This window comes from Petromyzon marinus, unplaced genomic scaffold (assembly GCF_048934315.1).
Source record: "Petromyzon marinus isolate PM22_M1 ecotype Great Lakes invasive population unplaced genomic scaffold, UKy_Petmar_22M1.pri1.0 PM_G_Scaffold_69, whole genome shotgun sequence".
NCBI classification, from domain to species: Eukaryota; Metazoa; Chordata; class Hyperoartia; order Petromyzontiformes; family Petromyzontidae; genus Petromyzon; species Petromyzon marinus.
Window position 1 is genome coordinate 259,612 of NW_027423023.1, and position 72,089 is coordinate 331,700.

Genomic DNA, 72,089 nt, shown 5'->3' on the forward strand with positions numbered 1-72,089 from the left:
ACGCATCAATCATCGCCCCCTACTGACAGGCTCTTGTCCACATGCAGGCTGGTGCAGGGCCACCACCTTGTGCCACACAGGGGCAGCTGCTACTTGGGGATGCTCTTCGAGTGCTTCAGACAAGATACAAAACTCCGAGTTGCTGAGGCGGTTAAGCAAGCACCGTGTAAATACGATTATGATAACATAGTGAATGCTTGGGGGCTTATTGTCTCTCGCTCCTGGTTAGAGATCTACCCAACCCACGGGCCCACAAAGACTGGCCGCCCTTACTCTGCAGGTTGAACTAGGAACTGAGTGTTCAACTTCACATTCTTGTCATTAAAGGCCTGTGACAAAAGTGCATCTATTGTAGCGACATCATCTCAAGCTTACACATCTACCGGGTCTCCACTTGACTTTGTATTGTCTCGGAGGAAGTCCACCCACACCTCCACTTCCACAAACTGCTGGGAGTTGTCTCGCTCTGCCTCACAGTCACAATTCTCCTCCTGCTTCACGTTGCCTCCATTTATGTGAAGATCCTATTTTCGAGTTGAATCTTCATCCTCACATTTTACCTTCACTTCTTCGCTCTTCACCATCACTTCTTCACATTTCACCATCACCTCTTCATATTTCACCTCGATACCTTTAAAAGTGTCCAAGCTGGGATTTTCTTTCGGTTCTTGTTTCATGAGGGATGGGCTCATTGCGGCACTTTGACTTTCACAAGCTGATTTTAGACTCCACTCCTTGTGGATCTTCTGATGCTTCTGTGTTCTCTGGTGTACTTGAAGATTTGATGACTGTGAAAATGCCTTCCTACACACACTGCACCTGAAGGGTTTCTCTCCCGTGTGTGTTCTCTGGTGTTTTTTAAGAGTAGATGAATCTGAAAATGTCTTCCCACACACACTGCACCTGAAGGGTTTCTCTCCCGTGTGTGTTCTCTGGTGTGTTTTAAGAGCAGATGAATCTGAAAATGCCTTCACACACACAGTGCACTTGAAGGGTTTCTCTCCCGTGTGTTCTCTGGTGTGTTTTAAGAGCAGATGACTGTGAAAATGCCTTCCCACACACACTGCACCTGAAGGGTTTCTCTCCCGTGTGTTTTCTGGTGTTTTTTAAGAGTAGATGAATCTGAAAATGTCTTCCCACAAACACTGCACCTGAAGGGTTTCTCTCCCGTGTGTGTTCTCTGGTGTGTTTTAAGAGCAGATTAATCTGAAAATGCCTTCACACACAGTGCACTTGAAGGGTTTCTCTCCCGTGTGTTCTCTGGTGTTTTTTAAGAGCAGATGACTGTGCAAATGCCTTCCCACACACAGTGCACTTGAAGGGTTTCTCTCCCGTGTGTGTTCTCTGGTGTGTTTTAAGAGCAAATGAATCTGAAAATGTCTTCCCACACAGTGCACTTGAAGGGTTTCTCTCCCGTGTGTGTTCTCTGGTGTATTTTAAGAGCAGATGACCGTGAAAATGCCTTCCCACACACAGTGCACTTGAAGGGTTTCTCTCTCGTGTGTGTTCTCTGGTGTGCTTGAAGATTTGGTGACTGTGCAAACGCCTTCCCACACAGAGTGCACCTGAAGGGTTTCTCTCCGGTGTGTGTTCTCTGGTGTGTTACAAGAGCAGATGAGCATGAAAATGCCTTCACACACACACTGCACTTGAAGGGTTTCTCTCCCGTGTGTGTTCTCTGGTGTGTTTTAAGAGCAGATGACCGTGAAAATGCCTTGTTACACACACTACACTTGAAGGGTTTCTCTCCTGTGCGAGTTCTCTGGTGCTGTGTATAATTTCCAGTCCGATCCGTGCTGTATGCACGCTGGTCGCATTGTTGGCTTGTCGTACCGAGCTGCGCTGAGTGCATTTGCTCCATCAGACCAATTCTGCGGAGGAAGCGTCAGAGGAAGCGTCAGCTGCAGACAGAAAAAAATAATATCCACACCATCTACACGTAGTATCGATGCACAGAGGAAAGCATATATACACAGTAACACGTGACTTACACGTCTATACTTATTCATATATTCATGATATAGTGGAAAAGTGTCCCAAATTCATCACACGGGCTGTTATGGCACACAATGAGAGGGCAAATGGTTATAAACATGCCTGGAAGCCCTCGTATCTTCAAAATGAATGTTCACCAAAAACTCCGAGCACACAATTTCAGCTGTCTGGCTTCAAAAGGAATATTTATGAAAGCTAAATTCAGCTGACATAGCAAAGGGTGTTGAAAACAATACCATTTGTGTTATGCAGAAATGCATAATTTAACGTTCAATCGCAACTTAGAGGTGTGAATCCAGGCTCAGATGTCCTTGAATGCTGGGATGAACAGTTCTGACTTCAGCTGAATGTGTGTGCTGTGTTCACCTCCTGTTTGCATTATTATAAAGAGTTCCAGAGGAAAACAAAAGTAAACTATTGTTACGCCATAACCTCCGTATTCAACAGAGTTAATAGACGTTACTGCAAACACAAACTGTACAATGTCACTGGGTAAACAGGCGGTGGCGTGTCTAGAATCATGCCTGGCCACCATCATCTGCTTGGCATGAATGCTTCCTCACTCCACCAAGTAATTGAGGATCAACGAACATAGCCGAGGCTAACTGGAGTGTGCGTGTCTCTCTCCGTGGTGAGATGTTAACTACCTCACCTGGTATACAGGAAGTCGTGGGTTCGATCCCGACCCTGACGCCTGCTGTATATTTGGAGTTTGCGCGTCACTCCGTTTAGCGTCTTTGACCGATAGACATTGACACACGTATTGTTGGTTCTTTCAGTAAAGTTACGTAGATAGAAAATAACAATAACAGATAATACAATTACATTAAATAAAGACCACTTGTGTTGCGATCAAAACGACGTGAGTTTTTTTGCTTTATTTACATTTTTGTTATTTTCATTTAATTTTCTATCTACGTGACTTTACCGAAAGAACCAAGAATATTAATTCCTGCAGTCACCAAAGTTTTAAGTCAAAACATTCACACACGTTGACAAAGCCTCACCTTGTGTTGTTGTGGGCAGGTCGCTTCTGATAACAAGAGCGCTATAGCAGCTCAAGCGGGTTTGGCCTGCTAACAAAAGAAAATAAAAACTGCGTGAATATTGACAATAAAACAAAGTTACAAAGTGGCGAGCCGGGTGAAGACAAATTAAACTTAAGCGAGATAATTAAAGTAAACGCAATCAGGCGAGGGCAGGAGGCAAGGCCCTGCGTGGCTAGGCCCCGCGTTGTAAAGTTCCAACCTGGACATCGATCCCCATGCTCGCTGCTACTCAACTGACATCCCTACGAGAGAGGGAGAGGCTCTACCTTGGTAAACAACAACAACCACCACAACCACAATCGCAATGAGAATTTATCACCTCGGATTTCAGTGCAGGAAGCGATAGCTTCCTGTTACCTCGTGACGTCACGCGGCAGCAGGTGACGTGACGTCACTTCTGGGGAAAGAGACACGCTCCTCCCACAATGAGCTGCTCCGTAAATAAATAAATTAGAGTATGATTAAATTATGTTAATGTACCATCCGATATATATCGTAGGTGCTGAACCCATCGCAATATACTCGCGACGCCTTTAACGAATGCATTATGTTAATGAGCCGCCAGTCACTGGGCGTAGCTTTGCCCAAATAAGGATTGGCACTGGAACGATAACGGCAGTGACCCCAGAGGTGACGTCACGCTCAAGAGCGCGGTGGACGGAGTTGGGGGAGTGTGAATACCTTGGTGACATGACGTCACTAGCGAGGTACACCTCCCGCTGGCACTTCATGCCGATGAGGTCATGCTGAGTGGTGACGTCACAGAGCGGGGATGGAGTTTAAGTTGATTTAGATTCATTTTCCATTGCCCCCTCCCTTGCGTGCGTGAACTCAGCAACAACGTGGACATTATTGTACACACTATGTGTGTACGGGCGGTGCATTGGCCAGTCATCTCAAGTCAGTCGACCCATGGCATCTTCTCATCAATTTATTTGTTTAAATGTATAATTGTTTATTTATTTATATTTATTTGTATCTTTTTTATCTTTTATTTTGTTTATTTTTTGTTTTCTATCTACGTGACTTTACTGAAAGAACCAGGAATATGGTAGCGCATTCTCTATTTGTTGCAGAGGCTCAAAGTTCAAATCCGACAGGCACACCTGGCTACCCCAGTAACATTCACCACAATATGCGCTGTTCTGCTTCACGGCGGATGTAAAACAGAGTATTGTGTCACTCACAACGCACAGGTCATTGCATGTTGGTGTCACGGTTAAAATTGTGGTAATTCCAGACATTATCCAGAAACTCTACAACGGAAATGTTTGGCTACATACGGTTTGAAAGAAGTGTTAGTCAAACAGAATGTGTATTTGCGTGCGCGTGTTTAAACGTATCTTTGTACGAGCGGTAGGGCAGCGGTTAGCGCTACGCTGCGCTACGAACCCGGAGACCCGGGTTCGTTTCCCGCTCACGGCCAACACCGCCAGTGACGATTATCTGAACCGGTCCTGGGCCTTCCCTAGGTCGACTCAGCCTAAAAATGAGTACCCAGTGTGATGTGTGAGCATCGCCACTCGGGATACAAAGGCGGCCGGGCGCGGTGCTGGCTACCCACCCCCCTTGTGTGCCGTGCCAGCCTTCATAGGTGCTCGCTAACAGCACTTGCCCCTAGAGTCTGTTAATGCTCTACCGGGGATCTTTGTTCTTGTTGTTGTGTACGAGTGGGGAGCGGAAATTTAGTGGCTATCGCACTGCACTCCGTAACCCGGTGACCCAAATTGGATTCCTGTTCATGACAAACAGTGGTAGATATTTAAACCAATCCTGGGTTTTCCCTACATCGAAGTAGCCTTGAATGACTTCCTAGTGTGGTGTGTAAATATCAGGGGAGACAAAGGCGGCCCGGTGCGGTGTTGGCCACCCTCCCCGAGTGCCGTGCGTGCCGGCGTTTATAGGAGCTCACCAACAGCACTTGCCCCAGCAGTCTGTTGAAGGCTGTACGGGGGATCTTTGTGTGTGTGTGAGTGTGTGTTTGTGTGCAATAAGATCAGGCAATATGACTGGCAGAGAAAATTGCTTGAGATTATTTTAAAAGCATGAGTTTAGAAAAGTGAACAAAGCATGTCTCTATTATGTGCATTACCATTGAAGGGTGCATTTGGTTCAAAGCCATCCGCATAGCCTCAAATCTGCATTAATGCCAAAGTCTCCGTATCTGGTAAGATCATAGTATTACAGGAGGTCCTCTCACGCGCTAACCCAGACTGATGTGAGTGCACAATCTCTGTATTAGTTTTTTTATTGTCCTTAACTCAAATCAAACAATATGCAGTTCAGGTCAAATAAGACATTTCGTTTTAACGCTTTCCAACCAAGGTTGAGATGTTAATGCATTAGCTCTGTTCGTTCATATCTGCCCATTTGTCTGTAGCATGGCATTTCAATAACCCTGTTAAAGATGTATGGACTGATGCTGTACAGAAGGATGTGGAGCTGAGTGGACTTGCCGATGACCGGTACCAGTGGTGTCAAGATTGGCCTCTGTGGAGGAGGCTCGTGAAGCACGCTGCTGGGCAGTTGGAGGCAGTCGCCCTCCAGTAACAACAGAGGGTGGATGAGCGACGCTCACGACAACGAGCGGAGCATCGGCCACACCAAGTCGGTGCAGTGGTGCCTCTGTCAGTCATCTTATTGAGCACATGGCAACTTGGGTCTGTCCTGTGAGCTGGCAGAGAGCCTTCGACACATCACGTGGCCTCAACACGTAAGACAAAACTATAATTTGTGTTGTAGAGAATGTACCTCCTCCTATACGTGTAACTTTTAAGTGGTATGCCTTGTAACGGATGAATGATCCGAGTGTGCTTCCTATTTCAAAGACAATGAGTTGCTCCAGATGCTTCGTGGAACACAAAAATACCGTTTGACCTGTATCACAAGAACAACGGGTCTCACCTGAGTTCTCTGTACAGGTTACTTTCAAACACACGCACACTTTGTCCTAACATCACTTATTCAATGTTTGACCCTTATAGATCAAATGTTACAGATATGCACAAAACCAGACAAGTATACATTATAAATTATTGACAGGCATATTAACAAAATTGGATTACTGCAGTGAAATATACTGCATCACGTTACATCGTATTAACAAGAAGCTTTTAAAAAAAGTTGCAGTCTGCTTCACAGTGTATGTAAAACATACTATCGTGTCATTCAAAACGAGTAGGCCATTCCCTTTGGTTCTATTCGGTAAAGTCACGTAGGTAAAAAATAAAACAAAAATCAAGACGTTTCGGCCACAACACAAGTGGCCTTCATCAGGTGAAGGGACCAGACTGTCTCGAGGACAGCGCTGGAGTGAATACAGCCAAGCTCAGACCACGACCTTTAAGCTGTGTGAGAGGAATTAAGGTGCCTTGACAAAGTAATTAGCATTAAAAAATAGCATTTAATTGGTGGACTTAGCATGATGAACGGTGTAGAGGGGGTGAACATGTGCAGGCCGGCGAGGGGGGAGGGGGAGTTTACATATTGATGGTGTGAAAAGGGAATTTTAAGAAGCTGCGAAAGTTTGGGGTACCACTACTTGAAAAAATATACTGTACCATTGAAATTAGTTTAATGTTTGGTTCGATTTAGAACATCTTTCGAATGGTTGCTTAATGTGAAACCATCTTCTCGGTTGAAATTGTGTTTGTGTTTGTAAATCTGAATTGCCTCGTGAACAAATCTCTGATAAACACCCGTGGGTTTGCAAAGAACCTTGGTATCGGAGAAAATTATATCGTGATCACCCACAACGTTGTAACAGTGATCAGCTACGGCAGAAGAATTTGTTCTGCCGTGTTTGAAATCTGATTTGTGCTCGCGAAATCGGTCAGAGACATGTCGCTTCGTCTCCCCGATATAGCAATCACCGCAGATACAACTCAATTTGTAGTAGGCCATTGCATGCTGGCGTCTGAGTGAAAATGTAGCAAATTCTAAACATTACCTACAAACTACACAACTGAGATGACGCATCAACCATCGCCCCCTACTGACAGGCTCTTGTCCACATGCAGGCCGGTGCAGGGCCACCACCTTGTGGCACACAGGGGCAGCTGCTACTTGGGGATGCTCTTCGAGTGTTTCAGGCGAGGTACGCCACAAAACTCCGAGTTGCTGAGGCGATTAACCAAGCACCATGTAAAAGGAATTATTATGATAACATAGTGAATGCTTGGGAGCTTATTGGCTCTTGCTCCTGGTTAGAGATCGACCCAACCCACGGGCCCACAAAGTGTTCAACTTCACATTCTTGTCATTAAAGGCCTGTGACAAAGGTGCATCTATTGTAGTGACATCGTCTCTGGCTTACACATCTACCGGGTCTCCACTTGACTTTGTATTGTCTAGGAGCAAGTCCACCCACACCTCCACTTCCACAAACTGCTGGGAGTTGCCTCGCTCTGCCTCAGTCAGAATTCTCCTCCTGCTTCACGATGTGAAGGTCCCATTTTGGAGTTGAATCTTCATCTTCACTTTTAACCTTCACTTCATCGCTCATCACTTCTTCACATTTCACCATCACCTCTTCATATTTCACCTCGATACCTCTAAAAGTGTCCAAGCTGGGATTTTCGTCCGGTTCTTGTTTCATGAGGGATGGGCTCATTGCGGCACTATGACTTTCACAAGCTGACTTCAGACTCCGACTCCGCTCCTTGTGGATCTTCCGATGCTTTTGTGTTCTCTGGTGTCTTCGAAGATTTGATGAATCTGCAAACGGCTTCCCGCACAGAGTACACTTGAAGGGTTTCTCTCCTGTGTGTGTTCTCTGGTGTTTTACAAGATCAGATGAATGTGCAAACGCCTTCACGCACACACTGCACTTGAAGGGTTTCTCTCCTGTGTGTTCTCTGGTGTTTTACAAGATCAGATGAATGTGCAAACGCCTTCACGCACACACTGCACTTGAAGGGTTTCTCTCCTGTGTGTGTTCTCTGGTGTTTTACAAGAGCAGATGACTGTGCAAACGCCTGCATGCACACACTGCACTTGAAGGGTTTCTCTCCTGTGTGTGTTCTCTGGTGTTTTACAAGAGCAGATGACTGTGCAAACGCCTGCATGCACACACTGCACTTGAAGGGTTTCTCTCCCGTGTGTGTTCTCTGGTGTAATACGAGATGATATGACTGTGTTAACACCATCCCGCACATCGTGCACCTGAAGGGTTTCTCTCCCGTGTGTGTTCTCTGGTGTGTTACAAGATGCCATGAATCTGAAAACGCCTTCCCGCACAGAGTACACTTGAAGGGTTTCTCTCCTGTGTGTGTTCTCTGGTGGGTCTCAAGAACTGATGGCCATGCAAATGCCTTCCCACACACAGTGCACTTAAAGGGTTTCTCTCCTGTGTGAGTTCTCTGGTGCTGTGTCAAGTTTTCAGTCCGGTCCGTGCTGTATGCACGCTGGTCGCATTGTTGACTTGTCGTACCGAGCTGCTGCCTTTGCTCCATGAAACCAATTCTGCAGAGGAAGCGTCAGAGTCAGCGTCAGCTGCAGACAGAAAATAAGAATATCCACGCCATTTACAAGTCAGTTTCGAGGCACAGAGGAATGCATATATACACAGTGACTTACACATCTATACTTATTACTATATTCATGATGTAGTGAAAACGTTTCCCAAATTCATCACAATGAGAAGGGAAATGTCATAAAAATGCCTGGAAGCCCTCAATATCTGCAAAATGAATGTTAACCCAATACTCCGAGCACACAATTTCGGCTGTCTGACTACAAAGGAATATTTATGAAAGCTAAATTCGGCTGACATAGCAAAGGGTGTTGAAAACAATACTATTTGTTTTGATTTAAAGCTTTCGTGACTGCAGTAATTCATATTCTTAGTTTTTTCGGTAAAGTCACGTTGAAGAGAAACAACAAAATAACAAAATATATATAAAACAATAAAAAAATTCTCACGACGTTTCGACCATAACTCAAACGGTCATCATCAGGTGTGTCGGTTTGCATAAATTTATTTTTAAAAACGGCATATTTATTTATTTTAAAAAAACCGTTTGCGTCACGCGCAGCGATTGGCAGTTTGCCCAGGACTAGTCCATCTATTTTTTTTTTAAAGAGGGGGGAGACGAATTTTTTTTGTATGCTGTCTGAAAGCCACTGTAAGCGTGAACAATCAATCAAGAACTGAAATGATTTAACAAATCTTTCCAATGATTGCTAAGATAGAATCCATCTTCTCGGTTGAAATTGTCTCTGTGCTTATATATGTGGATAGCCTCATGAACGAATCTCTCATGGAAGCCAGATGGCTTACAAAGAACCTCTGTCTTGGAAAAGTCAATGGCATGTGAGCCTACTGAATTAGAACAATGATCTGCCACGGCCGAGGTGTTGGTCCTACCGTGTTTAAGGTCTGCTTTGTGTTCACGAATGCGGTCCGAGACATGGCGTTTGGTTTCTCCAATGTAACTACTACTACAGAGGCAACTTAGTTTGTAGACACCAGGGTATTGTATGTCCGGAATCACATCTTTTACAGACGGAACCAGATCACGGATTTTATGTAATGTGTTGAAACGGACCTGGATCTTGTGTTTATTCAAGATTTTGGAGATCTTTTTTGTGATCCCCGCAATGTAGGGTAAAGTGATGGTTTTGAAAGGCTCCTCAAGAGGGTTCTTCTTCATGGTTTGAGTGATAGCTTTGCGGATTGTATAGTCGGAGTAACCATTAGCCCTAAGAGCTTGGTGTACGTGCTTGAGTTCACTGCTTATGTGTTCCTGGTCGGATATGCATTGGGCTCTATGATACAGAGTCTTGATGAGAGAATTCTTCTGTGATGGATGGTGGTGGGAATCCGGTTTCAGATAAGCATCCGTATGGGTAGCTTTCCTGTAGACAGAGTGGCTCATTGAACCATCAGGTCTCTTTTTAATTAGGACATCCAAAAAAGGTATCTTGCCATCTATTTCGACTTCCATGGTAAATCTGATGGCTGGGTGTATGGAATTGATGTGGTCGAAGAATTGGTCTAGAGCAGGCCGGCCATGTGGCCAGATGACAAAAGTGTCACCCACGTACCTCTTCCATAAGGTTGGGCGCAGAGTGGCAGTCTGGATGGCGTCAGTCTCAAATTTCTCCATGAAAATGTTAGCTATAACTGGAGAAAGGGGGAGCCCATTGGGGTGCCCTCAGTTTGTTTGTAGAAAGTTCCATTCCAAGTGAAGTATGTATTAGTTAAACAGTGTCTCACCAAGGGGGGTACCTCAGTGTTTAGTCCTTGATGAACCAAGTCTTCAATGATTGCAATGGTGTCAGGTACAGGAACCTTGGTGAATAAGGAAACTACATCAAAACTGACAAGCAGGACTGAATTACTGCAGTCACGAAAGCTTTAAATCAAAATGTAGTAATGGTTATTAAGTATGGTGAGTGTACTGACAGTCTATAATGTAGACTGTAGCCTGGTTATTAAGCTGAGTGAGTGTACTGACAGTCTATAATGTAGACTGTAGTAATGGTTATTAAGTATGGTGAGTGTACTGACAGTCTATAATGTAGACTGTAGTAATGGTTATTAAGTATGGTGAGTGTACTGGCAGTCTATAATGTAGACTGTAGTAATGGTTATTAAGTATGGTGAGTGTACTGACAGTATATAATGTAGACTGTAGTAATGGTTATTAAGTATGGTGAGTGTACTGACAGTCTATAATGTTGACTGTAGCAATGGTTATTAAGCTGAGTGAGTGTACTGGCAGTCTATAATGTAGACTGTAGCGGTACGACCTGAAATTATTTCCATTGAGAATGTCAATCTCTTGACGCGTAAGGGGAAAATACCCCGGTGGGTTATGACCACGCGATGCCTCGCATTCACCAAGACAATGCAGTGAATGTGCTAGGGGAAAGTAAGCACATTAAGAGCAAATATCCTAAAAAAAATTAAATAAAACTTGACCATAACGTACTCTTTGGCTTTTTCGGTGAAGTCACATAACGGCCAGCATGTTTTTTTTTCCCTCCAAATGTTATTGTAATCTGTGCACATGACCTGATGAAACGAATAACCTTTTTTTTTTAAATAACCCACGTGACAGATCCAACTCATCTCTCTTCTTCAACTATAAACTAGTTTTTCTATTTTATTGTACAAGGTAAGGCCCACTGAGCTATGTAGTGTTTTTTCACAAATGAATTAACATCACAAATGAAAGCTCAACACAAAGTGACTTCATCGTGTGGAAATGTATTGCAGTGAAATATTTTAAATGTGTGATGTTAATTCTAAATCTGGAGGGGGGGAAACCAGAGGAACCAGAAACAAATCCACGTGACCACGAGGCGAGAGACACTCACACTCCAAATATACTACCAGCAGCTCCACTGTCAACAACAACCGCAGTTCGCCACTAAGTGGCAGTGACATCACCACGACGCTTGTGCCAGGCGATGTGCACCTTGAGGCCGCGTGAATTGTCGAACGCCCGCTGGCAGGAGGTCACGGGGCAGACCCAGATGCGACAGGTCGACTGACTGAGACGACTGGCTGATGCACCACCTGTGCCCCCTACTGTGCCAACTTGCTGTCCTCAACGGATGGCACCTCAGCCAGCCACTCACAGGGGGTGACTTCCTCCAATATTTGAGGCACCGCAGCCTCAGTAGGGTCATCCCCACTTTGTCCCACGTTGTTTTCCTGGCTGAGGGATTTCCCCTTCCCCAGGACCTCAGGAAGTCTCAGAAAATCTGCAAACCTGTTCTTGGGGGTCGGATATTGGATCACCGTTCTTTCCCCTAATGATGGTAATAGGTGTGGCGCTGCAGGTTACTTTTTTGATGGAATTAAAGAGCGATTTGTGATCGTGGGCCACTGAGGCAGACTCCATCTCCTCAGCAACCCGCGACCACCACCCATTCTTGCAGTGCCTCACGGCTCTCCGAACCTCCGAGCGAAGGCTGCGGTAAGCCTCATTCTCCGACGTGGGATGCTGTAGCCGATGAGAGTGGGCCTGTCGATTTTTCTCAGCCGGCTTGAACACCTCCTCTGTCAGCCAGGGTCTCTGGGGAGGTCTGGACCGTGTACCCAAAGCAGCCATTGCAGCTACATGAGCTACAGTCCTAAACCTCGCCCCTTTCCCCTCGACATCAAGAGGGGTGGGGGACGATGCCAATCCCAGCCGCAAGCGATGATGAAATTCTCGTTTGTAACTTTCATCAGCTAGCTGAGACCATGCCACTAAGGGTTTGAATGGGGTCCTGGGTGTACACCCACCACCGGAGTGGAAGAATTGCAGGTGCATCTTACAGATGACAAGTCGATGGTCAGTGGGCAGATCAGCTCCACGGTAGGTCCTGGTGTCAAGGACATGGGCCCGCATTCGCTGTTCCGTCACGATGTAGTCCAGCATATGATCTTGCTTGGACCCGGCATGCATCCATGATGTGGTGTGGATGCGCCGATGCCGGAACAGCGTGTTGGTAATTACAAGCCCAAGGGCTGCACAAAAATTTAGCAGCCTCCTGCTGTTGTTATTGAGCTGGTCTGCCCGATGCCTTCCAATTACTCCAGACCAGGTGCCAGCATCATGACCAACTCGGGCATTGAAGTCACCCAACAAGATGACTCTATCCCGAGGGGCCACTTTAGCCAGCACCTGTGACAGGAGGTCATAGAAGCCATTTGACTCATTGGCCTTGCTTGCATCCCTCCACGGATGTTCGACTTTGGTGGGGGCATAAGTTACCATGACCACCATTCCTCACCTGTGGTTGATGGGAAGGCGAGCCCAAAGTAGCCTGGGGCTTACAGCTTCCCACACCTCATCACCACGCTCCCACACCCCTTCATTCTTTTATTCAGAAAAAGAGCCCCACCCTGTTGTTTGGCAGTCTCCTGCCCCGTGTAGAGGACTGTCCACCCCTCATGGTGGCAGGAGCCAGAGCCGGTCCACAGGACCTCCTTATTACCACAGAGATCCAGGCGGTACCGGTCCAGTTCTTGACAGAGGAGTGGCAGCCTCTCCTCCGCAGTGAGCGTTCGAACATTCCACGTGGCCACACGTAGTGGTTTTTTGTTGTTTTTGGAGGAGCCCCGAGTCGAAGGATTCAGTCTCCTGGCTCTGCCAAATGGGGTTTGGTCAGGAGACGTCAAAGACGCCTGTCCCCCCGGGGCCTCCGGCACAAGCTTATTTATAAAATGTTGTGGTCGTGGTTTAGTGGTAATTAATTGGAGGTGGAGGGGTTACCAGCCCCTCACACCTGTCCAGAGCCCCCACTTAGCCACTGTGGTGGTTACAAACGCCATGAGGGGAAAGGCCAATCCGAATTGGCCCTCCCCCCCGGCACTGCCCACGGCAGCGTTGCCCGTCCGGCACCACAAGGAGGTAGGGGGTTGTTTTGCCGGACACCACCACCATTACCACCACTACTACCACCAACACTACCACCACCATTACACCACCACTACTACCACCACCACTAGCACCATTACCACCACCACTTCCACCACTTCCACCATTACCACCACTACTACCATACACTACCATCACTACCACCACCACCACCATTACCACCACTACTACCAGCAACGCTACCACCACCATTACACCACCACTACTACCACCACCACTAGCACCATCACCACCACTTCTACCACCACTTCCACCATTACCACCACCATTACCACCACCACCACCACTACTACCGTACACTACCATCACTACCATCACCACCACCATTACCAACATCACTACAATCACTGACCACCACCGCTACCACCAATACCACCACCACTACCAGGACTTTTGCGTGCTGAATGCTGGAATCTGATCCCGCGTCTCCTCCCTCTCCTCCGGCCCTCCCCCCTCACCAGCGGCCTCCCAGACGGCCTCCCCCGGCCCCGGCCCCGACCCCGGCCACGGCCACGGCCGCCCCCTCCGTGAGGGCTCGCTCCTCCTGGACCATCCGGGTGCCCAAGCACTCCGCGGACGACGCCGGAGGAGCCGAGTCCCACGCGGCGCCCTCCAAGGTCGCTCGCCCACTCGGCGATGACGCCGGGGGGCCGGGGCCCACGCCGGGGCCTCCCCGCCGCGGCCGTCGTCTTCGTCGCCCCGTGACGTTCCGGTCTCTCGAGGGGGGGCGCCGCCACCGGGAGACTCCGGCGGCGGCGGCGCCCCCCCAGGAGAGCTCCCACGGCGGCGGCGGCGGCGGCGCCCGGACGACGCCGACGCCGCCGGGAATCGGCCCGAGGGTCGCCCCGGAGCGCGGAGATGGCGGCGGAGAGTCGGGGCCGGCGCTCGGCGCCGACGAGGCGGCGGGCGAGGAGGAGGAGGAGGCGGAGAGACGCAGGGAGGCCGCGGTTGGACCACGTGCGGCGTGGAAGAGACACTTCGACTTTTGGTGGCAGGGCATGGGCAGGAGGGGGAGCAGCAGGAGGGGCGGAGGAGGAGGCGGAGCGAGAGGAAGAGGAGGGGAAGAGGAGGCCGAGGCGGCGATGAAGGCGGAGGAGGAAGAGGAGGAGGAGGTTTTGACCGGGCGGTCGCCGCTAAGCAAGCGGCGGGAGGCGGCGGCGGCGGATTGCCCGGCGGGACCGAATCCCGATCCCTGCCCGGGCTCCTCTACCTGCCGCGCTCCTCCGCCTCCTAAGCCTCCTCTGCCTCCTTCTCCTCCGCCGCCGCTGGCGGCGGCGGCGGTCGCGGGCAAGCGGCGCTCGGCCCCGCGTGGGGCGACGTTCCACTTCTTGTCGCTGATGCCGCAGCCGCTGGCTGAGCTGCCGCCACCGCCCACCGGGAGGCGCCGGGGTCGCGCGTTGGAGAAGCAGCGGCAGCGACGGAAACAAATTCAGCAACAATACCGGCAGCAGAGAGCGTCGTCATCGTCGTCCAGCTGTTGGTCGTTCTCGGACGCATCGTCGTCGTCTTCATCGCCGGAGGAGGTGGTGGAGGGTGACGAGGTGAAGGAGCGGAGGGACGAGGAGGAGGAGGAGGTGGTGGAGGGTAACGAGGTGAAGGAGCGGAGGGACGAGGAGGAGGAGGAGGTGGTGGAGTCTACGGGGGGCGTCCGCAGGCTGTTGCTGAAGTTTTGCGTCAGTCGCCTGCAGCCGAGCATTGACAGAGCACAAGACGATGGGGAGGTGGCGGACAACGAGGAGGAGAACGAGGAGGAGGAGAGGAAGACGAGGAGGAGGAGGAGGAAGAAGAAGAGGACGAGGAGGAGGAGGAGGGGACTACGGAGATCACGCAGTGCAGCCGATGATGGCGACTGCAAGTCGGGCGACGAGATGGAGGAGGAGGAGGAGGAGAGGGTGGCGAGTCTCAAGAGGATGGAGGAGTGCCGGATTCTCAAGCAGATAGACGACATCATGGCTGAGATACCCCAGCTGGAGGGGAGATGCAGGGTGAGGAGGAGGAGGAGATGAGGTGTAGGGTGGTGAGGAGGGGCTGGGTGGTGAGGTGTAGGGTGGTGAGGAGGGGCTGGGTGGTGAGGTGTAGGGTGGTGAGGAGGGGCTGGGTGGTGAGGTGTAGGGTGGTGAGGAGGAGGGTGAGGAGACTCCAGGGCAGCGGGTGAGGGCGTTGGGAGTGGCTCACTCGCTCGGACACTCAGTCACTCACTCAGTCACTCACTCAGTCACTCACTCAGACACTCAGTCAGACACTCAGTCACTCACTCAGACACTCAGTCACTCACTCAGTCACTCAGCCACTCACTCAGACACTCACTCAGATACTCAGTCACTCAGTCACTCACTCAGACACTTACTCAGACACTCACTCAGACAGTCACTCACTCAGTCACTCACTCAGACACTCACTCAGACACTCAGTCACTCAGACACTCAGTCACTCAGACACGTACTCAGACACTCAGTCACTCACTCAGTCACTCAGTCACTCACTTAGACACTCAGTCACTCAGACACGTACTCAGACACTCAGTCACTCACTCAGACAGTCACTCAGTCACTCACTCAGACACTCAGTCACTCAGACACACACTGACACACTGACACACACACACTGACACACAAACTGACACACACACACTCAGACAACAACAACAACAACAACCGCCATTCGCCACTAAGTGGCGGTGACGTCACCACGACGCTTGTGCCAGGCTATGTGCACCCTGAGGCCACGTGAAGTGTCGAACGCCCGCTGGCAGGAGGTCACGGGACAGACCCAGGTGCCACGGGTCGACTGACTGAGATGACTGGCTGATGCACCACCTGTGCCCCCTACTGTGTCAACCTGCTGTGCTTTAGCCACCCGGCGCTCCGCTCGTTGTTCTGAGCGTCGTTCCTCCGCCCTCCGTTGTTGTTGGAGGGCGACTGCCTCCAACTGCCCAGTAGCATCCTTCACGAGCCTCCTCCACAGAGGCCGATCTTGACACCGCTGGTACCAGTCATCGGCAAGTCCACTCAGCTCCACGTCCTCCTGTACCACATCACTCCATCTCTTCTCTAGCCCGTGCCGCGCTCGCTTAGCCCCCTCAATCCGGCCAAACAAAAGCTGTTTCGGCATGCGGTGGCTGGGCATGCGGGCTACATGACCCAGCCATCGCAGCCTTGCCTGCCAGAGGAGCTCACCGATGGGACCCTGCCCAGATCTTTCAAGGATTTGTGAGCTCCTCACACAATCCAGTCTGGTTAAACCCAGGATGGATCGTAGGCAGGCCTGCCTAAATGTTTCTAACCGGCGAAGATGTTCCATTAGGGGGGTCCACGTTTCGCAAGCGTAGAGAAGGGAGGGAATGACCGTGGCCGAGAAGACCTGAAGCTTAGTGCGGAGCGACAGACCAGGTAGCTTCCACACAGCGTTACGCAACCGATGAAAAGATATTGCCGCTCGACTGATTCGGAGTGAGACCTCTGCTGTTAAACTGGAGCCAGTCATAAGCACACTGCCCAGGTATGGGAAACTCTCCACTCTCTCCACAACTGCCCCATCACCGATTGGGAGTTGTGGGGGTGGAGTGTCCGATGGTACAAAATACCCAGGCAGGTGCTTAGTTTTGGTGGGGCTGATGGTAAGGCCCCACCTCTTAGTGGCACGCTCCAGTCTCAGCAGCAGCGTCTCCAACTCCTCCTCTGACTGAGCAGCTATTACCAAATCATCAGCATACATAACGTGGTTGAGCAATAGGGAGCCATCCCTTGACCGCACCCGGGCATCGATTAGCCTCCCATTATATCTGTACCATATGGAGATTCCCCCGGTACAGCTATTGAAGGCTTCACGAACTACGTGGTCAAAATAGATGTTAAATAATGTGGGAGCCAGAGGACATCCCTGTTGCACCCCAAGGTGTACAGGCAATGGCTCTGACTCCCGGCCACGTAGTTTTACCTGGGCCCGCTCACCATCATGAAGGTCCTTAATGATCGTGAGCAGAGGGTCAGGTACTCCAAAAGCACGAAGAACGACCCAGAGCCCAGGCCTACTGATGGTATCATAGGCCTTGACCAGGTCAATAAAGCAGAGATGTAGGTCTTGTTGGAATTCCCTACACCTCTGCTGTAGCAGACGGACAGAAAATATGGCATCTGTGCACGACCGCCCTTTCCTGAAACCGCGTTGGGGCTCCGCAAGCCTCTCCTCAGCGTGCCTGGCAAGGCGATGCTGAATAATCCTTGCCAGGACCTTTCCCGGCACACTGAGGAGTGAGATGCCCCTGTAGTTACAGTCTGTGCGGTCCCCCTTCTTAAAAAGGGGGACCACCAGGGCATCCTTCCAATCCTGCGGAACCCGTCCAGTGGTCCAGACTGTTATGATGTCAAATAGGGCAGTCTGTGCACAAACGCCACCCTCCCTCAGCACACTGACACACACACCATGATACACACACTGACTGGAGGATGTGGAGCGTGGTCAACACATCTATGCCTGAAACATTTTAGAAAGAAGCGGAGAATATGGAACAACCCACCTGTTGTCCATTTCGATTTCCGCGTTGCCTCTAATCTTCAGTCTTGCTGTGTATCCACCGTCTGATGGAGCTCGCCTTCTATAGCGAGGATATCCATCATCTCCAGTTTGTGTGTCTTTAATAAATTGTCTCGGATATTTCTTGCTGCTCTCTATGTCCTTCATACATGCTGCTGCATTGACATTAAGGTTTCCGCATGGTCCATGAATCATATTTGCGGTCACTACTGCAAACAGATTTTGGGTCTTCCTCTGGATTTGGAAACTTGGCAGATATAACATCGATTTGGTTTGGATGAATTTTTTTCTTTCAGCCAGATTAAAATATGAGCGTGGGGAAGTCATCTACATCATTAGACCTCCTTTGGCAGTACCAAAATATAATAATAGTAGGGGTTTTCCCCTTTTTTCTGGTAACAAAACTGAAACCATTTTACAAGGATTCATGTTACAGCATTAACCACAATACCTGCAGTCAAAATGCAAACAAAACACACGCACTATGATAATATATTGGCATTGTCCTTGAAACCGATTGGTCCACACCAAGGGACGGCTTTCTTGAGAGCCTCGACCCAATTGGTGCTCGACCAGAGGACGCCAAAAGGTTTCAGTTTTGTTGCCAGAAAAAAAGGGGAAACCCCTATGATGTGGAAGTCCTCGCTTCTGCCACTCAGTTGAGTACATCCAGCATCTTGTTTCTCCAAAAAACACGACTCTCAGTGAATGCTCTCGATGAATTTAACTTGCTTTTGTCTGAACACCCTGGCTGTGAAGTCGTATCGACGGCTGGGTGTCTGGCCGAATGAAAGTTTTTATTATTTTTTTGTTTTATCTCAGGCCAAGTTGGATTACATGTAAAGGTAATAAATAAGTCGGGGACATCCATACGCTCGAACGTACGACATGGCACCTTGAGCATATTCGTGCATGCGTCTAGTGCTTCCTGCGAACGTAGCAGACGCCTGGATGCTACAAGGGGGGGGGGGGATGTAGCGCCATTGTTGGGCTGTATGCGTATTACCACGGGAGCTGACCTGTAATAGCGGACATGCGTCAACAGGGGGTGGTGTACAGACCAGGTGGGACGAACAGGGCCCCCAGACCCCAGCTGGGGGATGTTCCAGGGCCCCCTAGAGAGTTCCAGAAGGCTTGGCCAGGGGCGGAGAGACCCTGGAACGGGAATAAAAGCCGGACCCCTGAACGGGTTTGGTGGTCCTCGTCCACCTGAAGCTCTGAAGAAGACTCTGAGCGCTACCCTGAAGACCCTGAAGACCCTGAAGCGAAGAGCCCAGTAACCCTGGCTAGGGTCGGGTTCAGACATAACCAGTGTAGGGTTAGCGCTAGAACCAGAGTAAGGGCACCGTAGTGTGGAGGGACTGCCTCCTGAGGTTATCGGCTGTGAGGGGTCGTAACCCCTCTGTGCTGTGGTTCCCTTGTTGAATAAACGTGTTGCCTCTAGTGAAGCGTCTCGCCTCGTCTTGGGCCCACTGCACGTGTCACCTATGGTAATAAAACCTCTCGTCGCAAAAAATTAGCGGCGTGCGAAAGTGAAAGGTGTTAACGAAGTAAAAATAAACGTTCATTTAAAGCTTTCGTGACTGCAAGGAATTCATGTTCTTGGTTCTTTCGGTTAAGTCACCACGTAGAAGGGAAACAATAAAATAATAAAAATATAAAACAATAAAATTCTCACGACGTTTCGACTGCAACACGAGCAATTGTCGTCAGGTGTGAAAACCACAGCAAGAAATTTTGAAAAAAGTGGCGGGTTTTTTTAACGTTAGCACCACGGAGAGCGATTTGGCAGTTTATTTAGAAGGACGAGTCCATCTATGTTAGGAATAGAGGAGGGGGGAGACGAAAATAATGGAATGCGGTTTGAAAGCCACCGTAAGCGTGAACAATCAATTAAGACCCGAAATGGTTCATCAAATCTTTCCAATGATTGCTAAGCCAGAATCCATCTTCCCGGTTGAAATTGTCTCTGTGCTTGTATATGTGGATAGCCTCATGAACGAATCTCTCATTGTAGCCAGATGGCTTACAAAGAACCTCTGTCTTGGAGAAGTCAATGTCATGTGAGCCTACTGAATTATAACAATGATCTGCCACGGCCGAGGTGTTGGTCCTACCGTGTTTCAGGTCTGCTTTGTGTTCACGAATGCGGACCGAGACATGTCGTTTGATTTCTCCAATATAACTACTACCACAGAGGCAACTTAGTTTGTAGACGCCAGTGTACTGTATTTTCGAAATCACATCTTTTACAGATGGAACCAGATCACGGCTTTATGTAATGTGTTGAATCAGGCCTGGATCTTGTGTTTATTCAAGATTTTGGAGATCTTTTTTGTGATCCCCGCAATGTAGGGTAAAGTGATGGTTTTGAAAGGCTCCTCAAGAGGGTCCTTCTTCATGGTTGGAGTGATAGCTTTGCGGATTGTGTAGTCGGAGTAACCATTAGCCTTAAGAGCTTGGTGTACGTGCTTGAGTTCACTGGCTATGTGTTCCTGGTCGGATATGCATTGGGCTGTATGGTGCAGAGTCTTGATCAGGGAATTCTTCTGGAATGGATGGTGGTGGGAATCCGGTTTCAGGTAAGCATCCGTATGGATAGTTTCCTGTAGTCAGAGTGGCTCATTGAACCATCAGGTCTCTTTTTTATTATGAAATCCTAAAAAAAGGTAGCTTGCCATCTTTTTCGACTTCCATGGTAAATCTGATGGCTGGGTGTATGGAATTAATGTGGTCGAGGAATTGGTCTAGAGCAGGCCGGCCATGTGGCCAGATGATAAAAGTGTCATCCACGTACCTCTTCCATAAGGTTGGGCACAGAGTGGCAGTCTGGATGGCGTCAGTCTCAAATTTCTCCATGAAAATGTTGGCTACAACCAGAGATAGGGGGGAGTCCATTGGGGTGCCCTCAGTTTGTAGAAAGTTCCATTCCAAGTGAAGTATGTATTGGTTAAGCAGTGTCTCACCAGGGGGGGTACCTCAGTGTTTATTCCTTGATGAACCAAGTCTTCAATGATTGCGATGGTGTCAGGTACAGGAACTTTGGTGAATAAGGAAACTACATCAAAACTAAATTTTGATTTAAAGCTTTCGTGACTGCAGTAATTCATATTCTTAGTTCTTTCGGTAAAGTCACCTTGAAGGGAAACAATAAAATAATAAAAAATATATAAAACAATAAAAAAATTCGACGACCGTTTGTGTTATGGTCGAAACGTCGTGAGAATTTTTGTTTTTGTTTTATTTATATTTTATTATTTTATTGTTTCCCTTCAACGTGACTTTACCGAAAGAACTAAGAATACATCAAAACTGACAAGCAGGTCGTCTGGGGACATGGAAATACTCGCGATTGTAGATACCAGGTGAGTAGAATTTTGTACCGCAGAGGTGGTTTTTCCAGTGAAAGACAACAGGATTTCAGACAGAAAACGAGCCAGTTTGTAGGTGGGGAAGTTGATACAGTGAGGGAAAAAAGTATTTGATCCACTGCTGATTTTGTACATTTGCCCACTGACGAAGAAATGATCAGTCTATAATTTTAATGGTAGGTTTATTTGAACAGTGAGAGACAGAATAACAAAAAAATCCAGGAAAACGCATGTCAAAAATGTTATAAATTGATTTGAATTTTAATGAGGGAAATAAGTATTTGACCCCCTCTCAGAAATATTTCTGGCTCCCAGGTGCCTTATACAGGTAACGAGCTGAGATTAGGAGCACACTCTTAAAAAGAGTGCTCCTAATCTCAGCTTGTTACCTGTATAAAAGACACCTGTCCACAGAACCAATCAATCAGATTCCAAACTCTCCACCATGGCCAAGACCAAAGAGCTCTCCAAGGATGTCAGGGACAAGATTGTAGACCTACACAAGGCTGGAATGGGCTACAAGACCATTGCCAAGCAGCTTGGTCAGAAGGTGACAACAGTTGGTATGATTATTCGCAAATGGAAAACACACAAAAGAATTGTCAATCTCCCTCAGCCTGGGGCTCCATGCAAGATCTCACCTCGTGGAGTTGCAATGATCATGAGAACGGTAAGGAATCAGCCCAGAACTACACGGGAGAATATTGTCAATGATCTCAAGGCAGCTGGAACCATAGTCACCAAGAAAACAATTGGTAACACATTACGCCGTGAAGGACTGAAATCCTGCAGCGCCCGCAAGGTTCCCCTGCTCAAGAAAGCACATATACATGCTCGTCTGAAGTTTGCCAATGAACATCTGAATGATTCAGAGGACAACTGGGTGAAAGTGTTGTGGTCAGATGAGACCAAAATGGAGCTCTTTGGCATCAACTCAACTCGCCGTGTTTGGAGGAGGAGGAATGCTGCCTATGACCCCAAGAACACCATCCCCACCGTCAAACATGGAGGTGGAAACATTAAGCTTTGGGGGTGTTTTTCTGCTAAGGGGACAGGACAACTTCACCGTATCAAAGGGACGATGGACGGGCCATGTACCGTCAAATATTGGGCGAGAACCTCCTTCCCTCAGTCAGGGCATTGAAAATGGGTCGTGGATGGGTATTCTAGCATGACAATGACCCAAAACACACGGCCAAGGCAACAAAGGAGTGGCTCAAGAAGAAGCACATTAAGGTCCTGGAGTGGCCTAGCCAGTCTTCAGACCTTAATCCCATCAAAAATCTGTGGAGGGAGCTGAAGGTTCGAGTTGCCAAACGTCAGCCTCGAAACCTTAACGACTTGGAGAAGATCTGCAAAGGGGAGTGGGACAAAATCCCTCCTGAGATGTGTGCAAACCTGGTGGCCAACTACAAGAAACGTCTGACCTCTGTGATTGCCAACAAGGGTTTTTCCACCAAGTACTAAGTCATGTTTTGCAGAGGGGTCAAATATTGATTTCCCTCGTTAAAATGCAAATCAATTTATAACATTTTTGACATGCGTTTTTTCTGGATTTTGTTGTTATTCTGTCTCTCACTGTTCAAATAAACCTACCATTAAAATAATAGACTTATCATTTCTTTGTCAGTGGGCAAACGTACAAAATCAGCAGGGGATCAAATATTTTTTTCCCTCACTGTAGTAGAGACGATGGGACGAAGGGGTGAATCTACTTTATGTATTTTTGGTAAGCCGCATAATCTTGGTGGCCTGGCAGTAGAAGGTTTCAACGAGAACTGTTTGGTTTGATCAATTAATGCGGATCGAATCAGAAATGATTTTGTTGGTTTGTATGACGAGGCTGTTGGTGGGATCTCTTTTTATTTTTGTATAGCTACCATCGATGAGTAATTCTTGAATTTTGTTGTTATATTGTATTTTATCCATGATGACAGTGGCATTGACCTTGTCGGCTGAGAGGATGACAATGCCATCCCTCTTTTTTAATTTCTATAATAATCAGATTTGAATATTTATATTTATTTATTTTTATTTAAAAATAATCAAATTTGATTAGTAAAATTTGAAAGGAAATTTTATATATTTATTATTTATAATACTCAAATGTGAATATTTGTAAGTTTTATTTTTTATTATTTTAAAATATTAAAATTTTGTTATAAAGAAAGGCTAAATTATTAATTAAATATTCCTGCCTTGATTTATTATGTAAAAGTAATAGAAATTGGTCAATTATTTTATTATTTATTCATTATTATTTTAAAATAATCCAATTGTTATTTTAACTTATAATGTATATTTATTTATTATTTTAAAATAATCAAATTTTATTATTTTAATTTATACATTTTTATTTATTTAATCTTATTTTAAAAATAATCAAATTTGTTTTTTATGTACTTATTCTTATTTAAAAGCAATCAAATTTGGTTATAAAAAAAATTCGTTTTATTTATTTATTATGATTTTACAATAATCTAATTTGATTATTTTTATTGATCATTTATTATTATTTATTTAATATTATAAAAATTTAATCAAATTTAATTATGTAGTCCGAGTCCGACCTAGGGGGAGGCCCACGACTGCTTCAGATCTCCGTCGCCGGCCCCAGTCGGCCGAGAGAGGCGTCACGTGACGAGTGGCTGTGGGGTCACACCAAGCCGCGCGAACATCGCCAGAGGACACATCGATCCGAGAATCGATGTCACACGTTGGAATCGCCCCGCCGCCGCCCGCTGCTGCCGCTGACGCTCGGCGATCCGCGCAGGCGTCGATTTTTAGCGACAGGATCGCGAATCGATTCCCTCCGGCGCTCCACGCCATCACGACGATGTTGACCACCGCCGCCTCCGGCACGCGGCCAAGCGCCTGGGAGTCAATGGCGAAGGCAACGACCGCGTCCAGGCGGGCGCGATGGTGAGCGTCAGTGACGAGCGACTTGACGAGGTGTTTTTATAACGAGAAGATGTTTATTTTACTCCTCCTCGCCCAGAGCCTCGTTGTGAGGCCTGGGCCAGAGGCTTCACTCAGGCGACGTGCCACCACCACCACCAGCCGTGTTTATATTATTTAACGTGATTGTTTAGCTTTGTAACTCGCAGATTCCAGTGCCGTTGCGAAGAGCTTCTCGTTGTTGGTGTTGGGGATGGACCACGCGGACCACAGCATCGCTAGGCTCTGCTTACGTTCAGTAAAACGCGTTTTGGTAAACGTGGATTTCGTGTTCGTTAACACTTTGGGCTATTTCCAGTGTAATTTTTTTATACGGCGTTTTCTCTTCTAAGGGTGGGTATTCTCTTTGCACTGAACTAAAATAATAAAAAAAAATATGAAACAATAAAAACATTACTCATTGTTTTTTTTCAGTAAAGTCATGTATGTAGAAATACAATAAAATTATATTAAAACAAAAAACAATCACGACGTTTCGATCACAACGCAAGCGATCTTCATCAGGTGTCAAGAACAAATCACGGAGGTAAATACAGCAAAAGATGAGAGACGAGAATTCAACAAACCTGAAACAACATTATGTGAAGCACATCCAGTCAGGCCAACAACACAGACACTTCCTGGCGGACCACGAATAAAAACATTGCCTACCAGGAGAAATTCGTTCATGAGGCTATCCACATATACAAGCACAGAGACAATTTCAACCGAGAAGATGGATTCTGGCTTAACAATCATTGGAAGGATTTGATAAACCGTTTCGGGTCTTAATTGTTCACGCTTACGGTGGCTTTCAGACCGCATCCATTATTTTCGTCTCCCCCCTCCTCTTTTCAGAACATAGATGGACTGGTCCATCTGAACAAACTCTCAAATCGCTCTCCGTGGTGCTGACGTTAAAAAAAATGCCACTTTTCAAATTTTCTTGCTGTGGTTTTCACACCTGATGATGATTGCTTCTTGTGTTGCAGTCAAAACGTCGTGAGAATTGTATTGTTTTATATTTTTATTATTTTATTGTTTCCCTTCTACGTGGTGACTTTTCCGGAAGAACCAAGAATATTAATCCCTGCAGTCACGAAAGCTTTAAATCAAAAGTTAAAATACTAATTAAGTTAAAATACCGATATGTTAAATGTCCCACGCGATAGCGTCGTGGGGTAGCTCTTCGACCCTCCCCAATGTGATTAAAAACTTTGCGGAATAAAACTTTACAGCGTCTACAAAAGCGCACCTGGCGGTGGGGGATGCGAGTTCCAGAGTTTGTAACTCGAGGGCCGTTTAGATTTAAAGTTAAACTCGCGAACGTTCTTAGCTATTACTGAAATGATGGCACTGAGCTATGGCCATTTTTTGCCAAACGGATGCATATTTAAAAAGCCCTTTAATGCAAGTGTCTGCATCTGCTCCGATATCACTTGCCGGCGATGTTAGCCTTGGCTTTATTTTGGTGATTTTGAAAAAGTTTTATGGTTTGGCCATGATTGTTTTGTTGTAGTACGGAGTTAGACTGATGGCTTTAATCTTAGTTGTCTTGTGGTTGTTGTTGTTTGACTTGCATCCCACTGGGATTTTTGCACACAGCGTTGGTGTACGGTGCTATTTCAAGGATTATTTTGCTGTTTTTTCCTGGATTTTTTGTTTGCACAGTCACACAAAGTCACTTTAAGATGTTTTTATTGTTCATGTTTTTGTTTGTTGCGGTTGCACCCGATTCAAGAGCCAAATGGCTCACAGGGCTATACCAAATAAATGAAACTGAAAACTGTCTTCTCGGTATAGGAGGAAACAACAGCTTTGCACAATAGTCGTGTTGAGTTTGCTTCCTTGCCGACGTGCACAGGACACGTTTGAGGACCCACACAAGCCCCCACCGTCGGCTGTGGTTCACGTGCGGGGACTCTCGGACACAGCCCTCGAGTCGGACCTCGTGGAGGCCGTGCGGTACTTTGGCCTAGTCAGGTGACCAGTCGGTGGTGACCGTTGCCCGCATGGGGAAGAAAGCTGTATTATTATTATTGTTGTTTACCGAAAACACCAAAGATTAATTCCTGCAGTCACGAAAGCTTTGAACCAAGTTTAAACCGCCTCTACGGGGAGGTATAAGGTCTGTATCTTTGTGTCTGTCTTTGTGTTGTCTTGTGTTGTCTCTGCTTGTGTATCTGCCTTTGTGTCTGTGCTTGGATTTGTTTCTCTGTGCTGTCTCTGCCTGTGTGTCGGTCTTGGTGCTTCCGAATGTTTGCTGCCGTGCTCCACTTTGCTCTATGCATACCTCATGCTAAAATGTCCCATTGTCTCTCAGCCTTGCCTTCTCATGCTAAAATGTCCCATTGTCTCTCAGCCTTGCCTTCTCATGCTAATATGTCCCATTGTCTCTCAGCCTTGCCTTCTCTGCCTATTTAAGGCGACTTCACTGTGTGCTTGTACCTGTGCTGGTCCGCTGTACTTGAATGTCTATGTGTGTGTGCCGTCTGTATCTTAAATTTCATACTTAACTTGCAATTTAGCAATCTTTGAAATAACGTAATCAACCAGGCTTTGCGTTAATTGTGTTTTGACCGACCGTCTGTGTTGCTTTATTTGGTTTCCAAATTCTGCTAAACTCTTGTCTGTTTGGTATGCTTCTCTCTCTATGTCCCCTATTGTGTCGGTGTTAGTTCCCCCCTACTTGGGTGTCTGTATATACATCTGGGGTTATGTGTTTCCCCTCTCTCTTAAATTTAGCTCTTCTGTACCTGATGATGGCTGCTTGTGTTGCAACCGAAACGTACGCTATTATGTAATTTTATTAATTCTTATTTATACGTGACTTTACCGAAAAAAAACAAAGATTATTGTTGTTATTATAGTTATTATTGTTATTGGTGTTGTTATTATTGTTATTATTGTTGTGGTGGTGGTGTTTGCGGACGTGGAGTGAACGTAGACCTTGGAAATTCGAGTATTACCGATTTTCGGTTCAATAACTCAAGAAATTGCATAACACAAAAATACTCGATGGTTCTTAAGCACGGGGTGGGAGATGCCCTTTCTGGGGGTGCAAGACGTGCCAGATTATTTTTTAACAAGGTAAATCCATCGAAACACATTGAGCACGGGCACGTACGCACCGCTACTTTGTTCCATCAAACCTCTAAATTAATAAACATTGTACGTTTTAAAAAAAATATTGAGAACCAAAGGGGGGGTGGCAAGGCTGCAGGTTAAAGCTCAAGAACCACTTACGTAAATAAAAAGTCGTGGCCGCGTGTGGCGGTGGACGAGAGGGCGCGGCGTTGCCCACGTCACGGCGTGATCGGCGACGCCGTGCGTGGCTTACTCGGGGCCTTGCCAGCCTGAAGTGACCAACCAAAAACCACTTCATCTTCTTTGGGGTTCTTTCGGTAAAGTCACCACCGCGTAGAATGAGAATAAAATAATAAATTAATAAAAATAACACGATAAAATTCTCACGACGTTTCGGGCCACAACACAAGTGGCCTTCATCAGGTGAAGGGACGAGACTGCCAAACTGAAATGGGACAGTCTCGTCCCTTCACCTGATGAAGGCGACTTGTGTTGTGGCCGAAACGTGAGAATTTTATTGTGTTTTTTTATTATTTTATTATTTTATTCTCATTCTACGTGACTATACCGAAAGAACCAAAGAAGATGAATGCTTGCAGTCACGAAAGCTTTAAATGGAAACAAAAACCGTTTGTTTTTCAATTTCCCCAAGTCACGAATTCCCTCCGAATTAAAGTGCCGCTGCTGCTTTTGTTGTGCCGTCTGACAAAAGCGGCACACGTTCAACTGTGATTAGTAACCGTGTTAAAAATTAATATCTCGTATTGAAATGGTGCACACACGTACCTTGTTTATGTACGTTTGAAGAGGCTTCGTTTGTCAGGTGATACATCGACAGAAGAAGACTACATTACCCTCAAGATGTATTTTAAATATAATTATATTCTTACAGTACATTCAATTCCAACGTACTACACTGCCAAACTGAAATGGGACGTGGCATCTAACCTGCATCAAACCAGTCTCCACTCCGTTGCATGCATTGAAACATTTCTTGAGATCAAATGAGGTGACTTGGAGCAGACCAACCTCGTGTTTAACATTAACAACAACAGGCATGCGTTTTAAAGTCGGCCACATCTTTGAATAACGGCACTCGTTTGAATCGCTCCCTCCGTGCAGCTACGTGGTGATGATACCCAAGACGCGGCAGGCGCTGGTGGAGTTTGAAGACCCGGAGAGCTCCCGCAGCTGCGTCGACTACTCGTCCAAGGGCTCCGTCTACGTGTGCGGGCAGCCGGCCTACTTTAACTTCTCTACCAGCCAGAAGCTTTGGCGCCCTGGCGTCCCGGGGGACAACGGCAACAGCAACCACATCCTGCTCTTCACCATTCTCAACCCCATCTACCCCATCACCACGGTGGGCATTGTTACACTTACAGCAGCTGGACATTAATGTGTGAATAGTTTGTCGGGTGTGCCACGCACACACGCGCATGTTTCATTTATACGAGTGAAATTATGTCCGTTTTGGATTACAGTGAATGGCTTTGCTAAGGAAATTACATTGATCCTTTGGTTCATTTGAGGCAATTGAAGTCGTGTTTTTTGTTTGTGCTTTGAAGTCTACCAATGGCATTGAATAAAAAACAATATATAGACCTAATGTTGATTTTGGAAAGCGTTGATGTCCTGTATGGCTCGATCTTAAAAATTCACTGGAAAAAAAGCTTTTCAAATTTACTTGGTAATGCGTGCAAAATCACCTCGCTGCGTTTGTGTGCTCCATGTGGTCCTGCAGGATGTGCTTTACAACATTTGCAAACCATTTGGGCCTCTGCAACGCATTGTTATCTTCAGGAAGAATGGCCTGCAGGCCTTTGTGGAATATCCTTTCAACGAGATGCATAACCGTAACGATATGTCTGCCATTCACGTAATTTTACGTGTTATTTTGGAGATGCTAAATGTATTGTTTTTAAAATGAAATGGTCGTGTTTTCCTTAATTTTTGGCCACGTTTGTTTCGGTTGAGAGCGCCGAGAGAGCGAACTCATCTCTGAATGGAGCGGACATCTATTCGGGCTGCTGTACCCTTATAGTGGACTATGCAAGGGCAAGTACAACCGATACTTTGTACATTCACAAGTGTGTGCACCACAACCTGGGTTTTTTCACCCGCAGACCAAAGATTTCATTTAATATTATGAATTGACCACTTTGGTGAGCAAATAATGCTGAATACACACAGCAATTCATTGCTAGATGAGGGCTTCTGCACTCGATGCCTGTTGTGGGGGTTATTTGACTTGTGTGCGGGGTAAAGGAGTGTAGCATATATTGTGGCAGCATAGAAATACAATGCACCCAATGGATTTTACAGCTGCCCACCACACAGCCCCACAACCTACAACAACCCATTGTGCATGACGGGCATCCTTGCCGTTGTCTAAAGTCAAACTTTTCCCAATTGATATTACCGTGTGAGGGTGGTTCTCATCTGAGCCAGTGCCCTGAGCCAGTTAATGGAAAATTCGCATCCAGTGGGAAGGGTAGAGTTGGTTTTTAATTCGATTTTATTTGGTGACGGGTGATTAACATTCAGCCATAGGCTGCTTTGCGAGACCTGCAGAGTACCTGAGGGGAGATGTTACATTGTTAGCAGGAAATAAAATTACAGAACAGTAATAACGAATGCATCATTTTCATAACGGGGTTATGGCACTTCAACATTTTTGAGGTATACGATCAAGGCTAACGCTTTACAGTACACGAGGAACACTGCGAATAAATAATACCGAGTTAGGCAGAGCATGCCAAACTTATGTGCGATTAAACAAGTTTGGAATTTAAATAGGCCACCGAGGGATAGCGATTTTTATCTGCAAACACGAAGGGAGCTTGTTCCAACGAAGAGGGATAATCAACACGTGATCTTAAAAAAAAAACTGGTGGCAGAAGGCCACTGTTTTCCCACAACTCCGATAAGCACGCTTTTGCTACGTACGGTGCGAAAGTTTAGCTTATCGTTGACTTGCTACGTGTGGCAGCTCTTATTCATTCATCTCCCAGGAGGTTAAGGGTTGCGTTAAGTACCTCGGCTTTACCGCAAGTTGCGTGCCGTAATTGTCTCGGGGGTAATGACCGCTTAATAATTATTATGCTTGTAAATTTTAAATGGTTCTAAAGTTTCGATTTAAAGCTTTCGTGACTGCAAGGATTCATCTTCTTTGGTTCTTTCGGTAAAGTCACCACGTAGAATGAAAATAAAATAATAAAATAAAACAATAAAATTATCACGACGTTTCGGCCACAACACAAGGTCGGGACGACAGGTTTGTTCCTTTCACCTGAAGAAGGCCACTTGTGTTGTGGCCGAAACGTCGTGAGAATTTTATTGTTTTATTTTATTATTTTATCCTCATTCTACGTGGTGACTTTACCGAAAGAACCAAAGAAGGTTCTAAAGTTATATAATTTTTTCCCAGCATCTATGCCCTATATGCTGGCCACGAATAATGTTTATCTTTTCCCCCTGCTGTGTCCTCTTTACAGGCGACACGTCTGAATGTGTTTAAAAATGACTCTGAGACCTGGGACTTCACCAACCCTGGCCTCAAGCAAGGTAAGACCAATATTGAGCATATCAGAGCCGCGCTCTCTCGACAGCTGGTGGTGGTGAGCCCTCGGGTGTGTGGGGGGGGGGTGACGTTTTTAACGCAAGGGCTGGGGGGTGTGCACGGCGTGATGAAACAGGCATTGACTTTCTGTACGCGGCCGGCTTTGCCGTGTTATACTTGAAGATCAGTGGCCAAGTAGAGGGGGAAGTTTGGAGCGTTCTCAAGAGGATAATGCAGCTTCTGCACTTGAGATTTTGGTTGCAGAAAAATGTCACACCTGCAGACACTTGGTTGTCTTGAAGCACATTGGTGTACTGTTTACAATCTACAGAACTTGGTCGTTGTCACAGGAAGTTATTTGAAACGCCATTCCCCTCTTTTGTATCAATCATGCAATCACTGCAATTGTGTAGAGCTGGTCAAGGTTATTTTCGTTTATACCTATCTTCTCCATATATATAAAAGGCAAAGTTGTGAATATGTGTGTCTGTTCAAAATGTTTAGCGTACTTCCCGACATGCAACAAACTGGAAATTTGCCATGTGGGTACTTTCCAGACTGTACACCGTGCAAACATTACACAAATACACTTTTGTTTTTTGGGGGGGGGGGAGCTCGATAATGCATTTATTTTTTGCACGGCAAGTGAGCTGTGACGTCAAATCTGTCACGTGACCCGTAGTGTAGCGGTTAGCGCTACGCTGCGCTACGAACCCGGCGACCCAAGTTCGATTCCCGCTCACCGCCACCACCGGTGACGATTATTTTAACCGGTCCTGGGCCTCCCCTAGGTCGACTCAGCCTCAAACGAGTAACTGCTGTGGTGTGTGAACATCGCCACTGGGGAGACAAAGGCGGCCGGGCGTGGTGGATCCAAGTCCCGGGCGAAGCCGGGTAGTAACAGCTAGCGCAACATATAACTAAATAATCTTTGTGTTTTTTTAGCCCATGCTAAGCTTGCGTAGTTTACTCTGGGCAGATTGGTTTTAAACTCGTGCCCGTGTACTTTGTTTTTTCTAGTTTACCCTTCAGAACAATTTGGCAGTATAAGTGAATGTTGTGAAGAACAGGATTCACAAGGAGGCATGTGGCTGCTGGAGTGTTCAATAATCCATTGGATTAATTTTTTTGTTACCATTAAAGCTGTTGCCCTGGTACTGGACATGCGATAGATATTGCCATTAAGTTGGTGGCGTTTTAGATTTTGATCAGCTTTGAAGATTTTCCCAACGTCAAGTGCATGTGGCCCATAGGCGGGTACTCGGTTGTTCGGGGTGTATCAAGGCTGGGCATTTTTACACTACAGTGTAAAACCTTGCATTGCGAGCATAATTCGTTCCGGGAACGTGTTTGTAATCCAAAGCGCTCGTACATCAAAGCACTCGTCTATCAGTTGTGTGATCACGTGACTCACGGCAGTACAAAGTGTGTCTACACGTACACTGCTCGTATTGCAAGACCTCGCTCGTTTATCAAGTTAATATTTATTTTCAATTTTAGCTCGTCTTGCAAAACACTTGCAGACCAAGTTACTCGCAATCCAAGGTTTTACTTTTATATTTAGATTTACCAGGGTGTGTGTCTGTTGGATCAGAAGTAGGTGCCAACTTTCACTGGCATATTTGAGGTGGACATTGCACGTTGCGTTTTTATATTTTGTAGGGTTGAGAAACCTTGACTGCATTATGTGGTGTCTGGATACTAAGCGGAGAAGCTTAGAGGATGTCAGAAAAGCCGATATTTACGATTGAAAATATCACTTATTATAAAGTAACCCTTTTAATTTGGTACGATTGAGCCTGAACAGGAAAATGGTATCTTTGTCCCGAGTACATTGTGTGTACGCACAGATATTAGTTTCCGAAGAGGTAAGTCTCGCCACTTTATCAAGGGAGCTTCAGGGACACGGTGCGGTTTGATTTAATCGCCAAATGTCCGTAAACGCTTCGAAGAGTATTTTCCTCACTCCCAACATCAACGCTACAAGGAGCATCTGCGAGCATTGCCGCACACAAGCACACGAGGCAATTTGCAAGCAACACACGAGCAATCAAGCGCCCGGCAGCCAACAGCCACCGACGTGAACGGCGACGACACGAACGGCGACATTGGCGACATCCTCGTCGGCACTTGGGAGGCACCGGGGACCAAGCAACCAACACGCCGCCACCGCTGTGACACGCACGGCCGACCCGCGCCCCCCACGCCTGCAGCGCCACGTCACGGAACACTTGGCGCAGCACGCCGCGTCCGCTGCACCGCAACCGCCACGTGCCGCTTGGCAGAGGCCATCGGATAACCCGCGTCCAGCCGCAGGCACCGGGGGACACGGCGCTGACAGACCGGCAAAGCACCGGAACCGCCGCGAAGAAGCCGGGAGCGACGAAAGCCCGCATTCACCGCGAACGGGACTTGGAAATAAGCCGAACGGAACGCGTGCCGATGCGTTTGGGGCTTAAAATCGCTCCGTTGGTGAGAATTTACCTCCACGCTCGTACGTTTAGACTGCCTTGCTAAAGTTTTGTTTGCAAACGAGGATTTTGACATTGCAGATGCCAGACACAACGCATTTCGCATCGGTTTATAAGCGGCGATCTTTTTCATTTTAAAGGTTCGTAAGGCCCCGTCGCCCACTTCAAGCGTCCCAATTTTAAGCCCCAAACCAAAAAGGGTCGCCGGAGAGCGAGAGGTGCGGTGGCACGGACAACGCGGGGGGGGTGCATTTGTGCCAAGCGTGACTGCTGTTGGCGCAGGAAAGAAGGCGCCGGCCTTTCTGTTGCATCCTCCTCGCGATGGGTCGTCAGCCGCCGCCCGACTCTGGGCAACTTTGTGTTCCCGTCGAAGCGTAGACTGGGTAAGAAATGAGCGGGCATCGCAGGCGGCAACCACGGACACTCGCTGACGCCGCACCTCGGAACAATTTGTCGCGTGCATCTGTACACCTCCAATAAATTTTGTTTTTTCTTCTTCTTGCGATGAGCGTTTCTTTACGCGCTGTATTTTGTATGGTGCTCGTTATTTATGTTGCACCGTGTGAAATCTGCATTTTAAAAAATACCGCCAATTGTTTTTATCGACAGACGCAGCGCGCCCCCGTGTGGAGTGTGCCCGGAATTTCTTAATGTGTTGGTCATGTGAATGTTCTGGGTGCAGAATGCATTTTTTGGATTGTCCTTATTTTGTGCAGCAATGAGCGCTTATGTTTCCCGTGGGTAAATTTGGTGATCGTTTTTTTGTTGTTTTCAGAGGACAATGCAATGATGCCAGCGAAGCAAACGTCTCTCCTTGGCGACCATCCCAAAGCACACGCTTGCGGTGGTGGTGACTGTGGAGGTAATCCCCTTGTTGCGAATGCTATAATTTCGGTTTCCTTCAGCTTGCTGTCAGATTGAAACAACCTGCTGCCTGTTGAGAACATTTCTTATTTGGAATTAGTGTTAAGGTGCATCCTAAAAACCTTTTTTTGCAATTAACAATTGCAACGTATGAGTTGCTTTGTGTTTTAAGAGACGATATTTCCAATAGCTATCAGATGTATTGGGTATTTAAAACAAGCTATGCTGAATAAGAGCTCTAGCTTGGTGGCCCTCAACCTAAAATAAAAACTAGTTTAGTCTATTCCCTAGGCAACTGAGTCTTCTGGACCAATGTTTTCCAGTGTCTCCAAGGAGTAGAGTGGTGATTCCTGGGTTACCTGACCTTATAGGAAAGGGCACACGTGTGTAAGATGATGGTTGTCATAAATCTGTTTTTCAGAGAAGTTTAGAGAGTTTCAGCTAGTTCACGATGCGTTTCCCCCTCTTGTGTGTTTGCGTCACAGGCCACCAGCAGCCACCACCACCGGGCGTCGACTACGGATCTGGCGGCGACGGCATGGGCGGTGGGGGAGGAATGGGCATGGGAGTAGGCATGGGCAACCAGGTTGGGCCCCAGGGTGGTACCCAGGGCCAGCACGTGCAGGCCATGATGAACCAGCAGGCCGACAACAAGGTCCTCATTGTGTACGACTTGGACGCCGAACGCTTCAACTGCGACCGCGTGTTTAACATCCTCTGCCTCTTCGGCGACGTGGAGAAGGTGCCTTCGCTGGGTGTTGCGCGCACCTGCTTTGAAATGAGTCCCCGTTTTTTTTCTTCCAAAGGTTCAACCGCGGTGCAATGCGTACGCACGCGTGTGGTGCACGTCGTGCGCTGATCGTGTTATATAAAGTGGGAGATTCACACGACCAAATTTGTTCACCGATTGACAACATACACATTTGGTAATTTTCTTTACAAAAATGTACCCAATGCGAAGTGTTCTTTGTGCATGTTTTCTAATGGCCCCTCGGCCAACACTTCACATTTCAACAATGCGTTACAACGAAACTTGTAGATATTTTCGTGCAAGATTGCGCGATGCTGAACCATCTTACGGGTTGTTATTTTTGTAGGTTAAGTTCCTGAAGAGCAAGCCGGGAGCCGCCATGGTCGAGATGGGAGATCAGTACGCCGTGCACAGGGCGGTTTTTCACCTCAATATGTCTCAGATCTTTGGAAATAAAATCAACCTCTGGTGAGCCTTTTTGTCCCCGTGTTAAATTGGTAAATGTAACTCGTCATATCCTGTTAATGTAATTGGATACTGCTTTCCATTTAGAGAAGACAACTTTAGTAAATATTTAGTGCAAGTGACTAAATTTTAGGACGGTGAAAAAGAGAGCTGATGAATACCGTGAACGAAACACTCGTCACAGCTCACGAGGACCCCGGTGACTTGCTTTCCAGAGCCTTTATTGAAGTGGCGAACATGAAATTTGGATTCTAGATTTGAAGCTTTACGGGGAGGGCCTTTATTGAAATAGCGAACGTGAAATTTGGATTCTAGATTTGAAGCTCTACGGGGAGGGCTTTCACCTATCTGTTAGAGCTTTCAACAGACAACGGGACAAGAAGTCAAAGCTCATCGAGACGCTGACCTTCCTCAAAAGATGCCGCGACAACAAGCTTAAAGGACGCGACCTGGGCTTGCTGTCTTCACTCCAACGCTGTCCTCTGGACAGTCCGGTCCCTTCACCTGATGAAGGCCACTTGTGTTGTGGCCGAAACGTCGTGATTTTTTGTTATTTTATTTTTTACCCACGTGACTTTACCGAATCGAACCAAAGAGCACGTGAAATTTGGAACGTGATAAAATAAAAACTAAAAACAGTTTCTTCGCGCTATTCCCTCCCTTCCGCCCTCGTCTCGGCAGCGTGTCGAGGCAGCGGTCGATTGTGCCGGGCCAGGCGTTCGAGCTGCCGGACGGCACCGACAGCTACAGGGACTACGCAGGTTCTCACAACCACCGCTACGCCAACAGCGAGAAGGCGGCGAAGAACCGCAACCAGCGTCCCACCGCGGTGCTGCACTTCTTCAACGCGCCCACGGACATCACGGCCGAGATGTTCGCGCAGGTCCGTGCCCCCGCCGCCCCTTCAGCCTGCTGCCAGCAGCACAGAAGGGGAGCGCGTTCGGTTTCTTTAAAAGTTTTCCCAGGTGAAGCTTTTATAAATATTCAAGTCCAAAGTTTGCACGTGAAACAATCGTGGGTTTTTAAGATGAGCCTATTGATGTTGTGGAGTTTGTGGTGGCCAATGACACGTTTCCTGTGACGGGACAAATGTAAAATGGTGTAATGTAGTTTCCTTTCAGCGGTTAAAACATAAGATGTATAAATAATGCAGTCGATGTTCCAAAGGGACTTTTTTGTTACAGACTAGACAACACCTCGCGTTAATTTGTCCTGTTTAATACATTACGATTCATATTCATTCGTATTCGAAAGGTTTACATTTCAGTCTTTGGACATTGTTTCTGCAAATGGTTGCATTCCCCCTGAGTCTATGCTTGGTGTTCACAATAATCTGAGCACTTTAAAAGACTGCTCCAAAGCTGGCGAATGTAAATTTAAAAATGGACAACGGGATTTGTGCCTGCAATTAAAATGACATCTCCCGAATGCTTTACCGGTGCACGTTAACTGTTACCAACTATAACGTGAACGCCGCCCGTTCTGTCCCCGCAGCTGTGCGACGAAATGTCGATTGCGAAGCCCCGCTCTTTCAAAGTGTTTTCTGGAAAAAGTAAGTCCCGCAAAGTATGTTTATTATTTATCTTACGTGTCATGGCACAGAATAAATCGTGTACTGTATTCTCCATGCAATCGTCGCTTGATTTACAGCACGACACCAGATGATCTGCAACGTGTGCTATGAGGCCATGCTCAAGAAACCCTGTGAGAAATTCTCTCCCGAGAGCAATCCTTGCTATTCACTCGCGCCCAAGCTGACTGAAGCGTGTTAGCGTAGCCAAGGCATCGGACTGAAGCCTTCCTGCTGCAGAAATTCACCGACGACTGACACCATCCTTTAAACACGGCAAAGGGTTTCATATTCTTGGTTCTTTAGGTAAAGTCACGTAGAAGGGAAACAACAAAATAATAAATATATACAAACACAGACAATTTCAACCGAGAAGATGGATTCTGGCTTAGCAATCATTGGAAGGATTTGATAAACCATTTCGGGTCTTAATTGATTGTTCACGCTTACGGTGGCTTTCAGACCGCATCCATTATTTTCGTCTCCCCCCTCCTCTTTTCAGAACATAGATGGACTCGTCCATCTGAACAACTGCCAAATCGCTCTCCGTGGTGCTAACGTTAAAAATAACCGCCACTTTTTTCAAATTTTCTTGCTGTGGTTTTCACACCTGATGATGATTGCTTGTGTTGCAGTCGAAACGTCGTGAGAATTTTATTGTTTTATATTTTTATTATTTTATTGTTTCCCTTCTACGTGGTGGTGACTTTACCGAAAGAACCAAGAATATGAATCCCTGCAGTCACGAAAGCTTTAAATCAAAATGGTGAAGGGTGTCGCGTTTTACACGACCCAAATGACTCCATGAGCAACGGTCCGTCCACGTGTCCAGCCGATAGGAGCGTGTCCGGCCTGACGGAGTGGGAGACCAAGAACGATGCCATGGAGGCTCTGGCGTGCATTAACCATCACCCCCTGAAGAACGCAAGTAAGTTGTGGGGTGTTGGCCATTTGTGTTGGTGCGATGACATTGAAGCGGTGCTGCATTATCGGCAAATCTTTGGTCGCACGCTCTGTTGAGCACCTAATGTTCAGATTTGGGGGGGGGCGCTTGTTATTACCATAGCACCATCTGTGTACACTGGCTGCCTAGCAGCCTTGGGTGAAATTGCAGGAAGTGAAAGCAGTTGTAGATTGTTGTATTATATATTAACAGGTTGTTATTTATGGGCGATTTGGATTTCGTTGTTGTTTGCATATACAGAATGGAATTGAAAGTTGACATAGCCAAGCACTTTCACTTATCACAACTCAACGTTATCTTAGCTCCCTGAACGAGTTTGTCGACATCGACAAAGACCCTCCTAAGAATCGCTTCATTGTTTTAAGTTTTTGTGTGCTCCAGTGAAGATGTCATGTGGCTCCCCTGTTTTTATTTTCTCAGATGTTCCATACTTCTACACCCTCAAACTGTGCTTCTCCACTGCCCAGCCTTCATAGAAGACAACTCAACATGTTTCATGCCGTATTGAACGTCGGTGTCAACATCATTGTCACTTTGTGTATTATTTGTGAATGTCCCATCACTCTTGTTGAAAGTTAACCGTGGGTATAGGTCGAAAGTGCAATTTGACGCGTTTACATTTTAGTTGTCATTTTTTGGAGGATTAATTTAGATTTCTATATTGACTGCACCGAAAGATTTTAAAGGTCGCAGTGGAAATGAAGAATGTTGAAATTAAAATAATTATGGTTAGTCTCCTTAACCTGCCGAGTTTGTCTGCCGTGTGCATTGCCATTTTGTCCATGAGCCCCAAACCAGATTTCACTTGGCAGTCCTCGGGTGCCGTAACTTTAGCGGCTCCAATTAATTTACAATTTGGGGGGGTTCTCAACTTGCTCATAGCCAAAGTTTTTGCTCCCACCACGAGTGATGCTCCTTTCTTGCTGTAGCCCATGGCACTAATATTGCCCATTTAATTTCATAACGGAGAGCTCTGAAATAAATGCCAAAGAGACCCTTTTGGGGGGGGGCTGGTAAAAATATACCCCGACTCATTGACAATCCCATTGAAAAACATGGGTTGGCATTCTGTACAGTGCGTGTATTTAGCAGGTTAATACGCTTGCAAATATAAACCCCAAGAGAAAATAGAACAGTGTTTGAAAATAAAAGCATGGAGAGATGCATGTTTGACATCGAACTGGAATCGATTGAACATGAGCTTGGAGACATGAAGGAAGTTGGGCATAGGGTAGGTGAGTGACTGAGTGAATGAGTGACTGAGTGTGTGGGTGGCTAGGTGAGTGACTGAGTGTGTGGGTGGGTGGCTAGGTGAGTGACGGAGTGAATGAGTGACTGAGTGTGTGGGTGGCTAGGTGAGTGACTGAGTGAATGAGTGACTGTGTGGGTGGCTAGGTGAGTGACTGCATGAATGAGTGACTGTGTGGGTGGCTAGGTGAGTGACTGTGGGTGGCTAGGTGAGTGACTAAGTGTGTGGGTGGCTAGGTGAGTGACTGAGTGAATGAGTGATTGAGTGTGTGGGTGGCTAGGTGAGTGACTGAGTGTGTGGGTGGCTAGGTGAGTGACTGAGTGTGTGGGTGGCTAGGTTAGTGTGTGAATGAGTGTGTGGGTAGCTAGGTGAGTGAATGAGTGACTGTGTGGGTGGCTAGGTGAGTGAGTGACTGAGTGTGTGGGTGGCTATGTGAGTGAATGAGTGACAGTGTCTGGGTGGCTAGGTGAGTGTGTGTGTGGGTGGCTAGGTGAGTGACTGTGTGGGTGGCTAGGTGAGCAACTGTGTGTGTGGGTGGCTAGGTGAGTGAGTGAGTGTGTGGGTGTCTAGGTGAGTGAGTGAATGAGTGACTGAGTGTGTGGGTGGCTAGGTGAGTGAGTGACTGAGTGTGTGGGTGGCTAGGTGAGTAACTGTGTGTCTGTGTGGGTGGCTAGGTGAGTGAGTGACTGAGTGTGTGGGTGGCTAGGTGAGTGACTGTGTGTGTGTGGGTGGCTAGGTGAGTGAGTGACTGAGTGTGTGGATGGCTAGGTGAGTGACTGTGTGTGTGTGTGGGTGGCTAGGTGAGTGAGTGACTGAGTGTGTGGGTGGCTAGGTGAGTGACTGTGGGTCTGTGTGGGTGACTTATCAGGGACGGGTCCCGTGTGGCCAGTGGTCGAGACCTGTACCTTGGCTGGGTCAGGTCAGACTAGCCTCCCCAAGGACCCCCTTAGCCGGAGGACCCCGAGACCCTAGCCCAGGAATAGGGCGAGTTAGACCGAAGCCGTACCTCCTCAGCTAGCAGTCGGTGAAGGGGCCGTTACCCCTTCAAGTAGAAGGCTGTATTGTATTGTTAAGCACCTTTGTAATAAATAAGCGTTGCCTCTACCGATTCGTCTCTACGCCGTCTTAAAGAACCCATTACACATGTACAGGCATAGCTCTTACGTCTTTAACCATTGAACTTGTTTTAACTATATATAAAATGCTCTAAACATTTATCATGTGCACAGTATTGTAATATAGGCGGGTACTGATACCCCAATGAAGTAGTGCTCATATTTGGTCAGAGGAAAACCAATGCTCATTCGGTAATGCATCTCCATTGGAAGCATGTTATGATGACCTCCTACAGCGCTGTTTCACGAAGTGTTCCGTTTATCAAGAACGCATCCTGAGCGCCATAACAGACTCACATAAAACTGAAGGCCGCCTGGGATCAAACTTACAAAATAAGCGGATGAGAGCAGGTTGGTGTGCTTTTGGAAAATGTAACTTGATAATGAAACGCAAGACCCAATCTAGATGTGACTCACTTGCAGCACTCCACTGCCCCTACTCCACACCCCCTCCACTCTCTCCTCCCTGGCTCCTCCCCCCTCTCTTACCTACATAGCCTCTTGTCACGGCAGCCCTTTTGCCCACTTCACCAATTGTTTTCTTGCTGTGGTTGTCCCACCTGACGGCGGACGCTTGTTGTGCTGCGCCCGAAACGTCGCGGATTTAATTTATTTTATACCTACCACGTGACTTTACCTAAAGAACCAAAGAGCAAGGCCCAATGTTTAGAGCGTTAAAGGGTATGTAAAGCAAGGCCAAAGGCACGTAGAGGCACAACCATAAGATAACATAACACATTCTCCCGCGGAGGGAGCTGGTAGTAGGAACATTGGGCTGCTCGGTCAATGGCCAGGGTCAACGGCGGCACCATCACGTGGTGTATTCCGTAAATATGCTCGACATCAGCTTTTGTGAGGACTGCTGTATCCCAACACGTACCAGGGTGAACTTTAACAACAATAAGCCCTGGTTCTCAGCAAAGCTCAGAAGGTTGAGGTTGGAGAAGGAGGAAGTGTTTAGGAGTGGGGATAGAGACAGATTCAAGGAGTCGATGAACAGGTTTAGCAAAGCGGTGAGAGAGGCTAAACGACTACTCAGAGAGACTAAAACACCAGTTCTCTACTAACGACGCTGCTTCTGTCTGGAGAGGGCTCAGGCAGATCACCAACTACAAACCCAGAACCCCCCACACCACTAACGACTCCCGCCTAGCCAACGACCTGAACGAGTTCTACGTTAGATTTGAAAGACAATTGGACTATCCTGAACCACCCCTTCCCACCCGAGAGGCCCCACCCATACTACAGAGACGATTCTCTCCTTTCAGGAGGGAGAAGTTAATAGACTTTTCAAGAGGCAGAATCCACGCAAAGCAGCCGGGTCGGATCTGTCTCTCCAGCGACCCTCAGACACTGCGCTGACCAGCTGTCTCCAGTGTTCACCAACATCTTTAACACCTCCCTGGAGACATGCCATGTACCAGCCTGTCTCAAGTCCTCCACCATCATCCCTGTGCCCAAAAAGCTAAGGCCAACAGGACTAAATGATTACAGACCGGTCGCCCTTACATCTGTGGTAATGAAGTCTTTTGAGCGCCTGGTCCTGGCACACCTCAAAGCCATCACAGACCCTCTCCTGGACCCCCTTCAGTTCGCCTACAGAGCCAACAGGTCTGTGGACGACGCAGTTAACATGGCCCTCCACTTCACCCTACAGCATCTGGACGCCCCAGCATCCTACGCCAGGATCCTGTTTGTGGACTTCAGCTCTGCCTTCAACACCATCATCCCTGCCCTGCTTCAGGACAAGCTCTTCCAGCTGAACTTGCCCTACACCACCTGTAAATGGATCACAGACTTCCTGTCTGACAGGAAGCAGTGCGTTAAGCTGGGAACACAAATCTCTGACTCCAGGTCCATCAGCACCGGAACTCCTCAGGGCTGCGTCCTTTCCCCACTGCTTTTCTCCCTGTATACCAACAGCTGCACCTCCAATCATCTGTCCGTCAAACTCTTGAAGTTTGCGGACGACACCACCCTCATTGGGCTGATCTCTGGTGGGGATGAGTCTGACTATAGGTGGGAAGCTGACAACCTGGTGACCTGGTGTAGCCAGAACAATTTAGAGCTAAATGCTCTAAAGACAGTTGAGATGGTTGTGGACTTCAGGAAGAATACAGCCCCCCTCACCCCCATCACCCTGTTAGACTCCCCAGTCAAAATTGTAGAGTCCTTCCGCTTCCTGGGCACTATTCTCTCCCGGGACCTCAAGTGGGAACTGAACATCAGCTCCCTCACCAAGAGAGCTCAACAGAGGATGTACTTTCTACGGCAGCTGAAGAAATTTAACCTGCCAAAGACAATGATGGTGCAATTCTATACAGCGATCATTGAATCCATCCTCACCTCCTCCATAACCGTCTGGTACGCTGCTGCCACTGCCAAGGACAAGAGCAGACTGCAGCGTATCATCCACACTGCTGAGAAGGTAATTGCCTGCAATCTACCAACCCTCGAGGACCTGCACACGACAAGGACCATGAGGCGAGCGAGGAAGATTATGGCCGATTCCTCCCACCCTGGACACTCTCTGTTTTAGCTACTCCCCTCCGGCAGAAGGCATTCGGTCCATCAGGACCAAAACCTCACGCCATAAAAACAGTTTCTTCCCATCTGCTGCTGGCCTGATTCTGTGAGGGCGGGCATGAGCCGGCGTGAGTAGGTTACACGTTGAGTTTTATAAGGGCACCACGGGGTGACCAGCCCCTCCCCACCCAGCCCCACCCATCCCCACTCAGCCCCACCCTCCCCTCCCTCCCCTCCCCACCCCGCCACACCCACCCCACTCAGCCCCTCCACTGCCCACCCCACCCAGCCCCACCCTCCCCTCCCCACCCTCCCCTCCCCACCCAGCCCCTCCCCACCCTCCCCTCTCCACCCAGCCCCACCCCTCCCATTTTTGGATGCACGACGGTCTGACACAACAATAATCCCCTGTGGGCTGGTGGTGTAATAACCAGGAGGTTCCTACCAGTATCAACTTTATAACCAAGTGTAAGCCCAGAGTCTCGATGTATTTTATTTCAGTGAGCCCTGGGTCAACACTCATGAAACATCACGAAAGCACAGCAAGTACAAAGCAATTTTAAAAGCGGTTGCAGTAACAGCTAAGCATAAATTAGAATACATTTCACAACATTTTACAATTAACATTGCCGAAAAGGTCTAACTAAAATCTGAAAACTCATACTATCTATGCAACAAATCTGAAAAGCGCTCAAATTTATAACATCCAATTATGGAATTAATAGCTTATTAAAAACCAATAAAATCGTAAGGTTGGGGGTTGATGGAGGAGCGGATAGCATCGCACACCTGAGACACCTACAGTGGGGGGAGGGGGGGGGGGCGAAAGGGCAATTTTACAAGCAATAATGGAGGGAAATGTTTTCAATTCCTCATATGATCGTGTTTTGTTTTCGTGGAACTGAACACATTTAAAGGAACATTTTGCATCGGTTTGAAACATTCAGGCTGGCCTGCCTCCAATCCACCCTGCTGTGTTGTGAGGAACTCACATGTTCTTGAAAGATCTGGACAAATTCACACCAGTGACTTCCTCAATGAGGCTAGACTGTGTGTTAGCTGGGTCACATAGCCCACATGCCCAGCCACCGCATGCCCAATCAGTTTCTGTCTAGCCAGATAGAAGGGACTGAATGGTCATGGTACAAGCTACAGAACACAGGGGCTGCTGTGGTACAGGAGAATATAAAGCTGATTGGACTTGCCAAGGATTGGTACCAGCGTTGTCAAGATCGGCCTCTGTGGAGGAGGCTCATGAAGGATGCTACTGGGCAGTTGGAGGCAGTCGCTCTGCAAGCATCAACGTAGGGTGGAGGAGCGACGCTCAAGAGTGGAGCAGTGGGCGGCTAAAACACACAAGTTGGCACAGTGGGGCTCACAGGCCGTGTATCTGCCATTTACCTCTGTCAGTTAACCCACAATGATCTGGGCCTGTCCAATGACCTCTTGCCTTCGAAACGGGCACCATTGATTCAAAGGCGCAAGCTATTTGGTGACATTACCACCAGTTAGTGGCGGAGCGGTGAATGGCGGCTGTTGTTGTTTTTTTTCTTCCGATTTTTTATTTGATAATTTATGTACTTTCTTTGTTGCTTACTCTTTTGTCAACCTTGGACTCGGGGGATCGATTTTGAATAATGAGACTATCCTGGTCCCTTGAGTTCTCACCTCGTTAAACATTTATTTGAACTAAACTTGAGGGAAACACACATTGTCACGGTAAGTAAATGCGCAACCGGTGGGCTGTAAGTCAAATGCTCTTGGAGTGTCCCACTGAGTGTGTTTTTGTTGTTAAATAGCTGGAGATAAGAGATAAAGCGAGATTGCAGCCAAGCTCCCCCAAGACAGAGATAACGTGCGTGATGTCACGTGGCCTAATAGCCAACGTGAGGAATCCTGCCGTATGGTGAAAGAGTTGTGTCTAGCTCAGACGTGGGCCATGTACGGCCCAACGGGCTTTTTAATCCGGCCCGCCGAACTTGTCCAAATATTATTATTATATTAAATTTTCCTTCTCCTGTAATGCCCCCATTTTCCCACTAGATGGCGCACTTTGACCGCGAGTTACGACACGTTTTTGTATTTCATAATCTTAGCTCTTTCGGTAAAGTCACGTTGAAGGGAAACAATAAAATAATGAAATATATTTCAAAATAAGTAAATTACTGCAAACCGACGCACCTGATGACGACCGTTTGTGTTATGGTCGAAACGTCGTGATAATTTTTATTGTTTTATATATATTTTATTATTTTATTGTTTCCCTTCAACGTGACTTTACCGAAAGAGCTAAGAATATGAATTACTGCAGTCACGAAAGCTTTAAATCAAAATTTATGTTTTTGTATTGTTTATATTCGTGCAACTTGTTAAATTGCCTTGCAAACGAATGCTTTGCTACCTGTTAAAGGCCAAATCCTTTCACGTAATGATTTTTAATGTCATTTATATTTAGTTCACACAAACACTCCATCTGTTCCTGGCCCGGCCTCTCTGTCAAATTTTAGAACCCACTGTGGCCCGCGAGTCAACAAATTTGCCCACCCCTGGTCTAGCTAGTAAAAAAAAAACGAGTTTGTTGCTACTTGGGTTCCATGAGCGACCACTGGGTATCTGAAGAGCGCACCTCAAGAACGGTGACTTCTAAGATCTCAACGGAAGTTGCTTACCCAAATGTACAAAAGGGAGATCAAGTCATCAGATTTGAGTCAGTTTTTTTTAAAAGATACAGCATTTCTTTCACATGCAATCATCATTGATGATTTTTGCCAACCGTTTCCTGAAAATGGCCCTCGTTCAATTTGGTCTGAAGGCTCCCCGTCAGGTTCAGTGTTACAACTCTGAGGCTTGTTTCATAAATCCTTCGCACAGTTTCAAAGCCAGAATGAGGGCGCCTAAGGACCCAGGTGTTAAGCCCCAGAGGCTCAAGAGAGCCAGATTAAGGCGACCCTGGGTCGTAGTAACATCCTCTCACCTCGAATAATAGTGAATTCTGGAACTCGTTCAACATCTCCAAGTCCCTGGCGCGTTTATCGTTAATCTCCTGCACCAGTGCTTCCAGCTCGTTTGTCAGATCGTCAGAGGTGGGCCTGCCCAAGGGGGTTGAGAGCAGGGTCGAGGCTTCCTCGGCGGCTGAAGATAATTGGGTGGAAGGGTCATAGTTGGTGTTGGAATCGTACCTGGTGTTGGGATTGTGACAGGTGGGAGAGAAAATGTACGAGACACAATGTGATCGTGAATTTCTGTACGGGGAGAATACGATCCAACTAGGGAGCACAATGTCCAATAGTGCAAAACTGTTGGAAATTATACTCCCTGAGAAGGTAATTATACTTCACAAAATGTATACTCCCTGGTCAGGAATAAATCTTTTTTTGTATTGCCTAACTGTCGTCTATGACTTTCTATGGCCCTGATGACCACGATCGGGATCATAACCATCCCCATCACGTGCACCATCGTCATGAACATCATCGCCATCACGATCACCACCATCATCACGATCACCACCATCACCCTCACAATCACCACCATCACCACGACCCTCACGATCACCACCATCACTACCACCCTCACAATCACCATAAAGATCTCCAACCATCACTACCATCATCATGATCACCACCAACCCCATCACGATAACCACCCTCACAATAACCACCCTCAGAATAACCACCCTCACGATCACCACCATCACTACCACCCTCACAATCACCATAAAGACCTCCAACCATCACTACCATCATCATGATCACCACCAACCCCATCACGATAACCACCCTCACAATAACCACCCTCACGATCACCACCATTACTACCATCAGTTTAACACGTAGGCTTTCGCGACCAATATTATTCATAATAAAGGTTTTTGGGTTAGATCGCGTTTATTTATAAATGTGTCGTAACCCTCCACCACCCGACATGGCCAATCAGCAAAAAAAAAGTGTCACGTTGACAAAAGACAAATAAATTTTGATTTAAAGCTTTCGTGACTGCAGTAATTCATATTCTTAGTTTTTTCGGTAAAGTCACGTTGAAGAGAAACAAAAAATATATATAAAATAAAAAATTCTCACGACGTTTCGACCATAACTCAAACGGTCGTCTTCAGGTGTGTTGGTTCGCATAAATGTATTTTTAAATGGCGCATTTATTTATTTATAATTGATTGTTCATGCTTACAGTGGCTTTCAGACAGCATACATTATAAAAAATTTCGTCTCCCCCCTCCTCTTTTCAGAATATAGATGGACTAGTCCTGGGTAAACTGCCAAATCGTTGCGTGTGGCGCTAACGTTTTTTTTATAAATAAATAAATGCGCCGTTTAAAAATACATTTATGCGAACCAACACACCTGAAGACGACCGTTTGAGTTATGGTCGAAACGTCGTGAGAATTTTTTATTGTTTTATATATTTTTTGTTTCTCTTCAACGTGACTTTACCGAAAAAACTAAGAATATAAAAGACAAATAATTCACTACTTTAGCCCACCGGTGTGTTGAAGAGTGAATCCACATTTACAGTTTGAGTACGACGTTTCGCTGGTAAATACATCCAGCATCATCGGGCAATTCGCCAGAATGGTAAAGCCCTCGCTTGCTCACGGTTTTATATATAGCAGCAGGGTGACGTCATCACTTAACTCATATCAGGTGCAGTGATTAGAGGTGGGGGGGGGGGGTATTGTAATTATATAATCGATTAGTAATCAGTCATTGGTTATGATTAGTAATGAGTTGTAGATTAGTAATTCTTTAAATCAAAATGTAATGTGTATTATTTAATAATACGCTTCCAGGCCGCACTAAGCCGGTAGCTGTCAGAGCGATTAAAGTTATTCTTGTTCCTCTCAATTTCAATGGATTCTCTAATTAGTCTTTGCCAGTAATAATTAGTTTTACACACCACTGCAACATTGTCAAAATCAATTGAGTGTCCTTGTTGACAAGCATGTTCTGCCACTGCCGACAGTTGTGTTTGAGATAATTTAATATTTCTCTGATGTTCTTTTAGTCTTACGCTGATGTTACGTCCCGTCTGCCCAATGTAGCAGCTGCCACATGAACAATTAATCCGATATACACCTTCTGTTGATAGTTTAGGTAATGCGTCTTTAGTGCAAGATACTAGTTTTTGAATTTTGTGTACTGTACCAAATCTTACTGTAATGTTTTACTTTTGCAAAACACGGGCTAATTTGTCAGTTACTCCTGAGATGTATGGAATTTTTATTGTTTTAACAATCTGGTCGCTTTCAGCAGTATTGCTTTGCGATCGTGATTTGGCATTCAGTGCTCTGTTAATTTGAGCATTATTGTAGCCATTCTGTCGTAGTGCGTCTTTAACGTGTTTAATCTCTCTCACTAGACTCTCACCATCTGACATCGGGCTAAAACAGTGTCAGATGGTGAGAGTCTAGTGAGAGAGATTAAACACGTTAAAGACGCACTACGACAGAATGGCTACAATAATGCTCAAATTAACAGAGCACTGAATGCCAAATCACGATCGCAAAGCAATACTGCTGAAAGCGACCTGATTGTTAAAACAATAAAAAATTCCATACATCTCAGGAGTAACTGACAAATTAGCCCGTGTTTTGCAAAAGCAAAACATTACAGTAAGATTTGGTACAGTACACAAAATTCAAAAACTAGTATCTTGCACTAAAGACGCATTACCTAAACTATCAACAGAAGGTGTATATCGGATTAATTGTTCATGTGGCAGCTGCTACATTGGGCAGACGGGACGTAACATAGCGTAAGACTAAAAGAACATCAGAGAAATATTAAATTATCTCAAACACAACTGTCGGCAGTGGCAGAACATGCTTGTTAACAAGGACACTCAATTGATTTTGACAATGTTGCAGTGGTGTGTAAAACTAATTATTACTGGCAAAGACTAATTAGAGAATCCATTGAAATTGAGAGGAACAAGAATAACTTTAATCGCTCTGACAGCTACCGGCTTAGTGCGGCCTGGAAGCGTATTATTAAATAATACACATTACATTTTGATTTAAAGAATTACTAATCTACAACTCATTACTAATCATAACCAATGACTGATTACTAATCGATTATATAATTACAATACCCCCCCCCCCCCCGCCTCTAATCACTGCACCTGATATGAGTTAAGTGATGACGTCACCCTGCTGCTCTATATAAAACCGTGAGCAAGCGAGGGCTTTACCATTCTGGCGAATTGCCTGATGATGCTGGATGTATTTACCAGCGAAACGTCGTACTCAAACTGTAAATGTGGATTCACTCTTCAACACACAGGTGGGCTAAAGGAGTGAACTATTTGTCTTTTGTCAACGTCACACTTTTTTTTTGCTGATTGGCCATGTCGGGTGGTGGAGGGTTACGACACATTCATAAATAAACGCGATCTAACCCAAAAACCTTTATTATGAACATTACTACCATCCTCACATTCACCATAACGATCCCCAACCATCACTACCATCATCATGATCACCACCAACCCCATCACGATAACCACCCTCACGATCACCACCATTACCACAATCATTACGATCACCACCCATCACTACCACCCTCACAATCACCACCACCAACCCCATCACGATCACCACAGAGCCATCACCGGCTGTCAGAAGCGGCCTTGCTGCTGCTGCCACCACGGCCAAGTTCGCCACCTGACGTGTCCATGGCGAGGCTCTCCCACTGGCGTCCTTCACCCACAAAGACAAACACCGCCACCATCAAGATTCCCTCTCGATGGCGCAGCTGTCAACCGCTCATCAGTTGCCCCTACCTTACTACGGGCCAATTCAGAACTTAATAAAGTATTAAAGCTTTCGTGACTGCATGAAATTACTCATTGGTTTCTTCGGTAAAGTCACGTATGTAGAAATACAATAAAAATATATTAAAACAATAAACAATCACGACGTTTCGATCACAACGCAAGCGATCTTCATCAGGTGGTATGTGCAATCCAAAGGTTGAACACGAAATGTAACACTCTTCTGAAATTCGTGGTCCGCCAGGAAGTGTCTAACTGTGTCGTTGGCCTGACTCGATGTGCTTCACATAATGGTTTTTCAGGTTTGTTGAATTCTCGTCTCTCATCTTTTTGCTGTATTTACCTCCGCGATTTGTTCTTGACACCTGATGAAGATCGCTTGCGTTGTGATCGAAACGTCGTGATTGTGTTTTTTTGTTTTAATATAATTTTATATTTCTACATACATGACTTTACCGACAAAACCAATGAGTAATTCAGAACTTATTGATCACCCCTCGGTGCCCCTTATACATCTCAGCGTTCATACTACAAAGTCCCATCACGAGTGAGAAACACAAAACATCATGCTAGTCTCCCGGTGAGAGGTTGAGGAGCGATTTGCTTGACCATACTTCACCACTCTGGTCAATGTGTACTGACCATACTTCACCACTCTGGTCAATGTATACTGACCATACTTCACCACTCTGGTCAATGTGTACTGACCATACTTCACCACTCTGGTCAATGTGTACTGACCATACTTCACCACGCTGGTCAATGTGACCTGACCATACTTCACCACTCTGGTCAATGTGGACTGACCATACTTCACCACTCTGGTCAATGTGGACTGACCATACTTCACCACGCTGGTCAATGTGTACTGACCATACTTCACCACCCTGGTCAATGTGACCTGACCATACTTCACCACCCTGGTCAATGTGGACTGACCATACTTCACCACTCTGGTCAATGTGGACTGACCATACTTCACCACGCTGGTCAATGTGTACTGACCATACTTCACCACCCTGGTCAATGTGTACTGACCATACTTCACCACCCTGGTCAATGTGTACTGACCATACTTCACCACCCTGGTCAATGTGTACTGACCATACTTCACCACGCTGGTCAATGTGTACTGACCATACTTCACCACCCTGGTCAATGTGACCTGACCATACTTCACCACTCTGGTCAATGTGTACTGACCATACTTCACCACCCTGGTCAATGTGTACTGACCATACTTCACCACCCTGGTCAATGTGTACTGACCATACTTCACCACGCTGGTCAATGTGTACTGACCATACTTCACCAACCTGGTCAATGTGACCTGACCATACTTCACCACTCTGGTCAATGTGTACTGACCATACTTCACCACCCTGGTCAATGTGACCTGACCATACTTCACCACGCTGGTCAATGTGACCTGACCATACTTCACCACTCTGGTCAATGTGGACTGACCATACTTCACCACGCTGGTCAATGTGTACTGACCATACTTCACCACCCTGGTCAATGTGTACTGACCATACTTCACCACCCTGGTCAATGTGTACTGACCATACTTCACCACCCTGGTCAATGTGTACTGACCATACTTCACCACCCTGGTCAATGTGTACTGACCACACTTCACCACTCTGGTCAATGTGTACTGACCATACTTCACCACGCTGGTCAATGTGTACTGACCATACTTCACCACGCTGGTCAATGTGACCTGACCATACTTCACCACGCTGGTCAATGTGTACTGACCATACTTCACCACGCTGGTCAATGTGTACTGACCATACTTCACCACGCTGGTCAATGTGGACTGACCATACTTCACCACGCTGGTCAATGTGACCTGACCATACTTCACCACTCTGGTTAATGTGGACTGACCATACTTCACCACGCTGGTCAATGTGGACTGACCATACTTCACCACGCTGGTCAATGTGGACTGACCATACTTCACCACGCTGGTCAATGTGTACTGACCATACTTCACCACGCTGGTCAATGTGTACTGACCATACTTCACCACGCTGGTCAATGTGTACTGACCATACTTCACCACGCTGGTCAATGTGACCTGACCATACTTCACCACGCTGGTCAATGTGTACTGACCATAATTCACCACGCTGGTCAATGTGTACTGACCATACTTCACCACTCTGGTCAATGTGACCTGACCATACTTCACCACGCTGGTCAATGTGACCTGACCATACTTCACCACGCTGGTCAATGTGTACTGACCATACTTCACCACGCTGGTCAATGTGTACTGACCATACTTCACCAAGCTGGTCAATGTGTACTGACCATACTTCACCACGCTGGTCAATGTGACCTGACCATACTTCACCACGCTGGTCAATGTGTACTGACCATACTTCACCACGCTGGTCAATGTGTACTGACCATACTTCACCACGCTGGTCAATGTGTACTGACCATACTTCACCACTCTGGTCAATGTGACCTGACCATACTTCGCCACGCTGGTCAATGTGTACTGACCATACTTCACCACGCTGGTCAATGTGTACTGACCATACTTCACCACGCTGGTCAATGTGACCTGACCATACTTCACCACCCTGGTCAATGTGTACTGACCATACTTCACCACCCTGGTCAATGTGTACTGACCATACTTCACCACCCTGGTCAATGTGTACTGACCATCCTTCACCACGCTGGTCAATGTGTACTGACCATACTTCACCACCCTGGTCAATGTGACCTGACCATACTTCACCACTCTGGTCAATGTGTACTGACCATACTTCACCACCCTGGTCAATGTGACCTGACCATACTTCACCACCCTGGTCAATGTGTACTGACCATACTTCACCACCCTGGTCAATGTGTACTGACCATACTTCACCACGCTGGTCAATGTGTACTGACCATACTTCACCACCCTGGTCAATGTGACCTGACCATACTTCACCACTCTGGTCAATGTGTACTGACCATACTTCACCACCCTGGTCAATGTGACCTGACCATACTTCACCACGCTGGTCAATGTGACCTGACCATACTTCACCACTCTGGTCAATGTGGACTGACCATACTTCACCACGCTGGTCAATGTGTAATGACCATACTTCACCACCCTGGTCAATGTGTACTGACCATACTTCACCACCCTGGTCAATGTGTACTGACCATACTTCACCACCCTGGTCAATGTGTACTGACCATACTTCACCACGCTGGTCAATGTGACCTGACCATACTTCACCACGCTGGTCAATGTGTACTGACCATAATTCACCACGCTGGTCAATGTGTACTGACCATACTTCACCACTCTGGTCAATGTGACCTGACCATACTTCACCACGCTGGTCAATGTGACCTGACCATACTTCACCACGCTGGTCAATGTGTACTGACCATACTTCACCACGCTGGTCAATGTGTACTGACCATACTTCACCAAGCTGGTCAATGTGTACTGACCATACTTCACCACGCTGGTCAATGTGACCTGACCATACTTCACCACGCTGGTCAATGTGTACTGACCATACTTCACCACGCTGGTCAATGTGTACTGACCATACTTCACCACGCTGGTCAATGTGTACTGACCATACTTCACCACTCTGGTCAATGTGACCTGACCATACTTCACCACGCTGGTCAATGTGTACTGACCATACTTCACCACGCTGGTCAATGTGTACTGACCATACTTCACCACGCTGGTCAATGTGACCTGACCATACTTCACCACCCTGGTCAATGTGTACTGACCATACTTCACCACCCTGGTCAATGTGTACTGACCATACTTCACCACCCTGGTCAATGTGTACTGACCATACTTCACCACGCTGGTCAATGTGTACTGACCATACTTCACCACCCTGGTCAATGTGACCTGACCATACTTCACCACTCTGGTCAATGTGGACTGACCATACTTCACCACGCTGGTCAATGTGTACTGACCATACTTCACCACCCTGGTCAATGTGTACTGACCATACTTCACCACCCTGGTCAATGTGACCTGACCATACTTCACCACTCTGGTCAATGTGGACTGACCATACTTCACCACGCTGGTCAATGTGTACTGACTATACTACACCACCCTGGTCAATGTGTACTGACCATACTTCACCACCCTGGTCAATGTGTACTGACCATACTTCACCACCCTGGTCAATGTGTACTGACCATACTTCGCCACGCTGGTCAATGTGACCTGACCATACTTCACCACGCTGGTCAATGTGTACTGACCATAATTCACCACGCTGGTCAATGTGTACTGACCATACTTCACCACTCTGGTCAATGTGACCTGACCATACTTCACCACGCTGGTCAATGTGACCTGACCATACTTCACCACGCTGGTCAATGTGTACTGACCATACTTCACCACGCTGGTCAATGTGTACTGACCATACTTCACCAAGCTGGTCAATGTGTACTGACCATACTTCACCACGCTGGTCAATGTGACCTGACCATACTTCACCACGCTGGTCAATGTGTACTGACCATACTTCACCACGCTGGTCAATGTGTACTGACCATACTTCACCACGCTGGTCAATGTGTACTGACCATACTTCACCACTCTGGTCAATGTGACCTGACCATACTTCACCACGCTGGTCAATGTGTACTGACCATACTTCACCACGCTGGTCAATGTGTACTGACCATACTTCACCACGCTGGTCAATGTGACCTGACCATACTTCACCACCCTGGTCAATGTGTACTGACCATACTTCACCACCCTGGTCAATGTGTACTGACCATACTTCACCACCCTGGTCAATGTGTACTGACCATACTTCACCACGCTGGTCAATGTGTACTGACCATACTTCACCACCCTGGTCAATGTGACCTGACCATACTTCACCACTCTGGTCAAAGTGTACTGACCATACTTCACCACCCTGGTCAATGTGACCTGACCATACTTCACCACCCTGGTCAATGTGTACTGACCATACTTCACCACCCTGGTCAATGTGTACTGACCATACTTCACCACGCTGGTCAATGTGTACTGACCATACTTCACCACCCTGGTCAATGTGACCTGACCATACTTCACCACTCTGGTCAATGTGTACTGACCATTCTTCACCACCCTGGTCAATGTGACCTGACCATACTTCACCACGCTGGTCAATGTGACCTGACCATACTTCACCACTCTGGTCAATGTGGACTGACCATACTTCACCACGCTGGTCAATGTGTACTGACCATACTTCACCACCCTGGTCAATGTGTACTGACCATACTTCACCACCCTGGTCAATGTGTACTGACCATACTTCACCACCCTGGTCAATGTGTACTGACCATACTTCACCACTCTGGTCAATGTGTACTGACCATACTTCACCACGCTGGTCAATGTGTACTGACCATACTTCACCACGCTGGTCAATGTGTACTGACCATACTTCACCATGCTGGTCAATGTGACCTGACCATACTTCACCACGCTGGTCAATGTGTACTGACCATTATTCACCACGCTGGTCAATGTGACCTGACCATACTTCACCACCCTGGTCAATGTGTACTGACCATACTTCACCACGCTGGTCAATGTGTACTGACCATACTTCACCACCCTGGTCAATGTGACCTGACCATACTTCACCACTCTGGTCAATGTGTACTGACCATACTTCACCACCCTGGTCAATGTGTACTGACCATACTTCACCACCCTGGTCAATGTGACCTGACCATACTTCACCACTCTGGTCAATGTGTACTGACCATACTTCACCACCCTGGTCAATGTGACCTGACCATACTTCACCACGCTGGTCAATGTGACCTGACCATACTTCACCACTCTGGTCAATGTGGACTGACCATACTTCACCACGCCGGTCAATGTGTACTGACCATACTTCACCACCCTGGTCAATGTGTACTGACCATACTTCACCACCCTGGTCAATGTGTACTGACCATACTTCACCACCCTGGTCAATGTGTACTGACCATACTTCACCACCCTGGTCAATGTGTACTGACCATACTTCACCACTCTGGTCAATGTGTACTGACCATACTTCACCACGCTGGTCAATGTGTACTGACCATACTTCACCACGCTGGTCAATGTGACCTGACCATACTTCACCACGCTGGTCAATGTGTACTGACCATACTTCACCACGCTGGTCAATGTGTACTGACCATACTTCACCACGCTGGTCAATGTGGACTGACCATACTTCACCACGCTGGTCAATGTGACCTGACCATACTTCACCACTCTGGTTAATGTGGACTGACCATACTTCACCACGCTGGTCAATGTGGACTGACCATACTTCACCACCCTGGTCAATGTGGACTGACCATACTTCACCACGCTGGTCAATGTGGACTGACCATACTTCACCACGCTGGTCAATGTGTACTGACCATACTTCACCACGCTGGTCAATGTGACCTGACCATACTTCACCACGCTGGTCAATGTGTACTGACCATAATTCACCACGCTGGTCAATGTGTACTGACCATACTTCACCACTCTGGTCAATGTGACCTGACCATACTTCACCACGCTGGTCAATGTGACCTGACCATACTTCACCACGCTGGTCAATGTGTACTGACCATACTTCACCACGCTGGTCAATGTGTACTGACCATACTTCACCAAGCTGGTCAATGTGACCTGACCATACTTCACCACTCTGGTCAATGTGGACTGACCATACTTCACCACGCTGGTCAATGTGTACTGACCATACTTCACCACCCTGGTCAATGTGTACTGACCATACTTTACCACCCTGGTCAATGTGTACGGACCATACTTCACCACCCTGGTCAATGTGTACTGACCATACTTCACCACCCTGGTCAATGTGTACTGACCATACTTCACCACTCTGGTCAATGTGTACTGACCATACTTCACCACGCTGGTCAATGTGTACTGACCATACTTCACCACGCTGGTCAATGTGTACTGACCATACTTCACCACGCTGGTCAATGTGACCTGACCATACTTCACCACGCTGGTCAATGTGTACTGACCATTATTCACCACGCTGGTCAATGTGTACTGACCATACTTCACCACGCTGGTCAATGTGTACTGACCATACTTCACCACTCTGGTCAATGTGACCTGACCATACTTCACCACGCTGGTCAATGTGACCTGACTATACTTCACCACGCTGGTCAATGTGTACTGACCATACTTCACCACGCTGGTCAATGTGTACTGACCATACTTCACCAAGCTGGTCAATGTGTACTGACCATACTTCACCACGCTGGTCAATGTGACCTGACCATACTTCACCACGCTGGTCAATGTGTACTGACCATACTTCACCACGCTGGTCAATGTGTACTGACCATACTTCACCACGCTGGTCAATGTGTACTGACCATACTTCACCACGCTGGTCAATGTGTACTGACCATACTTCACCACCCTGGTCAATGTGTACTGACCATACTTCACCACCCTGGTCAATGTGTACTGACCATACTTCACCACCCTGGTCAATGTGTACTGACCATACTTCACCATGCTGGTCAATGTGTACTGACCATACTTCACCACCCTGGTCAATGTGACCTGACCATACTTCACCACTCTGGTCAATGTGTACTGACCATACTTCACCACCCTGGTCAATGTGACCTGACCATACTTCACCACGCTGGTCAATGTGACCTGACCATACTTCACCACCCTGGTCAATGTGACCTGACCATACTTCACCACTCTGGTCAATGTGTACTGACCATACTTCACCACCCTGGTCAATGTGTACTGACCATACTTCACCACCCTGGTCAATGTGACCTGACCATACTTCACCACTCTGGTCAATGTGTACTGACCATACTTCACCACCCTGGTCAATGTGACCTGACCATACTTCACCACGCTGGTCAATGTGACCTGACCATACTTCACCACTCTGGTCAATGTGGACTGACCATACTTCACCACGCCGGTCAATGTGTACTGACCATACTTCACCACCCTGGTCAATGTGTACTGACCATACTTCACCACTCTGGTCAATGTGGACTGACCATACTTCACCACGCCGGTCAATGTGTACTGACCATACTTCACCACCCTGGTCAATGTGTACTGACCATACTTCACCACCCTGGTCAATGTGTACTGACCATACTTCACCACCCTGGTCAATGTGTACTGACCATACTTCACCACTCTGGTCAATGTGTACTGACCATACTTCACCACGCTGGTCAATGTGTACTGACCATACTTCACCACGCTGGTCAATGTGACCTGACCATACTTCACCACGCTGGTCAATGTGTACTGACCATACTTCACCACGCTGGTCAATGTGTACTGACCATACTTCACCACGCTGGTCAATGTGGACTGACCATACTTCACCACGCTGGTCAATGTGACCTGACCATACTTCACCACTCTGGTTAATGTGGACTGACCATACTTCACCACGCTGGTCAATGTGGACTGACCATACTTCACCACGCTGGTCAATGTGGACTGACCATACTTCACCACGCTGGTCAATGTGGACTGACCATACTTCACCACGCTGGTCAATGTGTACTGACCATACTTCACCACGCTGGTCAATGTGACCTGACCATACTTCACCACGCTGGTCAATGTGTACTGACCATAATTCACCACGCTGGTCAATGTGTACTGACCATACTTCACCACTCTGGTCAATGTGACCTGACCATACTTCACCACGCTGGTCAATGTGACCTGACCATACTTCACCACGCTGGTCAATGTGTACTGACCATACTTCACCACGCTGGTCAATGTGTACTGACCATACTTCACCAAGCTGGTCAATGTGACCTGACCATACTTCACCACTCTGGTCAATGTGGACTGACCATACTTCACCACGCTGGTCAATGTGTACTGACCATACTTCACCACCCTGGTCAATGTGTACTGACCATACTTTACCACCCTGGTCAATGTGTACTGACCATACTTCACCACCCTGGTCAATGTGTACTGACCATACTTCACCACCCTGGTCAATGTGTACTGACCATACTTCACCACTCTGGTCAATGTGTACTGACCATACTTCACCACGCTGGTCAATGTGTACTGACCATACTTCACCACGCTGGTCAATGTGTACTGACCATACTTCACCACGCTGGTCAATGTGACCTGACCATACTTCACCACGCTGGTCAATGTGTACTGACCATTATTCACCACGCTGGTCAATGTGTACTGACCATACTTCACCACGCTGGTCAATGTGTACTGACCATACTTCACCACTCTGGTCAATGTGACCTGACCATACTTCACCACGCTGGTCAATGTGACCTGACTATACTTCACCACGCTGGTCAATGTGTACTGACCATACTTCACCACGCTGGTCAATGTGTACTGACCATACTTCACCAAGCTGGTCAATGTGTACTGACCATACTTCACCACGCTGGTCAATGTGACCTGACCATACTTCACCACGCTGGTCAATGTGTACTGACCATACTTCACCACGCTGGTCAATGTGTACTGACCATACTTCACCACGCTGGTCAATGTGTACTGACCATACTTCACCACGCTGGTCAATGTGTACTGACCATACTTCACCACCCTGGTCAATGTGTACTGACCATACTTCACCACCCTGGTCAATGTGTACTGACCATACTTCACCACCCTGGTCAATGTGTACTGACCATACTTCACCATGCTGGTCAATGTGTACTGACCATACTTCACCACCCTGGTCAATGTGACCTGACCATACTTCACCACTCTGGTCAATGTGTACTGACCATACTTCACCACCCTGGTCAATGTGACCTGACCATACTTCACCACGCTGGTCAATGTGACCTGACCATACTTCACCACTCTGGTCAATGTGTACTGACCATACTTCACCACGCTGGTCAATGTGACCTGACCATACTTCACCACGCTGGTCAATGTGTACTGACCATTATTCACCACGCTGGTCAATGTGTACTGACCATACTTCACCACGCTGGTCAATGTGTACTGACCATACTTCACCACTCTGGTCAATGTGACCTGACCATACTTCACCACGCTGGTCAATGTGACCTGACCATACTTCACCACGCTGGTCAATGTGTACTGACCATACTTCACCACGCTGGTCAATGTGTACTGACCATACTTCACCAAGCTGGTCAATGTGTACTGACCATACTTCACCACGCTGGTCAATGTGACCTGACCATACTTCACCACGCTGGTCAATGTGTACTGACCATACTTCACCACGCTGGTCAATGTGTACTGACCATACTTCACCACGCTGGTCAATGTGTACTGACCATACTTCACCACTCTGGTCAATGTGTACTGACCATACTTCACCACGCTGGTCAATGTGGACTGACCATACTTCACCACGCTGGTCAATGTGTACTGACCATACTTCATCACCCTGGTCAATGTGTACTGACCATACTTCACCACCCTGGTCAATGTGTACTGACCATACTTCACCACCCTGGTCAATGTGTACTGACCATACTTCACCACGCTGGTCAATGTGTACTGACCATACTTCACCACCCTGGTCAATGTGACCTGACCATACTTCACCACTCTGGTCAATGTGTACTGACCATACTTCACCACCCTGGTCAATGTGACCTGACCATACTTCACCACGCTGGTCAATGTGACCTGACCATACTTCACCACTCTGGTCAATGTGGACTGACCATACTTCACCACGCTGGTCAATGTGTACTGACCATACTTCACCACCCTGGTCAATGTGTACTGACCATACTTCACCACCCTGATCAATGTGTACTGACCATACTTCACCACCCTGGTCAATGTGTACTGACCATACTTCACCACGCTGGTCAATGTGTACTGACCATACTTCACCAAGCTGGTCAATGTGACCTGACCATACTTCACCACTCTGGTCAATGTGGACTGACCATACTTCACCACGCTGGTCAATGTGTACTGACCATACTTCACCACCCTGGTCAATGTGTACTGACCATACTTTACCACCCTGGTCAATGTGTACTGACCATACTTCACCACCCTGGTCAATGTGTACTGACCATACTTCACCACCCTGGTCAATGTGTACTGACCATACTTCACCACTCTGGTCAATGTGTACTGACCATACTTCACCACGCTGGTCAATGTGTACTGACCATACTTCACCACGCTGGTCAATGTGTACTGACCATACTTCACCACGCTGGTCAATGTGACCTGACCATACTTCACCACGCTGGTCAATGTGTACTGACCATTATTCACCACGCTGGTCAATGTGTACTGACCATACTTCACCACGCTGGTCAATGTGTACTGACCATACTTCACCACTCTGGTCAATGTGACCTGACGATACTTCACCACGCTGGTCAATGTGACCTGACTATACTTCACCACGCTGGTCAATGTGTACTGACCATACTTCACCATGCTGGTCAATGTGTACTGACCATACTTCACCAAGCTGGTCAATGTGTACTGACCATACTTCACCACGCTGGTCAATGTGACCTGACCATACTTCACCACGCTGGTCAATGTGTACTGACCATACTTCACCACGCTGGTCAATGTGTACTGACCATACTTCACCACGCTGGTCAATGTGTACTGACCATACTTCACCACGCTGGTCAATGTGTACTGACCATACTTCACCACCCTGGTCAATGTGTACTGACCATACTTCACCACCCTGGTCAATGTGTACTGACCATACTTCACCACCCTGGTCAATGTGTACTGACCATACTTCACCATGCTGGTCAATGTGTACTGACCATACTTCACCACCCTGGTCAATGTGACCTGACCATACTTCACCACTCTGGTCAATGTGTACTTACCATACTTCACCACGCTGGTCAATGTGACCTGACCATACTTCACCACTCTGGTCAATGTGTACTGACCATACTTCACCACGCTGGTCAATGTGACCTGACCATACTTCACCACGCTGGTCAATGTGTACTGACCATTATTCACCACGCTGGTCAATGTGTACTGACCATACTTCACCACGCTGGTCAATGTGTACTGACCATACTTCACCACGCTGGTCAATGTGTACTGACCATACTTCACCACGCTGGTCAATGTGTACTGACCATACTTCACCACTCTGGTCAATGTGTACTGACCATACTTCACCACGCTGGTCAATGTGGACTGACCATACTTCACCACGCTGGTCAATGTGTACTGACCATACTTCATCACCCTGGTCAATGTGTACTGACCATACTTCACCACCCTGGTCAATGTGTACTGACCATACTTCACCACCCTGGTCAATGTGTACTGACCATACTTCACCACGCTGGTCAATGTGTACTGACCATACTTCACCACCCTGGTCAATGTGACCTGACCATACTTCACCACTCTGGTCAATGTGTACTGACCATACTTCACCACCCTGGTCAATGTGACCTGACCATACTTCACCACGCTGGTCAATGTGACCTGACCATACTTCACCACTCTGGTCAATGTGGACTGACCATACTTCACCACGCTGGTCAATGTGTACTGACCATACTTCACCACCCTGGTCAATGTGTACTGACCATACTTCACCACCCTGATCAATGTGTACTGACCATACTTCACCACCCTGGTCAATGTGTACTGACCATACTTCACCACGCTGGTCAATGTGTACTGACCATACTTCACCAAGCTGGTCAATGTGACCTGACCATACTTCACCACTCTGGTCAATGTGGACTGACCATACTTCACCACGCTGGTCAATGTGTACTGACCATACTTCACCACCCTGATCAATGTGTACTGACCATACTTCACCACCCTGGTCAATGTGTACTGACCATACTTCACCACGCTGGTCAATGTGTACTGACCATACTTCACCAAGCTGGTCAATGTGACCTGACCATACTTCACCACTCTGGTCAATGTGGACTGACCATACTTCACCACGCTGGTCAATGTGTACTGACCATACTTCACCACCCTGGTCAATGTGTACTGACCATACTTTACCACCCTGGTCAATGTGTACTGACCATACTTCACCACCCTGGTCAATGTGTACTGACCATACTTCACCACCCAGGTCAATGTGTACTGACCATACTTCACCACGCTGGTCAATGTGTACTGACCATTCTTCACCACCCTGGTCAATGTGTACTGACCATACTTTACCACCCTGGTCAATGTGTACTGACCATACTTCACCACGCTGGTCAATGTGTACTGACCATACTTCACCACGCTGGTCAATGTGACCTGACCATACTTCACCACGCTGGTCAATGTGTACTGACCATAATTCACCACGCTGGTCAATGTGTACTGACCATACTTCACCACGCTGGTCAATGTGTACTGACCATACTTCACCACTCTGGTCAATGTGACCTGACCATACTTCACCACGCTGGTCAATGTGACCTGACCATACTTCACCACGCTGGTCAATGTGTACTGACCATACTTCACCACGCTGGTCAATGTGTACTGACCATACTTCACCACTCTGGTCAATGTGTACTGACCATACTTCACCACGCTGGTCAATGTGGACTGACCATACTTCACCACGCTGGTCAATGTGTACTGACCATTCTTCACCAGCCTGGTCAATGTGTACTGACCATACTTCACCACCCTGGTCAATGTGTACTGACCATACTTCACCACCCTGGTCAATGTGTACTGACCATACTTCACCACGCTGGTCAATGTGTACTGACCATACTTCACCACCCTGGTCAATGTGACCTGACCATACTTCACCACTCTGGTCAATGTGTACTGACCATACTTCACCACCCTGGTCAATGTGACCTGACCATACTTCACCACGCTGGTCAATGTGACCTGACCATACTTCACCACTCTGGTCAATGTGGACTGACCATACTTCACCACGCTGGTCAATGTGTACTGACGATACTTTACCACCCTGGTCAATGTGTACTGACCATACTTCACCACCCTGGTCAATGTGTACTGACCATACTTCACCACCCTGGTCAATGTGTACTGACCATACTTCACCACCCTGGTCAATGTGTACTGACCATTCTTCACCACCCTGGTCAATGTGTACTGACCATACTTCACCACGCTGGTCAATGTGACCTGACCATACTTCACCACTCTGGTCAATGTGGACTGACCATACTTCACCACGCTGGTCAATGTGTACTGACCATACTTTACCACCCTGGTCAATGTGTACTGACCATACTTCACCACCCTGGTCAATGTGTACTGACCATACTTCACCACCCTGGTCAATGTGTACTGACCATACTTCACCACCCTGGTCAATGTGTACTGACCATTCTTCACCACCCTGGTCAATGTGTACTGACCATACTTCACCACCCTGGTCAATGTGTACTGACCATACTTCACCACCCTGGTCAATGTGTACTGACCATACTTCACAACGCTGGTCAATGTGTACTGACCATACTTCACCACCCTGGTCAATGTGACCTGACCATACTTCACCACTCTGGTCAATGTGTACTGACCATACTTCACCACCCTGGTCAATGTGACCTCACCATACTTCACCACGCTTGTCAATGTGAACTGACCATACTTCACCACTCTGGTCAATGTGGACTGACCATACTTCACCACGCTGGTCAATGTGTACTGACCATACTTTACCACCCTGGTCAATGTGTACTGACCATACTTCACCACCCTGGTCAATGTGTACTGACCATACTTCACCACCCTGGTCAATGTGTACTGACCATACTTCACCACCCTGGTCAATGTGTACTGACCATACTTCACCACGCTGGTCAATGTGTACTGACCATACTTCACCACCCTGGTCAATGTGACCTGACCATACTTCACCACTCTGGTCAATGTGTACTGACCATACTTCACCACCCTGGTCAATGTGACCTGACCATACTTCACCACGCTGGTCAATGTGACCTGACCATACTTCACCACTCTGGTCAATGTGGACTGACCATACTTCACCACGCTGGTCAATGTGTACTGACCATACTTCACCACGCTGGTCAATGTGGACTGACCATACTTCACCACGCTGGTCAATGTGACCTGACCATACTTCACCACTCTGGTTAATGTGGACCATACTTCACCACTCTGGTTAATGTGTACTGACCATACTTCACGCTGGTCAATGTGGACTGACCATACTTCACCACCCTGGTCAATGTGTACTGACCATACTTCACCACGATGGTCAATGTGACCTGACCATACTTCACCACGCTGGTCAATGTGTACTGACCATACTTCACCACGCTGGTCAATGTGTACTGACCATACTTCACCACGCTGGTCAATGTGTACTGACCATACTTCACCACTCTGGTCAATGTGACCTGACCATACTTCACCACGCTGGTCAATGTGACCTGACCATACTTCACCACGCTGGTCAATGTGTACTGACCATACTTCACCACGCTGGTCAATGTGTACTGACCATACTTCACCACGCTGGTCAATGTGACCTGACCATACTTCACCACGCTGGTCAATGTGTACTGACCATACTTCACCACGCTGGTCAATGTGTACTGACCATACTTCACCACGCTGGTCAATGTGTACTGACCATACTTCACCACCCTGGTCAATGTGACCTGACCATACTTCACCACTCTGGTCAATGTGTACTGACCATACTTCACCACCCTGGTCAATGTGACCTGACCATTCTTCACCACGCTGGTCAATGTGACCTGACCATACTTCACCACTCTGGTCAATGTGGACTGACCATACTTCACCACGCTGGTCAATGTGTACTGACCATACTTTACCACCCTGGTCAATGTGTACTGACCATACTTCACCACCCTGGTCAATGTGTACTGACCATACTTCACCACCCTGGTCAATGTGTACTGACCATATTTCACCACCCTGGTCAATGTGTACTGACCATACTTCACCACGCTGGTCAATGTGTACTGACCATACTTCACCACCCTGGTCAATGTGACCTGACCATACTTCACCACTCTGGTCAATGTGTACTGACCATACTTCACCACCCTGGTCAATGTGTACTGACCATACTTCACCACCCTGGTCAATGTGTACTGACCATACTTCACCACCCTGGTCAATGTGTACTGACCATTCTTCACCACCCTGGTCAATGTGTACTGACCATACTTCACCACCCTGGTCAATGTGTACTGACCATACTTCACCACCCTGGTCAATGTGTACTGACCATACTTCACAACGCTGGTCAATGTGTACTGACCATACTTCACCACCCTGGTCAATGTGACCTGACCATACTTCACCACTCTGGTCAATGTGTACTGACCATACTTCACCACCCTGGTCAATGTGACCTCACCATACTTCACCACGCTGGTCAATGTGACCTGACCATACTTCACCACTCTGGTCAATGTGGACTGACCATACTTCACCACGCTGGTCAATGTGTACTGACCATACTTTACCACCCTGGTCAATGTGTACTGACCATACTTCACCACCCTGGTCAATGTGTACTGACCATATTTCACCAAGCTGGTCAATGTGTACTGACCATACTTCACCACGCTGGTCAATGTGACCTGACCATACTTCACCACGCTGGTCAATGTGTACTGACCATACTTCACCACGCTGGTCAATGTGTACTGACCATACTTCACCACGCTGGTCAATGTGTACTGACCATACTTCACCACGCTGGTCAATGTGTACTGACCATACTTCACCACCCTGGTCAATGTGTACTGACCATACTTCACCACGCTGGTCAATGTGACCTGACGATACTTCACCACGCTGGTCAATGTGACCTGACTATACTTCACCACGCTGGTCAATGTGTACTGACCATACTTCACCACGCTGGTCAATGTGTACTGACCATATTTCACCAAGCTGGTCAATGTGTACTGACCATACTTCACCACGCTGGTCAATGTGACCTGACCATACTTCACCACGCTGGTCAATGTGTACTGACCATACTTCACCACGCTGGTCAATGTGTACTGACCATACTTCACCACGCTGGTCAATGTGTACTGACCATACTTCACCACGCTGGTCAATGTGTACTGACCATACTTCACCACCCTGGTCAATGTGTACTGACCATACTTCACCACCCTGGTCAATGTGTACTGACCATACTTCACCACCCTGGTCAATGTGTACTGACCATACTTCACCATGCTGGTCAATGTGTACTGACCATACTTCACCACCCTGGTCAATGTGACCTGACCATACTTCACCACTCTGGTCAATGTGTACTTACCATACTTCACCACGCTGGTCAATGTGACCTGACCATACTTCACCACTCTGGTCAATGTGTACTGACCATACTTCACCACGCTGGTCAATGTGACCTGACCATACTTCACCACGCTGGTCAATGTGTACTGACCATTATTCACCACGCTGGTCAATGTGTACTGACCATACTTCACCACGCTGGTCAATGTGTACTGACCATACTTCACCACGCTGGTCAATGTGTACTGACCATACTTCACCACGCTGGTCAATGTGTACTGACCATACTTCACCACTCTGGTCAATGTGTACTGACCATACTTCACCACGCTGGTCAATGTGGACTGACCATACTTCACCACGCTGGTCAATGTGTACTGACCATACTTCATCACCCTGGTCAATGTGTACTGACCATACTTCACCACCCTGGTCAATGTGTACTGACCATACTTCACCACCCTGGTCAATGTGTACTGACCATACTTCACCACGCTGGTCAATGTGTACTGACCATACTTCACCACCCTGGTCAATGTGACCTGACCATACTTCACCACTCTGGTCAATGTGTACTGACCATACTTCACCACCCTGGTCAATGTGACCTGACCATACTTCACCACGCTGGTCAATGTGACCTGACCATACTTCACCACTCTGGTCAATGTGGACTGACCATACTTCACCACGCTGGTCAATGTGTACTGACCATACTTCACCACCCTGGTCAATGTGTACTGACCATACTTCACCACCCTGATCAATGTGTACTGACCATACTTCACCACCCTGGTCAATGTGTACTGACCATACTTCACCACGCTGGTCAATGTGTACTGACCATACTTCACCAAGCTGGTCAATGTGACCTGACCATACTTCACCACTCTGGTCAATGTGGACTGACCATACTTCACCACGCTGGTCAATGTGTACTGACCATACTTCACCACCCTGATCAATGTGTACTGACCATACTTCACCACCCTGGTCAATGTGTACTGACCATACTTCACCACGCTGGTCAATGTGTACTGACCATACTTCACCAAGCTGGTCAATGTGACCTGACCATACTTCACCACTCTGGTCAATGTGGACTGACCATACTTCACCACGCTGGTCAATGTGTACTGACCATACTTCACCACCCTGGTCAATGTGTACTGACCATACTTTACCACCCTGGTCAATGTGTACTGACCATACTTCACCACCCTGGTCAATGTGTACTGACCATACTTCACCACCCAGGTCAATGTGTACTGACCATACTTCACCACGCTGGTCAATGTGTACTGACCATTCTTCACCACCCTGGTCAATGTGTACTGACCATACTTTACCACCCTGGTCAATGTGTACTGACCATACTTCCCCACGCTGGTCAATGTGTACTGACCATACTTCACCACGCTGGTCAATGTGACCTGACCATACTTCACCACGCTGGTCAATGTGTACTGACCATAATTCACCACGCTGGTCAATGTGTACTGACCATACTTCACCACGCTGGTCAATGTGTACTGACCATACTTCACCACTCTGGTCAATGTGACCTGACCATACTTCACCACGCTGGTCAATGTGACCTGACCATACTTCACCACGCTGGTCAATGTGTACTGACCATACTTCACCACGCTGGTCAATGTGTACTGACCATACTTCACCACGCTGGTCAATGTGTACTGACCATACTTCACCACTCTGGTCAATGTGTACTGACCATACTTCACCACGCTGGTCAATGTGGACTGACCATACTTCACCACGCTGGTCAATGTGTACTGACCATTCTTCACCAGCCTGGTCAATGTGTACTGACCATACTTCACCACCCTGGTCAATGTGTACTGACCATACTTCACCACCCTGGTCAATGTGTACTGACCATACTTCACCACGCTGGTCAATGTGTACTGACCATACTTCACCACCCTGGTCAATGTGACCTGACCATACTTCACCACTCTGGTCAATGTGTACTGACCATACTTCACCACCCTGGTCAATGTGACCTGACCATACTTCACCACGCTGGTCAATGTGACCTGACCATACTTCACCACTCTGGTCAATGTGGACTGACCATACTTCACCACGCTGGTCAATGTGTACTGACCATACTTTACCACCCTGGTCAATGTGTACTGACCATACTTCACCACCCTGGTCAATGTGTACTGACCATACTTCACCACCCTGGTCAATGTGTACTGACCATACTTCACCACCCTGGTCAATGTGTACTGACCATTCTTCACCACCCTGGTCAATGTGTACTGACCATACTTCACCACGCTGGTCAATGTGACCTGACCATACTTCACCACTCTGGTCAATGTGGACTGACCATACTTCACCACGCTGGTCAATGTGTACTGACCATACTTTACCACCCTGGTCAATGTGTACTGACCATACTTCACCACCCTGGTCAATGTGTACTGACCATACTTCACCACCCTGGTCAATGTGTACTGACCATACTTCACCACCCTGGTCAATGTGTACTGACAATTCTTCACCACCCTGGTCAATGTGTACTGACCATACTTCACCACCCTGGTCAATGTGTACTGACCATACTTCACCACCCTGGTCAATGTGTACTGACCATACTTCACCACCCTGGTCAATGTGTACTGACCATACTTCACCACGCTGGTCAATGTGTACTGACCATACTTCACCACCCTGGTCAATGTGACCTGACCATACTTCACCACTCTGGTCAATGTGTACTGACCATACTTCACCACCCTGGTCAATGTGACCTGACCATACTTCACCACGCTGGTCAATGTGACCTGACCATACTTCACCACTCTGGTCAATGTGGACTGACCATACTTCACCACGCTGGTCAATGTGTACTGACCATACTTCACCACGCTGGTCAATGTGGACTGACCATACTTCACCACGCTGGTCAATGTGACCTGACCATACTTCACCACTATGGTTAATGTGGACCATACTTCACCACTCTGGTTAATGTGTACTGACCATACTTCACGCTGGTCAATGTGGACTGACCATACTTCACCACCCTGGTCAATGTGTACTGACCATACTTCACCACGATGGTCAATGTGACCTGACCATACTTCACCACGCTGGTCAATGTGTACTGACCATACTTCACCACGCTGGTCAATGTGGACTGACCATACTTCACCACGCTGGTCAATGTGTACTGACCATACTTCACCACGCTGGTCAATGTGGACTGACCATACTTCACCACGCTGGTCAATGTGACCTGACCATACTTCACCACTCTGGTTAATGTGGACCATACTTCACCACTCTGGTGAATGTGTACTGACCATACTTCACGCTGGTCAATGTGGACTGACCATACTTCACCACCCTGGTCAATGTGTACTGACCATACTTCACCACGATGGTCAATGTGACCTGACCATACTTCACCACGCTGGTCAATGTGTACTGACCATACTTCACCACGCTGGTCAATGTGTACTGACCATACTTCACCACGCTGGTCAATGTGTACTGACCATACTTCACCACTCTGGTCAATGTGACCTGACCATACTTCACCACGCTGGTCAATGTGACCTGACCATACTTCACCACGCTGGTCAATGTGTACTGACCATACTTCACCACGCTGGTCAATGTGTACTGACCATACTTCACCACGCTGGTCAATGTGACCTGACCATACTTCACCACGCTGGTCAATGTGTACTGACCATACTTCACCACGCTGGTCAATGTGTACTGACCATACTTCACCACGCTGGTCAATGTGTACTGACCATACTTCACCACCCTGGTCAATGTGACCTGACCATACTTCACCACTCTGGTCAATGTGTACTGACCATACTTCACCACCCTGGTCAATGTGACCTGACCATTCTTCACCACGCTGGTCAATGTGACCTGACCATACTTCACCACTCTGGTCAATGTGGACTGACCATACTTCACCACGCTGGTCAATGTGTACTGACCATACTTTACCACCCTGGTCAATGTGTACTGACCATACTTCACCACCCTGGTCAATGTGTACTGACCATACTTCACCACCCTGGTCAATGTGTACTGACCATATTTCACCACCCTGGTCAATGTGTACTGACCATACTTCACCACGCTGGTCAATGTGTACTGACCATACTTCACCACCCTGGTCAATGTGACCTGACCATACTTCACCACTCTGGTCAATGTGTACTGACCATACTTCACCACCCTGGTCAATGTGTACTGACCATACTTCACCACCCTGGTCAATGTGTACTGACCATACTTCACCACCCTGGTCAATGTGTACTGACCATTCTTCACCACCCTGGTCAATGTGTACTGACCATACTTCACCACCCTGGTCAATGTGTACTGACCATACTTCACCACCCTGGTCAATGTGTACTGACCATACTTCACAACGCTGGTCAATGTGTACTGACCATACTTCACCACCCTGGTCAATGTGACCTGACCATACTTCACCACTCTGGTCAATGTGTACTGACCATACTTCACCACCCTGGTCAATGTGACCTCACCATACTTCACCACGCTGGTCAATGTGACCTGACCATACTTCACCACTCTGGTCAATGTGGACTGACCATACTTCACCACGCTGGTCAATGTGTACTGACCATACTTTACCACCCTGGTCAATGTGTACTGACCATACTTCACCACCCTGGTCAATGTGTACTGACCATACTTCACCACCCTGGTCAATGTGTACTGACCATACTTCACCACCCTGGTCAATGTGTACTGACCATACTTCACCACGCTGGTCAATGTGTACTGACCATACTTCACCACCCTGGTCAATGTGACCTGACCATACTTCACCACTCTGGTCAATGTGTACTGACCATACTTCACCACCCTGGTCAATGTGACCTGACCATACTTCACCACGCTGGTCAATGTGACCTGACCATACTTCACCACTCTGGTCAATGTGGACTGACCATACTTCACCACGCTGGTCAATGTGTACTGACCATACTTCACCACGCTGGTCAATGTGGACTGACCATACTTCACCACG

General features: G+C 47.2%; 1 protein-coding gene across 7 annotated transcripts; it reads left to right on the forward strand.

The window, feature by feature from the left end:
* The first annotated feature begins 23,925 nt into the window (after window positions 1-23,925).
* On the forward strand, window positions 23,926-40,348 carry LOC116937362 (heterogeneous nuclear ribonucleoprotein L-like). Of its 7 annotated transcripts, none has more exons than XM_076062604.1 (13): window positions 23,926-24,279; window positions 26,129-26,247; window positions 28,474-28,711; window positions 29,093-29,178; window positions 29,310-29,406; window positions 30,846-30,915; window positions 34,157-34,243; window positions 34,731-34,987; window positions 35,343-35,464; window positions 36,143-36,344; window positions 36,956-37,013; window positions 37,864-37,959; window positions 38,416-40,348. In XM_076062604.1, exons 1-13 carry the CDS (start codon window positions 24,247-24,249, stop codon window positions 38,469-38,471), a joined length of 1,521 nt encoding a protein of 506 aa, XP_075918719.1. In that variant the 5' UTR covers window positions 23,926-24,246; the 3' UTR covers window positions 38,472-40,348. The 7 variants fall into 7 exon arrangements, with proteins under 7 accessions (XP_075918719.1, XP_075918720.1, XP_075918724.1 ...); XM_076062605.1 differs by having other exon boundaries at window positions 23,926-24,249; XM_076062606.1 differs by lacking the exon at window positions 26,129-26,247 and having other exon boundaries at window positions 23,927-24,279; window positions 28,496-28,711.
* Window positions 40,349-72,089: the final 31,741 nt, after the last annotated feature.

What these genes read in the sequence shown, in the direction of transcription:
- LOC116937362 (XM_076062603.1), top strand. Translation starts at nt 24,035, where the DNA reads ATGTCACACGTTGGAATCGCCCCGCCGCCGCCCGCTGCTGCCGCTGAC. An exon ending in CAACCCTGGCCTCAAGCAAG is followed by an intron (nt 30,916 to 34,156) that starts GTAAGACCAATA and finishes TGTTGTTTTCAG; the next exon opens with AGGACAATGCAATGATGCCA. An exon ending in CAAAGTGTTTTCTGGAAAAA is followed by an intron (nt 37,014 to 37,863) that starts GTAAGTCCCGCA and finishes CCACGTGTCCAG; the next exon opens with CCGATAGGAGCGTGTCCGGC.